The sequence below is a fragment of the Electrona antarctica genome, assembly GCF_951216825.1.
Source record: "Electrona antarctica genome assembly, chromosome: 21".
NCBI classification, from domain to species: domain Eukaryota; kingdom Metazoa; phylum Chordata; class Actinopteri; order Myctophiformes; family Myctophidae; genus Electrona; species Electrona antarctica.
The window spans coordinates 17,756,908-17,820,531 of NC_136802.1; the positions used below are offsets into that span (position 1 = coordinate 17,756,908).

The following is a 63,624-nucleotide window of genomic DNA, read 5'->3' on the forward strand; positions in this document are numbered from 1 at the left end:
CGGCCCTTAGCTGACCCTCTGCAGTTGCTTTTTCTCTCTAATTGCAGTTGTTCCTCATGTGTGCGTGCAAGTTGACCCCAGGAAGATATTGACATTGAGAGACATTGCTGAATAGAAGCCTGGAATTGAACCTGAGACCTCTGGGTTCTGCGTGTAGAAGTGTCTTGAGACGACTTGTTGTTATATGACATTTAATTACAATTCAATTTAACTGGGTTCCAAGGCGGGCTCTCTCATCACTAAAATCTGGCCGCACCTTGTGCCACACAAGTTGTTTTGAATGGTGTGTGTGTGTGTGTGTGTGTGTGTGTGTGTGTGTGTGTGTGTGTGTGTGTGTGTGTGTGTGTGTGTGTGAGTGAGTGAGAGAGAGTGTGTACTTTTTTCGATTGATTAATTTAAGATTTATTGATTTATCATACGCAAGTAGGCTATGCAAGTATGAGAACTATAGTATATAGAAGTATATAGCTAGAAGTGTATATTTGTACGTCTCTAAAAATATTTTGAAAATAGCAGATCTACAAGTGTCCTCAGCCCCTCCTGCAATATAGGCAGCTCAATACCTCAGATTAAGACAATACAACAAAATATGTAAATAATAATGTACCATTTATCATTTCATTGATTGGCTGAGCAGAATTTTTTGAGTAATTTAGACCCACCGCACCTGAGCATCATTGCTGTTGGTCAAAGAAGAGAAAACTGAACTGGGATAAGGAACATTCGGCACTTGCACTGAACATTCTCTTGCACATACTAGGCCCAACACAAAACCAGCAATAAAAAAAATGTTTAGGAGTAATATAAACATGTTTTTTTGTTTCTTGCAACAATTTTCTTCATTTTGTTGAGGAAATGCAGAGCCAGATCACTCATAGCATCTCTGAGGATAGAATTCTGGATGAGCATTTTGTACAAAACGGGCTACTCCTGAAAACTTTGGAAGGCAATCTTAGCTAATCAGTGTAGAATCTGAGAAATCCAACAGGCTCGTCTTGATCACATGACTACAGAGATCATGTGTACCGATTTGCGTGAGATTTAGATGAAATCTGTGCGACTAACATAAACAATGTGTTTTGCAGAAATCGGCCTCATGGTGGCGCTTTAACCGGCAGATGTAGAGGGATGCAGGGAAAATGTTTTTCCATGGCCTCTAGGGAGTGCGTATACATAAGTTGTCGATGCAGTTATAGGTAAAAACAGGAATTGGCCTGTTATAGCGCCACCCTGAGGCTGATTTGGGAAAGAAATAGTGGCATGTCGTCCTCGGCCTAGTGGAAATGTGCGTGTATAATTTGATGGAAATTGGACACTGTGTTTGTGATTTGTGGCATTTTGTTCGAAACGGACCAATCATGTGAGCTTTGGAAGCCAATCTTAGCCAATCAGGATGGAAGATGGGAAATTGTGCAGATCTGTGTTGATCACATGACTATGGAGATAGTGTATACCGAATTGTGTGATGTATGGATAAAATGTGTACGAGTTATCTACAGAAATGTGTTTTGCCTAAATCGGCCTCATGGTGGCGCTATAACAGGCCGTTGAGGAATATTTGGGGCAGAGGTTCGTCGTTGGCATCCAGGGAGTTTGTGTGCACAATTTGGCATAAATCGGGCCAACGGTGCCGGAGATTAGCTGATAACGGACGGACGGACGGACGGACGGAAGGACGGACGGACGGACGGACGGACACACACACACACACACACACACACACACACACGGACGGAGTGCAAAACATACTCTCTCCCCATGCCTTCGGCCTGGTGGAGACAAAAATAAAGTGGTCAATGTTGGATTTAACTTTGACTACCAAATACAGTCTGACTCTTCAAATGAACATAACTTTTCAATTAATTTAAGTTCTATGACACGGTTTTTCTCCCTGATCCACAGACCTCCTCCTCAGCTCTGATCAAGGTTGGGCACCCTAATCAAACTACTATTGTGACACTGCATTCCTTTAAATCCTGACATGGCCTTCATGAATCACTCATCATGTACTTAATTATCTGTTTTGAATCTCAGGTACATTTCTATTGCATTGTTTTCTCTTCAACATAGAGTACAGTACCACACCTTAATGGACTGACACCAACTATTTAAGCTACGTTGACAAACACAAAACTAGTTTAGCTTGTACAACTTCCTGTCTCCTCATGTCCCCAAGTAACACTGTCCTCTGAAAGGCCATCTGCAATAACCTAATATGAAGTATACTGCACACCCATTCACCTTTGCAGCTAAGTGTCCCTTTCTCGGACTGCAACTGTACTTACTGTATAAGACCATTTTATTGAAATCCCAAACATGGAATATACTTGGACCATGCATTATGCCACATATAATGCCTGTCTCAGGATGGCCACCTGCCAGTATACAGTGGATAAGAAAGGACAATATTGCTGATCTACAAGGTCACAACATGCCGTAATGTGTTGTGAGCTTGTAGATCGTATTTTCCCCAAAAGTAAGTTTTGATAAGTGACTTATTTTAAAATGTGTAGCGCAGTGGAATAGAGTAGACAATATATGACACGTCAAGAGTCTATTAGTACTGTAGGCTATACATTTGTGTTCTGGTAATATCATTGATCACTTGTTTTGCATGTCCGTGGCAAAAATAAAACATTAATGCAAATGTCGATCACATTCACAAGCTGGCATAGTGATGCCCCCGGGTGCAGATAGCTGCTGTACTATCATGGTTATTGGTGGTGGCGGCAATACTAATAATGTTAGTCTGGATATATCAAATCCTGTGTTGAGGATCACACAAGAATAGCATGCACTTTATGAACAAAATAACACCCAAACCAGACAATTAATTAAAAGGTTTCATAATTACAGTCTGCTTGAGGTGTAATGCAGCTTTAAACGAAATAGCAGACAGTGGCACTGGTACATATCTGAACTCATCTTCTCCTCCTACAGTGCGTGTCAACCACATTAATCCCCATAGCCGACACTGGCATGGCCCTTCTCAGCTTCAATGATGTTTTTCATACCAATCGTTGCATAGAAGCATCATGGTTTTGTTATGCGTACACACCCATGGTACTGTGCCAAGAGAACTCACAAATCAAAACAAACAAACGCACGCACACGCAGTCAAGTTGTCTACCGATGTTAATTATCTCAAACCCTCACCCTAACCTAACCTCCCACGGGACAGCACACCTAAACCTAACCGCAACCCTCTCCCAACCCTTAACGCTGTTAAGGGCTCCATTTACGCTGTTTATTCAGGTTCAGTTTTGTTAATGAGGTACTCAGCAGCCCTGAGACCCGTAACAGGCCAATACCTAGTATGTATCTAATATACTTAACTCAGGTCCATAGCCCTAATGTCCTTTGAAGCCGTTGCATTAAGGCTATGGGACTGTTGTCTTCCTGCCCTCACATGAAATGCAGACCAGCCTCTCCTCTGTTGCAGAAATATAAAGAAAGTTTGACCAACTCACCAATGCAAAGGCAGATACACTCTGAGCCCCCCACCACAAGTATGAATTGCACTTTTTGGACAGAAAGGCCACTGTGCCCTCCACCGATATTGAAAAAAGTGCATTTTATACGTGTGTGGTGGGGGGCTCAGAGTGCATCCACTATAAGGAAAGTAGGCTTTCTAATAACACAAGCCGCCTTTGTATTGGTGAGTAGGTAAAATGTATGAGGTGAACACCACTGCTGAGGTGCTCTACCTTGACAAGCCAGTTGACCGGAAAAGAGTCCTACTCAAAGTAGGTAGAGTTATATTACGCTGCGGTGACCGTTCCCTCGACACTTATGCCAGTGAAGTCAAACACTGTGCCTAAAGGGATGAGTCAAAGGTCAGAAAGCCCACCTCCTGGGGTCACGGTGGCACAGTCGGTAGTGCTGTCGCCTCACAGCTAGAAGGTCCTGGGTTCAATTCCCGCTGGGGACGCTGTGGGCACTGGGGGTGTGTTCCCTCCTCCGCGTCATCAGGGGGTGCATACTTAGTTTAGACTAGTCATTGGTTAGACATGGGTTAAGGTTAGGTTTAGGTGTGCTGCCCCGTGGGAGGTTAGGTTTAGGGTGAGGGTTTGAGATAGGTTGTAGTTGTAGGACTAATGACTGGTCTAACCAATGACTAGTCTAAACCAAAAACTGTCTAAACTAAGTATGCACCCGTCATCAGTGCCCATACCTGTGGCGGGGTTGGCGAAAGGGCCTTTCTGTGTGGAGTTTGCATGTTCTCCCCGTGTCCCCTAGGGTAGGTACCCTCACATGTTCTCCCCGTGTCCCCTAGGGTAGGTACCCTCACATGTTCTCCCCGTGTCCCCTAGGGTAGGTACCCTCACATGTTCTCCCCGTGTCCCCTAGGGTAGGTACCCTCACATGTTCTCCCCGTGTCCCCTAGGGTAGGTACCCTCACATGTTCTCCCCGTGTCCCCTAGGGTAGGTACCCTAACATGTTCTCCCCGTGTCCCCTATGGTAGATACCCTCACATGTTCTCCCCGTGTCCCATAGGGTAGGTACCCTCACATGTACTCCCCGTGTCCCCTAGGGTAGGTACCCTCACATGTTCTCCCCGTGTCCCCTAGGGTAGGTACCCTCACATGTTCTCCCTGTGTCCCCTAGGGTAGGTACCCTCACATGTTCTCCCCGTGTCCCCTAGGGTAGGTACCCTCATATGCTCTCCCCGTGTCCCCTAGGGTAGGTACCCTCACATGTTCTCCCCGTGTCCCCTAGGGTAGGTACCCTCACATGTTCTCCCCGTGTCCCCTAGGGTAGGTACCCTCATATGCTCTCCCCGTGTCCCCTAGGGTAGGTACCCTCACATGTTCTCCCCGTGTCCCCTAGGGTAGGTACCCTCACATGTTCTCCCCGTGTCCCCTAGGGTAGGTACCCTCATATGCTCTCCCCGTGTCCCCTAGGGTAGGTACCCTCACATGTTCTCCCCGTGTCCCCTAGGGTAGGTACCCTCACATGTTCTCCCCGTAGGCCTAGGGTAGGTACCCTCACAAAAACATGCCGTAATCCTGGTCTCTAAACTACTGTACCTCCCCATGGCTAGCCAGAGCGCCTGATGGAGGGGAAAGGAACTGGTCGGAATAACGTGTTCCTTCCACGCGCTACGTCCGGCCGGGGAAACTCTCCCCTGTCAGGTGAAAAGAAGCAGCTTGGACTCCTCATGCATGGAAGGAAGCATGAGGTCAGTCCGCTGCCCCCCAGGTTGGCAGACGAAGTGTAGCGCCCAGGATTACATTAGATAATTGACACTGGGTGAAAAAATGGGTTACAAAATGGTGGGATAAAACATTAAAAAAAAGCCCACCTCCTGAAATGTCCTGCGGCCATTTTGAAAAATGGCTGCCATCTTCACAGTACAAATCTAAATAGTACCACTGTATTCAGAAATGTAGGATTAGTCACCAGAATCAAGATCCTAGTTGGTCTAAAACTTGAGTTATTGGTGAAATAACAGCAGATGGCGGCCATTTTGAAAAATGGCTGCCATGGTCACAGGACAAATCTAAATAATACCACTGAATTCCTCATCATTGAAAATGTATGATTAGTCACCAGAATCAAGATCCTAGTTGGTCTACAACTTGAGTTATTGTAAAATAACAGGTGGCGGCCATTTTGAAAAATGGCTCCAATGGTCACAGGACAAATCTAAATAGTACCAGTCCAGCTGCTTAGCTCCAATATATATAAAGGAATTGTTCAGTTTGTGATAAAAGCATGACATTTGGTACACTTGTAGCCAAAGGCATTCCCAAAAGATTTGGATGTGGAGGCATCATGAATTTTCAACATGGCACCCATGGCAACCAGCAATAACCGTTTTTGAATGAGTTATGGATGTAATATGATATTGCAGACACAATTTGTTTAATTTATTTACCATACGTACTTGGTAATGTGTTTTTGGGATAATTGAACATTCTCATTGAAAATTCAAAATGGCCACCATCTTTTCTGACTGGTTAGTTATGGATGATCTCTGTGTCGAATTATACATTTTTGTTGATGCAAAATTTGAATTAGGAACTTTAGAATTTCTAAGAAGCTTCCTTCTATCTCATAAGACTCATTAAAGATAACGTGCTGTGATATATAGTATGCACATAGGTAGGGCTGCACGATTAATCGAATTTTAATCGAAATCGCGATTTTTGGATTTGGACGATGTCAAAAAAAGAAAATCGGAAATCGTTTTTCCCTTTAATTAGGGCATTTACGGTAAATCTCTCTTGCACTCGCCTGCAGGCTGCCGGGCTACTGTAGTTACTTCCTCCTCCCACTGCCGCGCAGAGAGAAAACCTGAAAGCAGCCTTAGCATGTCTGCCACGGGGAGCGATTAGGAACAAGGATTTAGTTGCTAAAATAGGCATTTCGTCTGGAAATGGTTCAGCTTCTCCGTTTCAGATGTGGAGTAAACTACTCAGCGTTGTAAAAGTTGTAAAAAGGGGATGCACACGCGCTTTGCACACGCCGCTGTGCATGTTTGTTTTCCAGGTGCTGGAGCAGATTGGGAACTTGGGAGTTGGGACGCTCGTGTTGCAGTCTCTCACATGCACAGACTTTTTACGGAGACAGGTTTTAGTTCCGACATAGTGGAGGGTCGGTCCCTGTGGGAGACGGCAGCACGAGTGGCTTGTTCCAGTGCCTGGAGAATGGACAGGCATAGCGGCGAGAGTAGCTCTGAGCCATAGCCCTAATGCTAATTCTACCCTAGCATTAGGGCTATGGACCAGAGCTAAGCGGCGAGTGGGTGCTGCTGCAGAACATGAAGCTTTAATATCAATACCGTGTCCCGACCTACTGTCCCTTCCCTTATTATCGTATCGCATCGAGGAGCCAATAGCCATGTGTGTCTGACTGTTGACTGTGTACGTCGCCTCGGCTAAAAACAAAGGGGAAGCCATCTTATGTTTCGCCGTACGACCTGTTGCATCAGCGTGCTAAAACATAGCTGATCTGCAAGCTCACGATGTGTCGCCATAGAGTATATAAAAGGATAGAGACTGAACTGGCGCGAAGCTCCGCCCCCCCAGCTATTCATGTCAGTGGAAGTTGCTCAGTGGCGTTTTGAAGCACCCGGAAGACTGCCGGAAGTACCGTCTCAGAACGTCTACTTCCGCATTTGACCACCACATTTTGGTGGTCAAATGCGGAAGTGCAACCGAGCGCTCAATGTTAAAGCCCAGCTGCACGGGGTTTCCCGGTCATGAATCCACGGGTCCGCCTGTAGTCCCTCCTCCTACCACTAGGGCCGAGCGCCTCAACGTTGAATAGCCTCACTGGCCCCTTGTGTGTCGCCTCCGCAACACGCTGTGAGCTAGTAGATCGGCTATTTTCAGCACGCGTAAAAATGGAGGATGAGACGTTCAGAAACTTTTGCCTTCACAGTACAAGCATCAGCTGTCACAAGTTGAAAAGAGATGTGGCATCATTATTTTTCACATGGCCCATGACGAGACAGAATCAAAATGGAAAAGGATTAGGCCTGTACAGATTCAGTGGCATTTCACATTGCAAAAGGGTGCAGGAAGAGTGGGCACCTAAACATTAAATTGGCTATTTTTTAAGAATTAATTTGGACATATTGTAAACGTTTTCACTTGTTTAATCCTAAAGGGGATTTATCTTTCTTTGTTTAAAGGGATCCCTGGCCAGACAAATATGCCTTAAAACACTATACTTGCCCTCTATAACTAAAACAACTTAAATATTTGTATTTCTTTAATAAAATAAAGTTAGGTAGTGTACACTGTTTATCTTTAACTCAATAGGAACTGCTCCTGTCGCAAGTTGAGGATGTCATATGACATAATGTCCAGTCCATGTGTGGTCCAGCCCCAGGGAATGTATGGAATGCACATGCTAATAAAAAGTATTTAAATATTGCTTTGATGCTCATATTATTCTTAGGAAGTATTAAGTTGTTTTTATTAGCATATGCATTCCATAGTGCTGGACCACACATGGACATATATCAACTTGCGACAGGAGCAGTCCCTATTGATTGAAAGATTCTCTATTTATGAAAGAAATAAAATATTTATGTTTTTATTTATTTGTATTCATAGAGGGCAAGTGTAATGTTTTAAGGCATATTTGTCTTATAGCCAGGGATCATTTTAAGGTTTGGACTTTATTCCAATAGGAAAATTCACATTTGTTTGCATTTAAAAAAAAATAAAAACATATTTTGAGACAATGGATTTCTTTTACTGAAAAAAAATCGAAATCGAAACCGAAATCGAGGTTTTAAAAAAAAAAATTTAGGCAAAATCGTGCAGCCCTACACATAGGTGAGATTCGTCCTCTACATAACAACTAGGAGCAGTGAACAGCCATTATGTGCTATGTCATTTGAGCCTGACGACAGTTCCAACAGGACATGTATAATCTCAGGAAACACAGCCCATACAGCCCAGTCTTTTTCCCACATGGCCATCAAAGCTTGATACAGTGTGACGACCCATATATCAGCACCATAGGGGCAGCAGATGGCTCAGGAGGTAGAGTGTCCATTTGGAAAGTGGAAGGTCCCGAGTTCGATCACCGGCTCCCCCAAAAGTCAATGTCGAAGTGTCCTTGAGCAAGACACCGAACCGCAAATTGCTCCCGGTGAGCAGGTTCTTGCATGGATTCCTCCGGCATTGGTGTATGAATGTGTGTGTGAATAGGTGAATGTAGCACAATCTCTGTAAAACGTCTTGGATAAAGGCGCAATATACATGCACCACTTATACCATAGAGTCAGTACCATAGTCGGCACCATAGTCCGTACCATAGAGTCAGCACTATAGAGCGTCGCAGTCCCGCCTCCTACCCGGGACCAGGAAATGAAATCCAATGCATTATTCTCATAGACATTTCGTAAAGTATTTATTTAAAGACGGTTACGCCGCGGACAAAGCCAACTCGAGTCGTGACAACTCATGACAACACAAACAATATTTTGGACCAAACAAATAATTAGAAAGAAGAAAAAAACGGCAGGTTACAACACTTTTGTTGTTGTTTTTCTTCTTTCTAATTATTTGTTTGGTCCAAAATATTGTTTGTGTTGTCATGAGTTGTCACGACTCGAGTTGGCTTTGTCCGCGGCGTAACCGTCTTTAAATAAATACTTTACGAAATGTCTATGAGAATAATGCATTGGATTTCATTTCCTGGTCCCGGGTAGGAGGCGGGACTGCGACGCTCTATAGTCCTTGACTCCTTACCATAGAGTCAGTACCACATCAGCACCAGAGTCAGTACCATATGAGTCAGCACCATAGTCAGTATACCATAGAGTCACCAGAGTCAGCACCATAGTCAGTATACCATAGTCACCAGAGTCAGCACCATAGTCAGTATACCATAGAGTCAGCAACATAGTCATTACCGTAGAGATAGCGCCATAGTCATGAACATAATAGTCAGCACCATAAGCAATTTCCGATACTTAGCAGCCCATTAAATTGCAGCAGGGCTATGGCAGGAGAAAGCACACAAACTACCAGTGTTCCATGCATTGACGGGTTGTGACACTGTGTCAAGCATGTTGGCCACGGGAAAAAGACTGCGTGGGCTGTATGGGCTTCTGAGCTTATACACATGCCCTGTTGATATTCAGTTGTGAGGTAGAAGGAAGCTTCTGGCCAATTCCAAAGTTCAAAAATTACTGATTTGACACCGAGATCACCCATATCAGACAATCATACAAGTGATGGCTGCCATCTTGAAAAATGGCAGCCATCTTGAATATTCAATGACAATTTTCAATTGTGCAAAAGACACTTACCAAATACTATATGGTAAATGAGTCTGAAATATCATATTATATCCATCATTCATAAGAAAAATCACACCCGTGTGAACTGAGTGGTGTAAGGTTTTATATAGCATGATCAGCTGTGGTCTGACGTAATGTCTGACGTAATGAAATAAGGTAAGGTATTATGTAGCCTGATCAGCTCTGATCTGACGTAATGAAATCACACCTGGATGTGATTTCACAACTGGCTGTTTTTGCGCAGAGAAAATGACCACGGTTGCTACGGTCATCCAGTTCACCCGGGTGTGATTTAATTACGTCAGAAATTATTTTGAACATAGCAACCATGGTCATTTTTTTATGCACACAAAAGCCAGTTGTAGGAGTGGTTTACACCACTCAAAAATGGCTGCCATGGGTGCCATGTTGAAAATCCATGATGCCTCCACATCCAATTATTTTTGGGATGCCTTTGGCTATATGTGTACCAAATGTCATGCTTTTATCACAAACTGAACGATTGTTTTGGTTATCTGCTGCACTGTACCAGAATGAAGAGCCTAGGTGGTCTAGAACCTGAATTTGTAAAATAACAGCAGGTGGAGGCCATTTTGGAAAATGGTTGCCATGGTCCCACCATAAAAAATAGACCAATCAAATCAATTGTTTTGTCAAGTACAGCTGTGTCAAGACACATGTGCAGCATTGGCTGTTAAACTCAAAGGTCTAGGAGGCAGAAACCTTATAGCTGGCTCATTTTACCTGATGGCCCACTTTACCTGAGACCACCCTACATACAGACCAAAGTTTGGCGGAGCCCGTTGCTCGCTGCTGTTAGCACACCCATGTGCCATGTCCACACACACACACACACACACACACACACGCACGCACGCACGCACGCACGCACACACACACCCAACAGAGTTGTAGGAGCCTAGGAGGGGTACACAGTGTGTGCTGCTGTGCTATCCCGACCTGCGTAGCCGGACCGGCTGCTGCTCTGTTGACAGCTATTGTACGGTACGCCGCTGTTTATACACAGCAACGCAGTTTGGGCTGCATTCTGATTGGTCAGAGGTGTTGCAGTTCGCCTGCGAATGTCTGCAAAATTCGACACCGGAGCGAACAAATAAAGAGCGAAAACGGTCGCATTTTCGCACATTCGCACATTCGCCACTGATGTGGAAGCTTGCATTGACTTCAATTGGTTTTAAAAAAAGGCGAATTATTCGCACGAATAAATCGCGTCGCTAATTCGCCAGTGTGTAATGACCTTAACAATGACATATCACATTATTCATTCTGAAACAATTATGATTCATGGTCATACACTATTTCAGTAATATAATTACATTTATAATCTTATTGTATTGATTTCATTTTATTTGAATGCAGTGTAATCAAAATGAGTCCATATACAAACATAGGTGTTGAATTAACTGGAAAAAGTCATTGGTTTAAGATTGGAGTCATTGGATTTAGAGCTGTTTCACAAAACATGGCATCAGGATTAGGTTAAACCTGACTGTTAGCCTGGTCCGGAGCAGGCTAAGTCCAAAGCATTAGTTTCCATGGTAACTAATGTAGCATCACTTTCATGAAACCGAATCAAGCCTCAACATATCCAGGTTAACTGGTTAAGTTAATCTGGCAAGATGAACCAGCTTTCATGAAACCGGTTAATCGCTGATCCAGGATATATTAAGCCAGGATATCTGTTAAAGCCCGGCTTAATCTCTAATCCAAGTTTCGTGGAACAGGCCCCAGCTGCCATGACATAATCCTGTAAACAATCGTAGAAACACACTACACAAAGTTAAAATACATATAGGCCATGTATCTTTTAAATAATAGATATTAGGCTATTGATTCGAATCTGTGAATCTTTGCATCTTTACTCTTGTCCTCCAACTCACACTCACAAACACTTCCTATAATAATAAGGTAGAAATGAATTGCTGATGATGGTCAGTAGTAGCCTAGCCTACATCAGTGGTTTTCAACCAGTGGTCTGGGGACCATTAGTGGTCCTCAGGGGTTCCAGCTTCCAGGTGGTCCCCAGATAAATGGAGAGTTGGTAACCAAATGGACCTAATGTCGTCCTACCTTAATCAATCAACGCCACCGCAGTAAACGCTCCATATAACGTAAACGTTACATTACACGTAACATACACGTAAGATACAGGCAAGTTACATGATGACTACGCAATGTTACAGTCCACTGTAGGCTACAGGCGATTTAGTTTCCAAAATGCTTATTGTACCCGTCGTCGCACGGCCCGCCGATCATGTGTCCAAAATAACAGATCTGTAAGCTGTCGACACGCCATGAGCGGTGCATTGGTGATTTGTATGTCTATTCTTATGGAGAGTCTGTGACGCACATTACACAAATGGGGTTGAGAGGTAATGATTGACGTAAACTACTAGCCAAGTTGGCAGTTAATAATAATATTGATAATACGGGACTGTTGCACTTAGCGAGCCAGACTGGACATAACTCTCCAGGTTCTCTCCAGTTTTCATTACTTCATCATCTGACATCATACTGAGAAACGCTGCTTTCTGGTACACATGCGTAGTCTTGGACAATTTGCTCTCCTTACACAGAAGGTCGGCATACTGGTAGGCCTGCATCCAATTCTGCTGGTAGGAATGACACCACATCAACTCCCAGTAACACAGATGATGGAAATGTATCAGCTCCTTTTGTGAACCAATACACTCCTCATACCCAGACATAGCCTTCTCAAATGCGAGCCGAGTAAAATAGAAATATTGAGCCATTGGGGTATTTCTGATGCCACGGCTCCAGTAAAGCCTCAGCTTCCGCTAAATCGACTTCTCCTGTTCCCAGCATCAAGTTGGTATATGTGTGATAGGAGAGCAAAGTCAGAGCGCCCATTATCGACCGCAGAGTGCAGCTAGCTGCTACCTCTCTGAGCTGAGACAGACCAAAGTCCCTGTTTCCTGAGAATCCAATGAACTCCAACAACCTCAATATTCTCTGAGGAAGGAGAGATAGCATCAGGTTGAAAGAGCCAATGCCAAACTTCACTCCACCCTCAAACTGTCTGAACAAATCAGAGCTTCTGACTGGATCTCGAGTGGAATTCATCACCTTCTGACAGTCCTTGAAGATCCAATAGCTTGTTCTGATCTGAAGTCCTCCTTTGATCAAACCAATCATGTTTTCATCCTGAAATGTTAGTAAAGCTTTTAGCAGCAAACACTCAGCATAGCAGATTTCTGCATGCATCTCCTCTTCCTGTGGGTTGAGCTGTTTGAAAAGAAAACTGAACAGAGAGCCAAATATGGAGTGTTTCTTTCTGAACCTCTGACATGTGTGTAAAGCATCGTTGAGGGTCGTCATGTCAATCTGGATTCCTCTGTGATCATTAGCCATTATCACCAGGATAGTGCTGTACCCCAACGCGTGGTACATACTGTCTCTCCACCATGGTTTAAGCAGATCCAGAGCTTCTGAGAACTTGTTATTGAGGACCAGATCAAGTGCACACTGGGTCTCTTTAATGGCTGAATGTAGATCCATCCGACAGGAGCCAGGTATTGGGTCAGGCGTTTCGAAGAAATCCTCCGGAGATGAGGCGTTGTTGTTGACGTGTGTCCTGGTGATCTGACCAAGGTCTGTCCACCATGTCCACACGGAGTGAGTTTCCACGTAGTGTGTTTCACACATAATCTTATATAAGCTGACTAAGCTTTGGTCTGACGTCACACTCAAAATAAATCAATTCTTACAATGCTAATGTGGGCAGGTGTGTTGTTAGTTTCCCATCATACTCTCAGGACATAATGGCCAGTGCCATGAGAAGAAAATAATCACATATTAGTCCCTCCTCAGTCAGTCTGTGATTGAAGCTGGCATTTAAAACTTGGACAATGTTATCTGCACACAGTTGTCTCGCATTCCAGCTGAAACCGTTCTAATGCTAATGGCAGATGCATATGCATACCAGCAGTCCTGTGCTGACCTGCAGATTTCTGTTATCTTTTCCATTGAAATAAAAATGTTGGATTAATTAATAAAACCCTAAGCAGGCCAGAGAAATGTTTATACTGTAGGTGTGTGCACAATGTAAAATATGTGCATTCTGCAGCAAACCAGACGCCTTATTTCAAGCGACAGTGTTGTGCCAAGGATTGACCATACCTACTGACTGGTTGAAATGAAAGAACAGGAATTGCCTGTTTTTACCTAAAAGGGTTCAAAAAAAGGTTCAAATAAGGTCCAAAACCCTGGTCTGCCAGCTGCCACAGTGATGTGCCAAAATAACCTACCTTAGAAAATACAAGAGTAAGAAGAAAGAAACGTCATTTTGACGAGCTGTGTGAAGATGAGGGACTATCCAATGCAGAAAGCTATTTCAGAGTTAATATTTTCAATGCCAATCTGGACATAATCAACCAGCTGTCTTAAAGATTCATTAGTATGCGCGAGACCTCTCTCATGTTTGAGGCTCTGCACCCCATGACCCTCCAGCATGCAGGCGACGATGATCTATATGAAAAGGCAAAACGTCTATCTGACCACTACAACAGGGACCTAGCAAATGACTTTCCCACTCAACTCCTGTCAATCAGGGTCTGTTTTAAAGAAGAGATTGCTAAGGAGTCCTCAGTGTTCCAACTTGCAAAAATGCTGTTTGTGGATCATCAGTCCGTAACTTCCTTGTTCACTTTATTATCTGTCTGCTTTATACCGCTGCACCTTGTTAGCCTGGCTAATAAGCGTTGAGTCTGGCTTATTAGCCAGGCTAGCACCTTGTCAGTGCGGAGAGCGCTCTCCGTGGTGCTGAGACCTTTTTTCCTGTTGTATTCCACTATTCCAGGAATTTCCAGAATTGTAACATGTGAGAGATGGGATCATAGGAGAGAGACCCATGACCCACCGTGGCTTCACAGTAGAAGAGAAGACAAAAGCAATTTGATCATTCTTTATTTTTTTATGACCCTCCGTGACTTTAAGTTGATGGACAAATATAGGCTATAATAGGCCTAATTACTATACTATATGAATGTCTATTCTGTTTGAATTGACCTTTCTGGCAAACACATACAGTTGGCCTACTGTAGATAGATCATAGACCTATGGGCTATATTTTGGAGTGGACCTGTGTTTGTAGTTTCTGAGTGGTGCAAACCACTCCAACAACCAGCTTTGTCTGTATGTTTGTGTACCTGTGTACCTTGCACCACTCAGTTCACACGGGTGTGATTTTTGAACAACTTCCTGTATGAAAGGAGTAGTTCACCCAAAACATTATTTATTTTCTATCCATCACCCCATGCCTATTTCTTTGTTTTGTTTTGTTTTTGTCACATTCCTAAGCGAATAATTTGATGACCAGCAGTGGTTCCCTATGGAGACGCAAAGAGTCTACTATGTGTCTCCATAGGGAACCACATCAAATGATTAGTTTATTTTCCTCTATAGTGACAAAGGGATCAGGACCCAATTGTCCGTTCAATGATTTAAACAATGTTTTTTTGTTGTTGATTTATCCTACAAACTACCTCTATTGTACTGTATTTTATATGCAATGTAAAGCACTTTGTGAATTTTGTTCTGAAAAGCGCTCTATAAATAAAGTTTATTATTATTATATATTATTATTTTAGGGTTGTGTATTATTTCAAATGTTTCTAAAGAATTTCAGAAACGTTCAGCGTTTTCTTTATTAAATATAAGACTTCATTTGTAATGTGTTTTTTTTTTTGTAATTGGGTCCCTGATGAGAAAAACATATATAACTTCTGGGTCACGGCGGTGAAACGTTCGGGAACCCGTGTTCTAGTGGAGCCCCTCTGGGGCACTTCCCTCAAGTCCGACCTCCCGTTAGTCCGACCTGTGCTGCGGGTTACAAATCACCCGTGCTGCGGGTTACAAATCACCCGTGCTACGGGTTACAATGCGAGTTACAATCACCCGTGCTGCGGGTTACAAATCACCCGTGCTGTGGGTTACAAATCACCCGTGCTGCGGGTTACAAATCAGCCATGGCTTCCTGTGAAGTTAGGGTTAGGTTTGGGATCTGTGTCGGACTCCTAGGTTTGGGATAGTGTCGGACTGTGTCGGACTCGTCTCGAGGTTCTTCTTCCGTCTCCTCCGGCGGCGGCTGCGGTGAAGTCTTGTTGTACGCGAACATCGCCGCAAGTTCTCCTCTGAAGAGAGCGACAGTGAGCGGCAGCCCCACGCAGGCGGGGACCAGGTACAGCAGAGCGGGCTGGGAGCGCCTGAAGGTGTGCACCGCGGCGCCCGTGAGTACCGCGCCCAGGACGTACGCCAAGAAACTGGCACAGAAGTACGTCCTCCTACTGTTCCCGTTCCCGTCATTCTTATCCAGACTGACGTCGAAACGCAGCAGCAGCGCACCGAACATGCCCGGGATGATGATGTCTCCGAGCCCCAGCACGGCCAGGTCTCTGCTAACCTCTGCGGTCGAGAAGAGACCTCTCTCCGGCAGGTCCAGAGGGAACACCAGCTTGATGGGCGCATCCACCGACTTGGCCACGGTCACCATGACGTCGGTGGAGAACACCCAGAAGACGTCGAAGACGAACATCCCGCCCAGGACGACACAGCCCGTGGCCACGTCATTCAGGTGGAATATCTCCACGCTGTTGACGGCCAGCGCCAGTCCCAGCAGGTCGTTGGCCACCCAGTGCTTAGCGAGGAGGTACCAGAGGCCCACGGCGGCACAGGGGACGAGGCACGCCACGTCTAGCCCGACGCTGACCAGCTCTTCCTTGTTATTATCGGCCTCCTCTCCTCCTCCTCCTAATCCGGTGGTTCTCCTAATAGTCCGCGTGAGCAGCAGCTCGTAGCATGTGTAAGTAGACGGCTGGTCGGACTGGTCGGAATAACGTGTCCCTTCCACATGCTACGTCCGGCCGGGGAAACTCTCCCCTGTCAGGTGAAAAGAAGCTGCTTGGACTCCTCATGCATAGAAGGAAGCATGAGGTCAGTCCGCTCCCCCCCCCCCCCCCCCCCCCCCAGGTTGGCAGAGGAAGTGTAGCGCCCAGGATTACATTAGATAATTGACACTGGGTGTCAATGGGTGTCAAAAAATGGGTTACAAAATTGTGGGATAAAACATAAAAAAAAAAATGATTTGAGGCATTTTGTTCCAAACGAACCAATCCTGCCTGCAAACTTTGGAAGGCAATCTTAGCCAATGGGGATGGAATAAATATGGGGAAGCGGACAGATCTGTGTTGATCACATGACTATAGAGATTGTGTATACCGATCTGCGTGATAAAATGTGTAGGAGTAATCTACAGAAATGTGTTTTGCAAAGGTCGGCCTCATGGTGGCGCTATAACAGGCCGTTGTGGAAAAATTGGGGCAGAGGTTCGTCGTTGGCATCCAGGGAGTGTGTAGTACACACTGTGCAAAGTTTGGCACCGACCGGGCCAACGGTAACCTGACTCCGCCAGATGGGGCAGCAGAGAGTCCCCCCTCCTGCTCCCATCTGGGAACTCTCAGGCAGACTTGATGCCCGGCCACAAAACGGCCTGGCCAATCAGCAGCAGCTAGAGGCGGGATAGCTGCTGCTGATTGGCCAGGCCGTTTTGTGGCCGGGCATCAAGTCTGCCTGAGAGTTCCCAGATGGGAGCAGGAGGGGGGAACCCAGTGTACTCTCTGCTGCCCTATCTGGCGGAGTCAGGTTAGGACAGGACACCAGTCAATGAAGTATACATACACTAGGCCTAGGGCTTAAGTGGTTTAGTTGGAGAAACTCCTGAGCCTCTCACTCAGTCTCCCCTCCTCCTGGTTACATAACGTGGCGTGCTAGCTAGCTATGCACTCTCTGTGAGCAGATCCATGTTCCTTCAGCTCTGGAGGAGATGATTACACTGACTTCAGTCGTCCAAACAATCCTCCAGCCAGGAGGGCCCTTAACCCATTTGGGAACGATTCTACAAAATGACAGTTTTCTGAAAAACCCATGTTTCTATATGTCAGTGGTGCTCAATATTTCATCTCAAGGACCCCCAGAAGAGAACGGTGGCAAGAGTTATTCATCTGCACTGTGCACTCATGTGACGGAAGATCCGGAGGGGATCAAAACATTGTCTTTGTATAGATAAAGTAAAGTAGTTCCACTGGCTGGATCCGCTTCTTTGAAGAACCTTTAGCTGAAAGGCAGAAGAGGAACGGCAGCCTTACACCAGATCGCCGCGACGGTTTCCAAAAAAAAAAGGGAACCCAGTGAACCGTTTTATTTTTGCGGACGGCTTAAGGGTGCAGTTTTGTTTTTAGCAGTTGTCTCTGATGTTGCATAACTCCCCCAACAGGTCCCTACTTGGATCTGTGGTGTTACGAGGAGGGAGACTGAAAACAAAGTAAACACACATGTCACATGACAATGTGTAGGAGCTTACTTTAAGGCCTTGTTGTTGGTTCAGCTTTGTGGAAGTTTGATGGACAGAACTTGCACTCTTCATAAGCTCAAAGGGACTGTATGTATGGGTAGGTTGAGTGAATCATGATATCCTTCTGGGTTGGGCTAGTCACACGTGACTCTCTGCTAGTACTATCTCCTATTTCCTGTCTTTCTGTACTGTGAAATAAACATTTATGTAATGAAGAAACCGGAAGTTCCAGACCGACAGGAACGCACCCAGGGTGCCGGGCCCAGATCCGCTGAGCCACCCCGCGTCCGAAACGGTTGAGAAATGACAGAGTTACCGTGTGGGGGTCCCTCTACTGTACTGTACTGTACTGTACTGTACTGTACTGTACTGTACTGTACTGTACTGTACTGTACTGTACTGTACTGTACTGTCACTGTACTGTGACAGTGTACTGTGACAGTGGGTGTGCACACCCAAAATCATCATATATACTAATATGTGCGTGTGTTTGTGTGTGTGTTAGGTTGCGCACAGGTTGTTGAAAAACAACCATACTGTTTTCGTGCAGCAGCTAGAGGCGGGATCAAGGCAGCACTGTGTATGCCTTGATCCCGCCTCTAGCTGCCGCTGATTGGCCAGGCCGTTTTGTGGCCGGGCATCAAGTCTGCCTGAGAGTTCCCAGATGGGAGCAGGAGGGGGGAACCCAGTGTACTCTCTGCTGCCCCATCTGGCGGAGTCAGGTTAGGCCAACGGTGCCGACGGACGGACACACGTCTCACACACACACACACACACACACACGGATGGAGTGCAAAACATGCCATGCGCCATGCCCCATGCCCCATGCCTTCGGCCTGGTGGAGACAACAATGGGTCACCGCATGGGCATGGCCCATGAAAAAGGTTGAAAACCACTGAGGAGAAGGAGGGGGAGGAGGAGGAGTGGGAGGAGGGAGGATATAGGAAAACGTCTGGGTTTCCGACACTGGCTAGTAGACTACAGTGAGTGAAGGAGCTGGATGAATTAAAGTCTCTGTAGCACTTGCGTCCTTCTTCTGGCCGCAAAATTACCTGGCTGTGACCATGGGCGATCCACACACACACGCGGTGTTCTTCGAGTGTCCACGCAGCCTGGACACAGAGCAGAAGAAGAGAATAGAAAAGTACTTCCAAATTCGCCGCAGATCCGGCGGAGGGGATTGCGGACAGCTGAAGACCGTCGCTGATAAACTTTATATGATTGGCTTTAGAAATAAAACAGGTGAGTTAAACGGGAAAAACAGGACTAAATGCACATCATATGACAATTAACACGACGTAACAACACACACGCATTTGTTGAATTTGTCTGGATCATTGTTGGCTGTTGCGTAATAAAGGAAAGTGAAAGTAAATCTGTGCAAGTTACTGTAATAGCAGTTTGTTAGTCAACTGCTAAATAATTTGCACAGATCTGCAAATTTAAAACAACGATGTCCTAAAATGATTAATAAACTGTCCTACAAAAAAATATAGTGGATATTTTCAGATATTACATTTAAACGTCTAAAAATAATAGGCCTAGGTTTCACTTTCATATTTGAAGATGACACAGCTGTTAAAGTCTGTTTGTTTCTCTTTCTCTATTTTGAGAGAGACAGCCTGATGTATATGGAAACCACAATTAACACTATTATAGCTTAAACAACTGTTTAGTGTAGTGTGACAACATTACATTGTCTTTCAGCAGGGCAAACATGTCAGGACACAGTGGCTAGGAATCTCAGAATAGCCAGTGGCTTGATGACCACTAACAAATGGTTGGGTTTCACTTGGTAGGCTTGCATGTTAGGACACCTACTGTCTTCCTGTATGCTAATAGATCAGCTCGCTGATAGCAGCACGTGCTTCCTGGTGACCATTATCTTATGGGCACAGACATGTTTGACCATTTGGTACAGGGGGGTGGGGTAACCTGAGACCACCTTTGCATCTGTTGTTGTCTCTGTATAAAGACTCTACTAAAATGCCTATCTGTGTTAGTGAGTGGCTCACACGCCGTGAGGCGGGTGGCCTAGGCCCATGCAGGAGAGATGATCTGTACTTTGTGTCTGAAAATAAATGGAACTCCGGAAGAACTTTCATCTGCCTGTCTCTGCTGTTGACTTCATTCTCCGTCCTGAGTATGTTTTTTAGTCTAAGTATTTAAGGTCTATGTATGGGCTATAGAGAGAGAAAAAGCAGTCTCTCTCTTGTTAGTAAATATACTTCAAGCCCAAAACTGATTTCACTGCACATTGGTAGCCTGCATTAGTGGTTCTCAAAGTGGGGTCCAGGGATGCACAGGGGTCCCCACAATCTCTTATGGGGGTCCCTGGCACAAAACCTTTTCAGATGGGGGTCCACGCGGCCTCATACTCATTTAGTGGTCCATGACATAATATGAAAATGTTAGAGAACTGGTAGCTATAACTAAAAACAACCTCTCTACTCATCTCTTCTCTCAGATCAAGAGCGGGTACTGCAAAAGTCTCAACACACAGTGCAAGACTTGCCTGACGGGCCTCTGGCATTCACTGTCCAAAACAGTCCCGGTCCCTCCACCACATCCACTCACCCCAGCCCTGGTCCTTCCACCCTGTCACCTGCCGCCAGCCCGACCCTCAAACTGTTTGCTACTTCAGTGGAGGTGAGGCATTCAACGTGTGCAAGCTTCAGGCATTTGCCCACTCTGGGCACGATCACTGAGGAGTGCCCCCTCGAAAACGAGATGATGCATCTCAAGGGGCTTATCCTCCGAAGAAATTTCAAATAAAATAACTGTTCGGCCATTCAGAGTGGGCATAACCTCATATCACCAGGCTTCCCACCTCGGAGGAAAGCCTGGTCTGTGTTACTAAATGACTGTGTGATCCGTTCGGGAGTGGATGATATTGTTACGTCATGTTGTAGTCATTGTTTTGTAGTCATCAGGCCGGAACCCTCTAGTCTAAACCACAACATCCTTTCCCTCAAAAGAAGAATAATACCTTCCCAATAAAAGCCTTGATGCGGCGTAGTGCGAGTCACGCTTTTATTGGGAAGGTATTATTCTTCCGGTTTGAGGGAAAGGAAGTTCCAGATTGAGGGATCCGGCCTGAATGCTGCCCAGCAGTGCCGGTTCTAGGAGTCAGGTGGCCCTATGTAAGATTATTTTATGTGGACAAACAAACAAACAAACAAACAAACAAACAAACAAACACAAACAAACAAACAAACAAACAAACAAACAAACAAACAAACAAACAAACAAACAAACAAACAAACAAACAAACAAACAAACAAACAAACAAACACACACACACACACACACACACTAGAACATATATTAACCTGCGGGCCGCATTAAGTACAGGTGGGGGCAACATGTGGACCGGCCCTGCTGCCCTGGCTAGAGTGGGCATGGCTGCTCATCTGTAGCCTGGCTAATAAGCCAGACTAATATCACACAACACTGTCGCGGTATATTAGTCTGGGCTGGCTCCACTTGGATTTCATTTCCCGGGGGGCGGGTTCAAACATTTTCTCTTTGACGCAATTGGTCAGAGCTACTGTCAGTCAAAGGTCTCAAGCATTGAACGTCACTGTACCAAAGCCCGCCCATATTGCATACCGTGTCCCGATTGGCCCGACCTGTTCTCGGTTGTAGGAAAGAGGCGTGCTACTGAGCCTCGCCAGACCCTAATCCGCTGGCAGGCAAATTTTTTTTGCCAACGGCTGATTCGGTCTGGTTTATTAACCAGGCTAGCTCATCTGATCAACTTCACACTCAACACTGCACTTCCTTGCGTTTTCAGCAAGGTAACCGGAATGCTTGCCTTAAAACACGCCGACCGCTCATGCAGTGGGGCGGTTCTTGTATTATTGTATTTGTTTTTACTGTGAATAAGGTTAGAATAAGGTTAGGCATAGTTTAACTGGTGTTAAGTTTAGGAAAATGGTTGGGATTTGGCACCGTTTTACTGAGGTTAAGGTTAGAAATAAGGTTATGTTTAACCGTTTAGGCGTAGTTTACTCAGGTTACGTTTAGGAATACCAGGCAGAGCCGTTACGCCGGCTGTACGCCAGAGGCGACTGCTTGTGTTTTGAGGCGAGCGTTCTGTCATTTTTCAGCAATTCATCTGCCAAGTGTGAAGTCTATCAGATGAGTGGTGGTCCGTGATACGCGTGCCCAACGGGAACAGGCTGGTTCTGGGGAACCACTCGTCAAATTGACTTCACAAACACTGAAAGTGTTTATTTATCACTGTTTGAAAATAATAATAATAATAATGTGTTTTCTTTACTACAGAGTCCCCACCTCTCTCATGAAGTACACCTTGAGCCATACCTTGTCCGGTACCTCAAGGACTGCTCCAGGCCCTGGAAGAAGCTAGAGGATGAACTCTCCTCTGTAGGGTGTTGTGCACAGCTCCAAAGAGCCGCAGGTAGCGTTTCGGTCAGGAGGTCATCCCAAACCAGCGTGGAGGAGGTCACACACTGGAGGGCTGAGGTGGAGAGAGTCTTTGACTGGGTTAAAGAACATTACACCTGCCACTTTGAGGTGGACCCACACAAAGTCAATCTTCTCCTTCAGCCTTGTAGTCAGCCCACAGATGACGTCAGGGTGTACAGCCAGGTTGAAGAGTCTGTTGTGATGGCCGTTGTTGTCGGGGAGTGTTCCAAAGTTCAAGCCAGGCTGAGGGAACTTGAGGACCCGAAGGTCAAGGGTCAGGGGTCAGGGGTCAGTCAGAAGCAGACCTCCACCCGCCGACTGGGTGTAGCCAAACTTAGACTCTTGTGGGATGATATAGAAAGTGGCCTGAAAGGGTTTGTTCCTGGTGTGACGGTCAAGCCGGGAGGCGAGGGACAGTTCGTTTTGGAAGGCTCTGTGGGAGAGGTTCGCAAAGCTGGAGAGTGGATCTCCAAGAAGGAGGACCTGGTGCTGGAGAAGGTGGTGGCTGAGGTGAGCCCTCTTCTCTTGAACCTCCTCAGAAAAGCATATGGAGGTCCTGGGGAGCTTAGGGACTTGTTAGGGGTTGGTGGTGAGGTTGAAATTGAGTTAGGTGACACAGAGCTACGACTTTTTACCCTCTCTCCTGATAAACTGGATGACATAGAGAGGGCATTTCGAAGCGAGTTCAAGGAGGTAAAGGTTGAAGTTCCGAACTGCTCTGCTGTGCCTTCTGAGCTTAGGGCAAAACTTGACTACAGGCTCAATGAGTTGAACCATGGAAGATGCAAGGTTGCGCACAGGTTTGTCTCAGGTATTATTTACCTTCTAGGTCACGCCAAAGAGGTTGACGAGCTGAATGAAGTGATCATACAGTTCATTCTGGACTCGTCCAGTGTAGAAGGAAGAGTTCATCTCCCGTTCACAGAAATAACTGACTGCTTACCTAAATTGCTGCAGCTGAATGGCTTTGACCATTCAGGGGTGACCTTCCACCCTTTATCCTCATCCTCCAGCCCCAGCGTAGTGCTGGCAGGTCCATCCAGTCAATTAACCCAGGTTAGGAATAGGCTGGGTCCACTTCTGGACTCCCTGACTCGAGAGACGGTTAACATTGACCTGCCGGGGGCATTGCGTTACTTACAAAGCCCTCCAGGGAGAGAGACGCTGCAAAATGTCGGCAGCTCTCACCATTGCCTCATACAGCTTCAGGATGACTTGGTATCAGGTGCAGGTCCGAGTCAAGGTGGCACAACGCTCGCAAGTTACCAATTTGGGGCGCTGCAGATACTGGTCTGCCAGGGCGACATCACCAAAGTGCGGGCTGACGCCCTGGTTAACGCGGCCAATGAGGACCTGGAGCATGGCGGGGGTGTTGCTGCAGCACTAAGCCGTGCAGGAGGTCCGGAGGTCCAGAAAGAAAGCAGAAATCTAGTGAAGCAGAATGGTAAAATTGCTACCGGCGACGTGATGGTGACCACGGGAGGAAACCTGAATTGCCAGGTCCTACTTCACGCTGTCGGGCCGATAGCAGGAAAGGTGAATGGAATGGAGAAAGTCTTATTGGAAAAAACGGTCACGACAGCTCTGAATTTAGCAGTGACCATGGAGCTTCAGTCCATTGCTTTACCCTGCATCAGCTCCAATCTATTTGGGGTCCCTATTAAGGTGTGTGCAGAGGCCATTGTGACTGCTGTGCGGGACTTTGCGAGTCAGAAGCATTCCCTGAATAAAGTCATGCTGATTGATAACAGAGGGGAGGTAGTGAGGGTATTGCGGGATGCCTGTGACAGGCTTCTCCGCTCTAGGGATGTGGGACAAAGTGCTCATCATGGGTTCCAAAGGGGTCTCACTGATGCTACTGCCCCAAACGAAGCAAGTGGTGCCGCAGCCGGTGGTGATGTCAGCTGCTGTGTCCAGGTGGAGATCATTCAGGGAATCATCGAAACGCAGCAGGTGAGAGTCAAGTCACACAGGTAAACACAATGTGCTTCACCGGAAAATGCATAGAAAGATACTGTAGATATCGCTGTTTTGCAACACGCAACACAAAACTTGTTTATTCCAAACCGTTCCTTTTCTGGGAACGGAAAATAGAACTTGTTCCAATGTAGCCAGTGTTGTTATTATTATTGAATTATGTATTTATAAACCCAACAGACAGACTTGACCACTCAGCCCGACATCCCTGTTTTGGCCATGTCGTTATTTTAATTTTTCAAAAATAGCGCATTATAGCAGGTCTACAAATAGCAGATAGTTAGAACTTGTTGCATTGAGAGGTTTCTACCTGACAGCAGTGAACTACAACTTGGGCCAGTGCAGCACAACTGAAAGCCACAACCGTGTATCACAATCACAAAGCATTCTCACTACTCATTGAATAATATATTTGGAAGGATCCCCCCACCCCCCCTCTCTTTTTTTTGACTGCCTTACTATTTGTATTTTCCTAGGTGGATGCTATGGTCTCACCTATGGTCAGCCATGATCCTGTCTCCACCCGTGTGGGGAATGCGTTGTCCTGTGTTGTCGGACCTCAGCTGACTGCACAGTTCCACAGAGAGGCTGGGGGAGCTACGCTTCCCGGGGACATGGTTTTGGTGGAGGGGTTGCCTGGGCTCCCCTGTAAGGGGGTGTACTTCCTCAATCTATGTCCATGGGATAACAACCCACACGGAACAGCAGTTCAGGTCAGAGTGTGGGATTTGCGTGTGAATGGCAGAGATAAGAGTGCCTGTGCATACGTACATGCATGTCTCTGGAAGTATTTTAAAATATTTCTGATAAACAACTTTGACAAGTTTGACCGAATGTCCTTTCTGAACTAACCTGGGTGAACCAGGCTCTGAGACAGGGCATCCGCAGTATTCTGGCATCGTGTGAGAGCAAAGGCTTCGGCTCCATGGCGTTCCCTGTGTTGGGGACAGGTGCTGCCCTGCGTTTCCCTCATCACGTGGCTGCCAAGATTGTCTTGGAGGAAATCCGCAGTCATGAACAGAACCGAGCCAGTAGAACGCCATGTTTGGCCCGCCTTGTAATCCACCCCCATGACAAAGAATCTGCCAAGGTGAGCAGAGACTAGTATTAATATAGTAATGTCATGTTACTTGAGATTTAGTTTTATTTTATTAATAAAGATTATGTATATATAAGTTGGGATTTGTTTAGCGGTAGGAGTTTGGCTAGTAGTAGGGACCGGATTTTGGTTAACAGTAGGGGTTTGGTTCGTACATTAGTACTAGTGTATCTGAACCCCATGGAAAAAGAGGTTAATTTGGCAAAGTAAAATGTTCAGATGGTCGCTACATGCATAAAAACACATAGTAACCTCTTATTAAATCATTGCAAATCAATGCAGTTTATTCTAGCAAAGATTGCAGAAATACAAGCACTGAAGTATCTGTCACAGTAATTAAACTATCTAACCATTAACTCGTTTAGGACACTTCATGAGATACTAATTGTATCTCAGAGTATAAAGTCCAAAGTGCCACAGTAAAGCTGCCAGGTTGCATTTAAAAGGGCATTGAATATATCACTATCAATATTGTTGATGAAGCTAAATTGAGCAGAGGGAGTAGATGGGGGTTCTACTTTATATTGAGGTTGTGTGTGTGTGTGTGTGTGTGTGTGTGTGTGTGTGTGTGTGTGTGTGTGTGTGTGTGTGTGTGTGTGTGTGTGTGTGTGTGTGTGTGTGTGTGTGTGTGTGTGTGTGTGTGTGACTGTGTGTGTGTGTGTGTGTGTGCGTGCGTGCGTGCGTGCGTGCGTGCGTGCGTGCGTGCGTGCGTGCATATATACTGTAGACAGTATAACATTCTTGCCTCTGTTTGATTTGAATTGACTTCAGGCTCTGCAGGCTGCTCAGGGGGCTCTGCATCTCAGAGGCTTCACAAACGATGCTCAACCAGATCAGGGTGGGTCTAGCTAGCGACTAGCTTACGGCTGGTTTAAATCTTTGGCCTATTACCCTTTCAACAAGTGTTGCTTGACAGAAAACAAAGGTGGCAAAATAAGTAGGAGTTGTGTGACCATTAAGTACAGTATACTGTAAATGAGGCTTTACACTGCCAGAGCTTGATTTGATCAAATGTTTCTAGATTAAACATCAGAGAATCTCCCATTGCTTTGTACATTTCTATTGCTGTTTATATTGCAGTTTTTACCCTTTAGTTCTTTAGTCCTTTAGTTCTACAGTTAGCATAATTCGTTGCTGTCGGGAGGAAACCACCCAACTCAATTTTTGAGGTTTTAGATTTTCTTTTGCATAAATCAGTGCTATTGAATCAGTGTTGTTTCAAAAATATTGAACCAATGAAAAGCAGTTAAAAGCGCTTCGGACAAAACCTCCATTGGACAAAACTCCATTGGACCATCAAACAGTCTGCTAAAGCAACTAACTCCACCACCTCTCCCCCACCTCTCATGGAAGTAATTGACAATTATATAAAGTCACAACGCCAACATTGATGATGAGGCAGTATTGCTTTGTTTTCAAAATATATACAGTATCCTTCATTTCCTGAAAAATGCATATTTTTCATTTCCTACAAAATGAACATTTTGGACTTTGGTTTCTTCCCGACAGCAGATATAATGATATTCCTCTTTCTTTTAGCTTCCTTCTATCGCCATGTCTCCTCGACCCAACATGAGGTCACGTCCATGCTGGGAACGGTCAAACTTCAGCTGGTCTGTGGTGACATCATTCATGAGACCACTGATGTCATCATCAACACAACTGACTTCTCCAAGCTGCTGGAATCAGGTACTAATACCCCGCCCCCATTCTGTATGAGTGTTAGGATTTAATTTAAGCAGCGTGACAGATAATTAATTATACAGTACAACAGGTACAATCGTTCAAACTAAGCAATTTGTTTGGTCGAAATAGGCTCTTCAGCTCTCCAGCCCAGTCTCCACTGATTAGAAAGATGACCAACTGGTCAGCCATGACATTACACAGTAAAATCCTCCATAGTACAGTATATACTGTGTACTAGACGCTCCCCCTCTGGCATTGTCCATCAGCTATCGTAGTGAGTCGGTGACACAGCATTAGCCGTTTAAAATTGCATGTGAAGTTCACAGACATGGATTGATTGATTGATTGAAAAATGTATTAACAGTTTGCAGAATTACAGTACATTTCAAGCACAAACTCAATACAAAGGCTGTTAACTGTGAGTGGACGACCCAATTAAGCATTACACTTGTTTCCAATAGGGTCCACCATGTTCAATTCATCAAAAACATTTAGAGACGTACAAATAGACACTTCTATATAGACAAAGGACAGAACAGGAATTCATCATAAAGGAGGTAAAAAGCCAAAAAAGGGAAAAGAAACATATACAGTGAGGGAAAAAAAGGGGTGGGCGGTGGGGGGGATTCACGTTCAGCTCCGTTCATTTGTTTGTTTTCCTTGGAGGAGCTGCGTTGGTTCCCCAGGTCGGCTCCGTGGCCGTACCTTGAGTTGGCTGTGTGGCCGTGACCGTCTCTTGTGTTGTCCTTGCGTTGGGTCCCCAAGTCGGCTCCGTGGCCGTACCTTGAGTTGGCTGTGTGGCCGCGACCGTCTCTTGTGTTGTCCTTGCGTTGGGTCCCCAAGTCGGCTCAGTGGCCATACCTTGAGTTGGCTGTGTGGCCGCGACCGTCTCTTGTGTTTTCTAAATCTGCCCCTGTCCAGGGGATATCTCTGATATCTCTGAACCCCTAATTGCTCCTGATGTGCTGGTTGGTGCCCTGCATGGTTTCCGCTGCCATCGGTGTATGAATGTGTGTGTGAATGGGTGAATGTAATGCATCTATGTACGCTTTGTGCGTACATAGATGAAGTGCTTTGGATGAAGGCGCTATATAAATGCACCATTTGCCATTTATTTACCATGGTGGTACGTGGCTCAAGAGCCGAATAAACAGTGGGCCTTGATATGAAAAGGGTTGAAAACCACTGATTTAGAACATATCATCACGCTAAAGGTGTACAACATACATAACAGCCTAAATATATGGTGTAAATCCGCCATAATTCCACCACATCAGTCTCGATGAAAGACTATTGTTCAAGGCCTGATTGTAAAAACATATTTGTACAGTATCTGTATCTTAACCCATTCTGGGCGGGAACCCCTTTTGGTGTTTTAACTAAGCATTATGTTATACTTTAGCTATTGAAAAATAGCAGATCTACAAGCTTGTAGGTCTGCTATTTTTGAAAAATCGTGAAAATGCGGCACAAATCTTTGAATATATATATTCTTTCAGAAGACTTTTTTATTTTCTATTTCGACGTCAGGCCTAAATGGTTTAAGGAACAACCCTGGTTCTTTCCACAGGTGTATCCAAAGCCATCGTGACTGCTGCAGGGCAGAGTGTCCAAGCAGAACTGACACAAGGTGCGTGACAATTGTTGTAACAATGCAGGAGAGATGATTTATTATTGTTTTTATGAGACGATTGCTATATTATATAGATGATTAGTTATTATATGAGACTGACACAAATATGAATCATCCATTCATTAGACATTTTTTATACTTTTTCAGTCAACCACAGACAAAAAAATGATAATGTTTAACCCTTGAAAAGAAAACAGGGCAAGCATCTGTGTCATTTTAGATTTTATACAATATTGTTTCTGTGGAAACTTCCTGTGCATGTCCAAAACTCTTACTTTTTAGGATTCAAATTCAAAAGTAGCAAAAGTAGCAGATCAACAAGTTCAAAATGCGTCACTTTGAGCTGCGTTTCGAGCTTCTGGATTAATAATCTATCCGTTGTATGGCATTCATCTACAAAAAAAAAACAGTTAAAATATGGAGATAAGTTTTGTCTGCCCCACAATATATAGCAACATGGGGTTTTAAGAAAACTGTTATTATGATGTATAAGACATTTGTAGTCAGCCTCAGGTCTTAATTAATGGGTTCATTTTATTTTTGTGTGTCAGTTGGCGTTCCAGCAGACCGCATGTGCTCTACCGGACCTGGTCTGCTGAGGTGTAAGAGCATCATTCATGCTAGTTTCGAGTGCGATTCTCAGAGGATTCACAAGATTTGTGGAAAGATACTGAAGACGTGTGAGAGCAAAGGCTACCACTCAGTGTCCTTCCCAGCCATCAATACTGGTATGTGTGTGCACACTGTGCATGCGTGTGTATGACAATAATTATGATATCCAAAATCCCAGAATATATCTATAGTCTTATATCACGACGATATCAATATACTGGGAAACCTTACCATTACGGTTACGGCCGGGGATACTGTTGGAAAAACTTGGTAATTTTTAATGCATTTTGCCATGTAAAATATAGTAATTTTAAATTCTACAAAATGTAAGTTTATTCTTATATTTAAATGAATGACATGTCTATTTAAAGAGTCACATTTGGAGATGCACTCTTGTTCACCAGTAGTAATTACAATTCTCAGTGAAGTCAACTCTGAAGACAGCAGAGGGCAACATAACATTAGAAAACACAATTTAGTCAGTTTGAATCAGTTTTTGTACATAATGTCTACACTACAGTAATATAGCCATATAGCAGATCTGGTGTACATAATAGCCATTAGCCATGTCTGTTTTCTGTATTCATGCGTCTTTTCATTTTACATTCCGCAGGGGTAGGACTTATGGACTCTGCCACTGCTTGCAAAGCCATGCTGGATGGCATGGCATCGGCTGTGAGGGACTTGAACCCGAATATTCTGTCTCTTATCCGCATCGTCATAATACAGCAGCCTGTCTTCCAGGCCTTTAGGTCAGAACATGATCTTTTTCCCATTAAAATAAACAAATGGAAGTAGAGAACAAATGGAGTTCTACCAAGCACTGTTTTTACTATGCTTGGCATTAATTTGTTTTTTTTTTATATAATGTCCTCAACAGAGGTTTCTATAATGATCATAGCAACCTACAGTACCTTCTGTGCAGTTAACAGTAATATCTTTTCTTTGATATGAAAATGTACATAATGTACAGTGTAGTATAACCCCAACAACCTTTTCTGTTGTTCTTGTAGATCAGAACTGGGAAATCGCTTTGGACAAATCGCCCCTCGGCCCACCCTGATAGGTCTGTTTTACAGGGCCAGAATACTGGCGGGCAATAAACAATAGCATCTACAGTTGGGTGCCACCGATATTGTCCCTTATCATTTGACCCATTTAGGCCTGACCTCAAAATTAAAAAAAATCCTTCTAAATCCTCCAGTTCTCTGAAATAAATATTTTCACGATTTTTCAAAAATAGCAGACTAACAAGCTCGTAGAAGCTCGTAGATCTGCTATTTTTCAATAGCTAAATTATAACAATGTTTAAAACACCAAAAGGGGTTCCCGCCCAAAATGGGTTAACTGTCCTTTTGCGCAGATCACGCAAACCTCAGCAAAAAGAAAAGGACAATATCGATGGCCTCCAACTGTATTTAGTGTTGGACATAATTATCATACATAAACGTAGAGCATGTTACTGTAATTGACATTACTTTTAGATTGCACGTTTGTTTACATTTTCAAGAAAGCCACAGAAATCTTACCAATGTATCTGAATACCTGGGTTGATGACTGTTGGGTAAACATATTTGTGTGGTATATAGAACTTGAATGTTTGGAATTTCGGTTGTAAATACTTTTTTCTCAAGGGGCTATTTGTCTTTTCAAATAGACCTGTGCTTTAAAATGTATTCAATAATGTAACTTTGACCAAAAATAACCACACAGTAACATTTAGATCAATTGGCTAAACATGCCAGACCACCAGTATGGTATAGTATAGGAATTTTTGCCAATTATGTGGGTACAGAAACTGATTAGCTGTGTTATTTTTCTCCCTCTCTCTCTCTTTCTTAATCAATCTTTTATTAACCCATGTAGAAAAAGCAAAACACGTACTTACAAACCTGCGTAAATCAGACACCTTCCAAGGCCCTGCCGGCCCTCCTTCAACTCCCCTGGGCCCAGTGGGCCCCTGGAGACCGCAGCGGGCCACGCTGTGTGTGGTGGGGCCTTCGTCCGGTGGCATTAACCTGGGCACGTCCGTGCAACGAGACCTGGAAGACGTCCTGCTGCAGCAGCTCGCGGAGCGAGAGGTGCAGGCCGGCGAATTTTCTCGGCTCAACGACATGGAGCTGGAGGCCGTCCGCGCTAAAGCCAGAAGCCTCGGGGTGAGCCTGGAACTGAGACGAGCTCAGAGGGAGGAAACGGCGAACAGCGACAGAGGCACCGGGAACGGGGGAGGAGGGGGCACCATGGGCGGGGCGGGCGCCGCCGGAGCCCGCCGGTCAGGGAGCGAGGCGGGCGTCTACGTGCTGAGAGGCCTGAAGGAGGACGTGTTGAGCGTCAACGAGCTGGTGGACCGAGCTCTGAAGAGAGCCCTGCAGGGAGAGCTCCAGGAGAGAGAAGAGGCCATGGTGGCCTTTAAAGGTAGTGTAAGCTATTTTCTTTGGTTAAAATAAGTGTTAAAAAAGCTCTATATTGTGATGGTACTCATTGCGTGCAATCAGGATAGAGAATGCGATCAGGATACAGATTAAACAAGTGGAATTGTAAGTGATGACACAAAGAAATGAGCATACAAAATTGGAACTGGAACACTATAAATATTATTAATATTTATAGTATATTATAGCTTTTTATAGCTTAATATTATATTAAGCTCATAAATACTAGCTACTCTCTCCTGATTGGCTGAAAGTTGGTCACCTACCTGAAAAAGTATTTTCTGTTCATTAAAGAGATGGAGAGACAGGGAGACCCCTGTTACTGAACAAACACTCTATAGTAATGATTTAACCTTTTAACAAAAATAAGTTTTGTTTTAACAAAAACAATATCACTTACTCTACCTTTAAAGTTCAGTGGTCGGTGCAGGGAGTGAATGATGGTGTCTGGCAGGAGCTCAGCCTGCAGGCTAACTACCAACTGGAACACAGCTACCAGGAGAAGAGAGACGTGTCCGTTGACGTAGAGGGACCATACGGGACCGCGGTGACAGTGAACCTAAGGAATCAGGAAGCAGTCGACATGCTTACGGGCCTCACCTACAAAGTAAAAAGAACGGAGACTTCAGGTACTTGTCTTGTATGGTGCTGTTTTTGGTTTGTTTTGATCTTCTTCGTTCTGTCATCTATTGATTCATGCAAAACGTGCCTAAAATAGACTGATTGTACCATGTTCCCTTTCCCTCGAATTTAAGGTTGAAGCTCCTTGCTCACAGAGTCCATTTTATTTGCACACCAAAAAAAGAACGAAAAAAACACAATTCTCTATGAACTCTCGCTCACCTCTTTTGTGTGACGGGTGTGTGTGTGTGTGTGTGTGTGTGTGTGTGTGTGTGTGTGTGTGTGTGTGTGTGTGTGTGTGTGTGTGTGTGTGTGTGTGTGTGTGTGTGTGTGTGTGTGTGTGTGTGTGTGTGTGTGTGTGTGTGTGTGTGTGTGTGTGTGTGTGTGTGTGTGTGTGTGTGTGTGTGTGTGTGTGTGTGTGTGTGTGTGTGTGCTTCTTTGTTAGAAAAAATGATTTACCAAAACCAAAATCACTTTGACTATAGTGTGCAAAGACCTTTACAAATGACTCAAAAGTACATGTAGGTTATTTAACATTAACATTAAAGATTAAGGATGAATTTGGTACCGCTATAGCGCTAAATGTGAAATCATCATCTTTAACTGCAGAGTTACCGTCATACTGGCAACCTATGACAGCAGGAGAGATCTTTAGGGTGGAGCTGCTGCCTAGTTCAACAGAGTACCAAGCTGTAGCACAGGGCTTCCTGAAGACCGCTAATTACACCATTCAGAAAGTAAGTGACGCACGTATGCACGTACGAACACACGCGCACGCAGGCACGCACGCACGCACGCATGCACGCGCACACACATACACACACACCAGAGTTTGTTATCATTGACGTCGATGTGTAAATATATGCTGGCATCTACCACATTTGATTACATATACTTGGTACACACACACACACACACACACACACACACACACACACACACACACACACTGAAAGCGATGGGGAGAACATGAGGCAAACTGGTTGACCGTGTCCTTTTAACTGATTTTAAAAGACATAATCATCAATATTCTGTTTGATCCATCCCCTAACTTCACTCACACCGGAGAAGTGAAGAATGAGAGAGAGAGATGAAGATAGGAAGACAAGTCAAGGGTGGTTCTTTACATCTGTGTCGTTGTCTGTTTGCAGATCGAGCGTGTGCAGAACTACTTCCTGTGGCAGGCCTATGCACTGTGCATGCAGCGAATCCTGAGCAAGAACGGAGAGAAAGAGCTCGGGGAGAGAAAGCTGTACCACGGAACATCGGCCGAAGCATGCCTCTGTATCGAAAGAAACAAATTTGACAGGGGCCTTGCGGGAGAGCATGGTAAATAAGGCTGTTGCTGCAGCTTTTAAATATTTACTGTTTTTTACTGTTTATATTACTGTTAAATTACAATTTTCAAGGTTCAAGGTTCACTTTATTTGTCATTTCACATGTTTGCACATATAAAATGAAAATCATACTCGGGACCAGCAGTGTATATTTATAACCTATCAATAAAAAGAATAAGCATAAAATCCCAAAGTGCAGTGCATTCAAACTGAGCAGCATATTAAAAAAAAAAAAATAGCATCTGCTAAATTTTGGCATTTAGCAGATGCTCAATTCATAGACATGACATGAAAAATAACAACACAAATCAATATCATAACAGGTAAAAACAAAAACAATCTAATCATCACAGTAAAAATAAAAAACTGTAAAAACAGTAAGAAAGAACAAAAACATGGTAAAAACATGTGCATGCGTTTTCTTTTCTGTAATTCTCTCGTAGGCGCAATGTATGGAAAGGGCGTTTACTTTGCAGTGAACGCCAAGTACTCGGCTGACAGGTTTTCTCCGGTCGACGGCGCTGGCCTGCAGCGGCTGTACGTGGCCCGCATCCTGACGGGCCGCTACACCGGCGGGAAGAGCTCCATGAAGGCCCCGCCTCCCCGCTCTCCCTCTGACCCCTCGGACTGCTTCGACAGCGTGGTGGACAACCAGCAGAATCCATCCATGTTTGTCATCTTCCACGATGACCAGGCCTACCCAGAATATCGCATCACCTTCAAGTAGACCTAATCTCGCGTCATGCAGGCTTTCCACCTCGGAGGAAAGCCTGGTCTGGTCTGTGTTCCAAAATCGCCGGGTGAACCCGTCTGGAACCCGTCTGGAGTGGATTTATGTCATAGTCACTGATTTGTAGTCATCAGGCAGGAAACCACAAGGCGGAATAAGAAGTATCCATTCATAGTACTGATTCCGCCTTGTGGTTTCCTGCCAGATGACTACAAATCATTGACTACAACATGACGAAGGTTACCATCCGCTCCCGACCGGATCATAAACCCGAAATGGAATGCTGCCCAGGCTAAAGTAGACCACATTGTTCTAATTCACATTGTTCTGTAGTAGATCTGTACAGGTCTTCACTAGTATTAACACCTATATGTATAGTATGATGCTAAAACGTGTATACACGTCTTCTATAATCAAACCGGGATGTGCCTTGGACGTGTACGTGTCTTTTAGTCTTTTATAATGATATAAAACGGGATTGCAGTAATCTATTTTTTGACAGCTCCCGTTGCTAGGCAACGCCTTGTGCAGCGCTCCCGGACATGTTTTGCGCATGCGCGCAGCCGTCCACTCACTTTTGATCAGAATGCTGATGTTCTCATTTCTGACTTAACCAAGCATCTCGTTTGGAATATTAATGCTTCTAGAGAGAGATCAGACTTATTAGCGCGAGGTAGTAATGGAACATTACACCTCCCGGTTTTGGGGGGAAATGGAAGGCGGGGCTTTTCAGAGTAAAATCTGCCTCATCTGCTTGGCACTCTAGCACCTTTATTCTGAAGAACTCTGGCAGCATCATACAATACGTGTTAACAATCGATGGACTCTCTCCAGTCTTTGCTCAAGTTTAGCCTCCTTTGTCCTGGTGTTGGCATATCTTACATCTGCTGGTATGACACCTGCATTTCCCTCTAGGGATCAATAAAGAAGTTATTATTTGGTCACAAGCTCTTGTTAATACTTTTCATTGATTAAATGTTAAAATAAACACACTTAACCACTTTCACAGTTTTTCAGAGATAGCAAAAATAGCAGATAGATAGATTGCTATTTTCAATACTTTTGTGCAAAACGTTTGTAGGATAGGGCATACTGTACATTTAATTAAAAATCAGACCCGTCTGAAGTGAGTGGTACTGTACTGTACTGTACTGTACTGTACTGTACTGTACTGTACTGTACTGTACTGTACAAGCCCTCGTCTCTGGCCTGTGTGACACCTGGAGGTGAACAAACGCTATATATTTCCGTGCTCGGACACAGGGACACAAACACATAGCTGTCTATAGGAGTGGTTGCACCACTCAAAAAAGAGAGATAGATAAAAAGTTGAAACATATGCACTGTACAAAGTTTCTGCCCGACAGCAACAATATGCTTATGCAGTGCATAAGAGGGTTCATTGTAGGAGACCAGACCATTGCTGTGCAGGCAGGGCATTTCTCAAACCACCCCATACCCTCTCCCTACCCACCCCCCTTCCACTGCACGGACACGTGCAGGGTCCGCCCACGTATCACTTTCAACCTTGTGTAAAGAAAACCTAGTCAACAAACGACATTGTAAATGTCTTTATTTAGATGGCATCTTTAGATGGATGCCAGGTTTAATCTTTACCTGGTATCCTAAATGTGTTTATGCTCTTTGTACTACTCTATTCACAGGATGAAAAAAAGAGTAAAAAAAGATAGCACTTCAAAGAAAGGAGGATACCAGGTAAAGGTTAAACCTAGCTGTCTAAATTTAACATTCTTTGCATGTGGTCACATTTTGTTAATAACCAGGCACGTGCACACATAGAGGCCATTCAGGAGAATTGCCTTTTTCCGAAATCTCCTGAACTTAAATGAAGCATATTTGCGAAAAAGAGGAACTCACCAGCAGATCGAGGCATGTCTATGTAATTACTGATGTATTAACTGATTGGCACTCACGTGCCTCTGACACTCGCTAATTATCTCATTGCAAAGCTGTGTTTCTTGTTGCTATATAATGTTTGGTGATGTGCTTCATTCTTGCCCTGATGAAGACCAGTTAATGGTCGAAACATGTTGTCAGTCGCCTTTTTAATTGAATAAAGGCCTCCCTCCTCTTTTTAACTTTGAGTGACCAGATCGTCTCTTTTTATCTGAAGCATATTTGTGTTGAAAGAATGTATCCTCTGTGTAGAAATCGTATGCCGCATCTTCAGTAGCTAAAGAATGTGGGTCTACAAGCTCGAGCTTGTAGATCCGTTATTATTACCATGTTTAAGGAAATGACTGCACGTCCCTGTTAATAACACAACATGATATGAACAAGTAATCAAAAACAAATACAAGGTACTATACATAATTATGTTGTCACAGAAGAACACTAAATGCTGTATTTGCAGTAGGATGTATCGGAACTAGAAGTAAGACGCTCTCTCACAGGGTCTGGAATCTGTAACTCCTCCTGTACTCATTGGCCCATGCGTGTCAAACCCCTCCCTCCATAAACTGCTGGCAGGTCCGTCTGGATTCATTTCAGATTCTAGCCCCAATGACCCCCAAAGAGATCAGATCCCGTTTCCCTCACCGAACACATTCAGTATTAGCCTCAATAAAAAATACCCCCAACCCACGCTTGAAAAAAACGAAAAAAGACGATGTGATCTGACCATTATAGCACTGATGGATTTTTAGAGAAGGAAGAAGAGCGACACCAGCAAGTTACAAAACAAACAGAAACTTCTGAATTTATTTGAGGAAATGGTGCACAAGATGTGAGTTTGTTTTGGTTTGATTTAATCAATAACTTAATTAACTTTTAGGTTTGCATTTTATTTATGCACAACATGCTGTCAGTGCACGTTACACAAGAATCCTTGACATGGTTGGATTGCCTGACCTCTGACCTCCTGGGGCAGAGGTCTGAGAATTTCATCCAGTTATGTGATATGTAATGTAGGCCTATAGAAATCATGTTGTTGCGCCTGCTTGGACATTCAGCTTTATTATTACCGATTTACCGTTCCAATTTCTGTATAGGGTATGATGTACAAGTACACCGCCTGGACATGACGGTAGTATGTCGGAGGGATTAAACCCCAATAAAACCTTTGATGCTGAGTGCCAAGCAAAGAGGCATTTCGACAGGTCTTGTTTCTGCCAGAGACAATGTTTGTCCCAAAGCTTGCCGCTTTATTTATACTATACTTTAACCACTTAAACCCTATACTTGGTTGACCTATACTAGTGACTTTTCAGTTTTTGCTCTACATTCAATATTTTCGTTGTGCACTTGTAGATCTGCTATCTTCTGCTAAATATTCCCCCCACTTTACGGATGCTGGGGTTTAAGTGGTTAATGAAGGGTGCTTCATACAGAGTGGGGAGGGTCCCTGTGACTGTTGGAGAAATGCCCCCATGACTGTTTTGAAACTGAAACTCCTGTGACCCGGTAGCTATAAATAACTGTTGTTGTTTTCATATACACAGCCCTGCACAGAAGAGGAGAAAGTCTGCTGTACAGAAGAGGAGAAAGTCTGCACAAGAAACAGACTGATAGACAGTACAGTATAGTCTGGAATGAATGAGCAAAGAGACAAAAAGCCTTTGGAATCAGGCAGTGGATCAACAAAACAAGACAATGATGAGCAAAAGCTTGTTTAGAAAAGCAAGTTTAACCACTGACATGGAATTCACAAAGCAGCTCCCGAAGGAATTTGAAGAGACCTGGAGGAGAGAGAAAGAGAAGAGGAAAAGAGTGATCGAAGGGGGCGGCGAGGCCTTGGAACGGGCCGAATGCGAGCTGCGGTGGATCAAGGCTTACAATGACACCAGAATGGGACTGACGAAGAAGGAGAGATGGAAAACATCTGACGCTAACGATGACAAAAAGGTTCACGCGTACAGCAGCCGAACCCATCCCAAAGAGGTGTTTGAGGCTTTGAGAGAGTTCAGGGACGCCTCCCTCCTCACTGACCTGACCCTGAGAACCGGGGACGGGAAGAACTTCCACGTGCATTCCCCCGTCCTGGCTGCAGTCAGCTCCCTCATCAGGGAAAGAGTAGTGGAGGAGAGGGCAGCACAGATGGAGAGGAGTGCAGAAAGAAGAGACGTTGACGTGGTGCAGGACATTGAGTCTCAGCGGTGGTCTGTGGTTCTGGGTCCCGAGGTGGACTCTGTGGGACTGACGGGGGTTCTGGAGTTTGCCTACACCGGGGCCATAGCGGCTTTAAACGCAAACACTCTGACCGCAGCAGACACCCTTGGAGTTCCCAGAGTGATGGACCTGCAGTGCACCGAGGAGCTGGAGGCGAAGGAGAGGATGGAAAAGAGGAAGATCTCTGCTGAGGAGCAGATGAAGATCACTCTGCTGTCTATCAGAGACATGTGGATGGAGAAGGTGGCATGTGATGTCATTTTGGAGGCAGATGAGCTGGCGTCCTTTCTTGGTACGATTGATTGATTGATTGATTGAAATATTTATTAACAGTTTGCAGAATTACAGTACATTTCAAGCACAAACTCAATGCAAAGACTGTTAACTGTGAGTGGACGACCCAATTAAGCATTACACTTGTTTACAAGAGGGTCCACCTTGTTCAATTCATCAAAGACAGACACAGACAGGCACATAATGTAGCTTATTTTTTAATTTCTTACACCTTTTTAGGTGTCTTGTTTATGACAATGCAGATACAGTAGTTTTAATCTACTTAGTATCCATGTAATAATATTATAATAATGTAACAATGTGGTTTTAACAATAACACAACCATATCGATAACAAATAACTGCTTGGATTTGACTCTTGTTTATTGTCAGTTCACTGACAGTGTGTTCCTCGGAGCACGGATCACAGTTTGTACGACAGACAGTACGTGTGTGTTTGTTGTGGTGCACCCTATGGGCAGAAGTGAAAGCACTTTTGGAGGCTCTGTAGAGGCCCCGGAACATATTCCACTTTGACTCACAAGACCATTTTGTACTACCTCGTTTGGTGCGTGCGTGGGAATTATTTTTTTCTGTAACAAAATTACATTTGTAGCATTTGTGGCATGTCCTCTGGGTGTTAATGAAATTACATTTGGCTCTTTTTTTGTTTATGATGTGTGATTCAAATAGCCTTAATCAATCAGTGTCTGTCAATCACAGGGCCCTGAGCACACAGGCGCTAATTGGCTAGATGAAAGTATCAATTTTCTCAATAGCTCTCACTAACCTTTAACCTTTAACCTTCAGTATTACAAGCAGTTTTGCTCGTGTTGCCGGGGTTATTGCGCTGACAACAAATCTTGAAGCGACATGTCAGCATGTTCAGGTTTCAGTACCCAGCTGCATTGGCTGGATTATTGCATGGTTGAAATATTCTCTCTCCTTGCCTCTCTCCCTCGCTCCCCCTACCTCTATCCCTGCCTCCCTCTCTCTCTAAATCTCTCCCTCTCTCTCTCTCTTGTGTGCCCTGATCAAGCTCTGGTCTGACCTTAGTTCTGGCCCATGCTGCAGTGCTAGAAAGAATTCTCCTTCTAACGCTATGGACCAGAGCTAGTCACTCACACACAACAGACACTGTTGCCTAACAATGCAGTCATCAGGCATCAGTCATGTCGAGTCCATACTGTATAAAGGCAGATTGTCTAGAGACCCACAGATAAAACCTTATAAGGGGCGTGGTTCAGGGATAGAGTGGCCGGTAGAGCGTCCGGATTGCAACCGTGAGGTTCCCAATTCGATCCCAGGCTCCCCCAGAGTTAGTGTCGAAGTAGCCTCGGAAACCCAGACGTTTTATTTCCTAGTGTCGAAGTGTCCTTGAGCAAGACACTGAACCCAAAATTGCTCCCGATGTGCAGGTTAGTAGCTTGCATGGTTTCCCCCGCCATCGGTGTACGAATGTGTGTGTGAATGGGTGAATGTAATGTAACAATCTATGTCAAGCTCTTTGGATAGAAATGCTATATCAAGGCACCATTTATAGAATAGATCAGTTTGTTGACGTTTGACTCTTGTCTATTGCCAGTTCATAGAGTTATCCTGGCTGCTAGCATTGACTTCTTCAGAGGAATGTTCACCAGTGGGATGAAGGAGTCCAATCAGCCCTGTGTGAACCTACCCTTCCTGGCAGCGTCAGAGTTGGAGGCTCTGATTAACTGCACCTACAGCGGCACCCTCCAACTCAGCTGGGGCTGCGTCTTCGAGATCACCTGCACCGCGCTGCAGCTACAGTTCCAGTCGGCTCTCTCGCTGTGCCTCGACTTTCTGTGGAGAGAAATGGACGCCGTGTCCTGCCTGGACGTGGCGTCTTTCGCCGAGGCCTACGGGATGACCGAGCTTCTGGAGGAGGCGGACGACTTTGTCCTGCGGAACTTCCGCGAGGTGTCGGCCGTGCCGAAGTTCCAGGACCTGCCGCACGAGAAGCTTCTGCACTTCGTCTGCCACGACGGCCTGTGCGTGTCTTCGGAGCTGCACGTGTTCCGGGCCATCGTATCCTGGGTCGAGGCCGACCCAGAGCAGAGGCTCAGCCTGGCCGGTGAACTGATGAGCAGCGTCCGGTTCCCCCTCATGACATTCCGTGAGTTTAAGGAGGTCCGGGCCGTCCAACTGCGCATGGAGTGCAATGGGAATAACAAAGAGTTGGAACTCTACGGCTCAGCAACGAAAGAGTTCTACTTTGGCGATGCCGAGGGCCTGGACCTGGGCCGCGTTCGACGGCCTAAAGACTCCCTGGTTGTGGTCGGGGGAGACCAACTGAACGATACGGGCCCGCGCCTACCGAACGGGGAGCTGTGGCATGTCAACTCTGTGCGCAGCGGCACAGGGTTCATAAAGCAGGTTGAATGGAGGAAGCTGGGAGTGATGCCAGACAAGCCGAGGTTTAGGCACGGGGTGGGAGTGATGAATGGACAGCTGTATGTGGTCGGCGGCTGTCACTTCTACACAAAGAATGACATCATGAAATCTGCCTACAGGTGAAAAACATTGTACATACTGTACAAGTCATACAAATACATTTTACCTGCTTTTGTTCCTAATTCTGTAGTGGCTGCAAGGATGGCAATGTTGGTCTGTTGATTGGTCAATTGGTCATCGGACACGTCCGTTATAAAATAATATATCTAAAAAATGATTGGCTGTTTTGTCGGGAATTTGATTTGCACCTTCATACTCCACTGATGATGAAGCCAGTTAATTTTGGTGACCCTGTGACCCCATGGCCTTTTCTGTAACCCCACCCACCTTTAGGCCAAATATCAACTTTACCCACAAGATAATGATAATAAATGAAGTTGTCAGTTGTATTTATGAGCCCTAGTACATTTGGTGACCCAGTGTGGCCTTTCCTCTAGTGCCAGTGTGCCACCCTGCCTTCCTGCACATCCATGCAGAAAGAACCTTTAGTACCAGTAGTGTCCTTGCCTCTAGTGCCACCCACAGGCCAAAATGAAAACTTTGCATCCAAGATATAACCCATTAGCATCTGTCTCCTAGTCCTATGATCCTATTTCAAACCTAGCTGGTTCACTCATCCACTGCACACCTCACACCAATACTGTATGTCAACACAAAATATAGGGCTAGGCCCGTTCATCTTATACATTATGGTTATGCACATAATATGCCACACCTAAATGTGTATAGAGCTGGAAGGTTAACTTATACTCTTTAATTTCCTCCCTCGCACAACACACACACACACACACACACACACACACACACACACACACACACACACACACACACACACACACACGCTTAGATATGATCCAATGCAGGACAGCTGGAAGAGGCTGGCTGACATGCAGGACTACAGAAGTAACTTTCCTGTGGTAGTGCGAGGCGAGCGTCTTTATGCTATTGGAGGAGACACGGAGATCAACACCAACACAGACAGTGTGGAGGTCTACAACCCTGACTCTGACAGCTGGAGGTAAGACCAGTTATACATCTCTCTAAATCTAAACTAAACATCATGTATACTGTACGTCTAGTTGTGATAGGAATTAGACAGTTTGAATATTTAGATTTCACAGTGGGTTTCATGAGGAAATGTAGACTCTGTTGTCTCTCTTACCAACAATGTGAATGTACATGGAGTAATGTATGGTTCTGCATTGTACTGTTCATCAAATGTGGGATCCTCATGTCTCTGCACAATGTTTATTATGACCCAACATGAGTGTCTGTCTACACTGCATCTTTCTTTAAAACTGTTACATGCTGACCCTGGAATAGTCTACCCCGCCAAGATTAATTGTACAGTTAAAACTGTACTGTACAGTTTAATGGTACAGGGAATGGATTAAAAAAAAACACACACATTGGTTCTGATGTTTGAATTTCAGCTATATAAAACCGCTGGACCAGGCCCTGAGTGGACATGCCGTGACGGTCCTGGACGGCGAGATCTTCATCTCGGGGGGGTTCAACTGTAAGTATGTGTGTCTGGTCTCCATGTTCCTCTACCACCCGGAGAGAGGAACAACCTACTTGGCGGACATGGCCCAAAACCGCGCCCAGCACTGCATGGAGGCACTGCGGGGGCGCCTGTATGTGGCGGGCGGTGCGTGCAATCTGAGGGAGTTTTACACCGACCAGCTGGCCTGCGAGGTGTACGACCCAGCGTGCGACACCTGGACCTCTCTCACGCCGATGCCCGTGCCCCATGTCGGCGCGGCATCGGCCGTCCTGGAAGGGAAGATATACGTACTGGGAGGTTACTCCCAGGAAGACTATGCCGAGTCCGGACTGGTGCATCGGTATGATGCCGGTGCGCAAAGGTGGGAGACCTTGGGCAGGATGCCTGGAGCCATTACTGACATCCGGGCCTGTCTGCTTACTCTGCCGAAGCACCTCAGACAATGACATTATCGACACAAGTTGGAAATGCATGCCCCACCCAGTTATTACCTGTGTCCCTTTTATGGACATATATGGAGTTCTTAGTCAGGCATGCCCAAATATGGAGTCTATGCAGATGTCACAACCTCATTGTGATGTCAGAACCACCAGTGTGATGTCAGAACAGGCCAGCTCCATATATGGAGATATAGAGGTGATCAGGTCCAGAGCACGGGCAGAGGCTTTTGTGCTGGTTCTGGACAACCGGCTATCCGACGGACTCGACACCTGGCACTGCATTCCCTCTGGGGGTGTGGAACGCGTGTGTCGAATTTGAAGCCGTTGGGGTGACCGGTTCTCGAGTTACGTGGATTACAGACGTACGTACACACATTATACGTACGTATGTACGTACGTACATACACACAGAGACTTGGTGCATTTATAGATAGATAGATTATATCGATATCATGATGTAAGACTAGATATTGTAAAATCCTGAAATGGCATCTTTACCTGGTCATAATTGAGATGCATTGTGAGCTTGTAGATCAGCTATTTCAGCTATTTTTATCAAATTGAAAAATTAAAGGATAGTATTTTGTGAAACATTGTGATTTTGTACAGTCTTGGGCTGGGTGCCCAAGACTGCATTCAAATTCTGGTTACTTTTAATATTCAGGCTATAGTCACTAGTGTGGTGGTTCAATAAAAAGTGTCATGGATTTTAACTAATACAATTTCTATTAACAATGCAGATTTACATAACGATATAGACGTGATGCTGTACGAAAGTTGATACTAATTGGAAGAAAGACTTAAAATATAAAACATTTAACCCATTCAGACCTGAGGACAATTCTATAAAATGTCTTCTAAATCATGACAATGGGATGAAAATCCTGTTTCTATATTAGTTATTTATGCTCAAACTATTTCATGTCAAGGACCCCCAGAATTATATGTAATTGGCCATGGACCCCAATCTCAAAATATGCTGTTCCAGGGACTCCCACAGAAGCAAAGATTTGAGTTACGGTAAACATTCGCTCTGAAAGAATATATATTCACCACATTTTCACGATTTTTCAAAAATCGCAGATCTGCCAGCGCGGCACCGAGTGCAGATCTGCTATTTTTCAACAGCTAAAGTATAACATAATGCTTAAAACACCAAAAGGGGTTCCTGTCCTGAATGGACCAAGCACTTTGTCAGAGGTTATTGATTCATCCAAACATCAGGGTTTCCGCTGGGCGCATCATGCCACATATAGGCTCTGGCCTGACCGCGCATTGCGTGTTCGAGTCCCGTTCATGACGACCTTTGCTGCATGTCTCTCCCCTTCTCTCTCTCCCCCTCTCTCTCCCCCCCCCCCCCCCCTCCCTCTCTCTCCACTGTAACTATCAATAAAGGCAGAAAAGCAAAAAACAGATCTTTATATATATATATATATATACATATATATATATTACCGATTACGGCCGCGTCGCTGGTCGTGGTTACAAAATGTGTGTGTGTGTGTGTGTGTGTGTGTGTGTGTGTGTGTGTGTGTGTGTGTCCTACCCAGCAGTGTGTGTGTGTGTGTGGAGCCTATATATCCTGTTTCTGTAACATGAGGCAGCTTGATGTACAAGTACACTAGCCTGATTATCAGACTGAAGCTTCCTGAGACGCATGGATATGAGTCAGTCTTTGGTATGACTCGGCCGAAGATCGAACCCTGACCTCCTAGTCCAAGGGCAGACCCTCTATCCACAAGGCCACTGAGCTGGTTGGATGTCATCCGTAGATCAGTAATCTATGATGTCAGTACTATGATGCGAGTTATATATTTTGCCTATATTTGGAAAAGTTTTAATTCGACCTCCATTGACCTGAAATAATGTTCAGAGTATGTGTTGGTGTCAGGTTGCTATGTGTGTCGATACTTAGAGGCCAGTCGGACATCATGTACCTCTACATCAGGCAAGAGACTGAACCGTAACTGCATATTTGGGCATGGCTGTTTCATAGTGACATCATAGTCATCACTGGTCATCTTAAAACGGGACGCAGTAAGTTTTCGTACAGATTATCCATTTTCTTGTTGCGGCACATCATGGCTTTTACATTATATGCTCTTATCCAGGCATTCATTTTGTGTGTAAACGCTGTTGCTGTTTTGCATGAAGAGAGGTTTCTAAGTAAAGTCAGCTGGGGTGTGGACCAAAGTGTTGGAGGATTTGGTGATGAACCAGGCAATGGAGTTCAACTCATGAACCTTATCCGCTCAGTCCGAGTCATGAGAGCACCCTTGATGGCCGTGAACATCGTCTGTATCACTCTGCTGTTGCTGTTTGGATGAGCGAAGACGACAGGACTGGAAGATAACGGACCAGACCAGCTGCTAACAGCAAGAACCAGAATCACTAATATAGGCCCCTCTCACAAATGCTAGCCAATTACAATGTTACGTCACCCATGTGATCTTGTCTAAGTCATTTGGTAGGGATTTATCCCAACAAACGGTTATATTTTTTGCATTTGCGGCGCCCCCTATGGATGAAAATGGACTTGCTTTTGGCTCTGTGTTGATTTAACCACCAGCAACATGTGTGATTCAAATTTGGGATGAATTGAACATTCTGTTTGTGATTTGTGGCATTTTTGGTAAAATAGGCCCCTCCCACTAACTTCGGACGACGATTACGGCCGAACGATATGGACTATCAAGATTCTATTTTAATCGGATTGGTCCAGAGCTCATGTTTACCAATTTTTGTGAGAGTTGGACAAAATCTGTAGGAGGATCAAAAAGTGTGTTTTGAAGAAAATTCGAAATGGCGGGAAATCTATCCTGATCCAAATGGGCGTGGCCTATATGAGGAGATGTGTCATGAGCCATGGAATCCAGTTTTACACCTACGGTTCAAGAGTTAGAGGCCAAAACGTAAAATGAGTTGTTATAGCACCACCATGAGGCCGACCAATGAAATTATAGGTTAACTAGAAAAAGTGCCCTTCTGGGCACAGGTCTCCACCAGGAGGATAGGACTGTGTGAGATGTTTGGCAAAATGTTTAGGAGTAATATAAATAAGTAATATGTTGCCTTTGATGGCAATTGGATGATTTGAGGCATTTTGTTCCAAAAATGTGTTTTGCAAAAATCAACCTGTTGGTGGCGCTATAACAGGCCAATGTGAAAAGGGTGGGATATATTCCTCAGCCTAGTAAGAAAATGTGTGAAAGATTTGACGTAAATTGCATGCTGCGTTCATGATTTGAGGCTTTTGTTCAAAACGGGGCAATCTTGCAAACTGTGAAAGCCAATTATAGCCAATTAGGATGGAATATGAAATATCGGACAGATCCGACTTGAGCACATGACCATAGAGATACTGTGTAACGATTTGTGAGATTTTTGGACAGAATCTGGAGGAGTAATATCCAAAAATGTGTTTTACAAAAGTCGGCCTCCTGGTGGCGCTATAAAAGGCAGATGCGGAAAATGCAGGTCAAAGGTTTGTCCTTGGCCTCTAGGGAGTGTGCATGCAACGTTTCACGCAGATCGGTGCAGTTTTAGGTAAACAATGTGAAAAGCTGCCTCATGGTGGCGCTATAACAGGCCGTTCTGGAAAATGTGGGGCAGAGGTTCATCGTTGACATCCAGGGAGTGTGTGCGCAAAGTTTGGCATCGACCGGGTTAACGGTGCCGGAGATTAGCTGGTAACGGACGGACGGAAGGACGGACACACACACGGACGGACGGACACACACACGGACGGAGTGCAAAACATACTCTCTCCCCATGCCTTCGGCCTGGTGGAGACAATTATTGTCTCCACCAGGCCGAAGGCATGGGGAGAGAGTATGTTTTGCACTCCGTCCGTGTGTGTGTCCGTCCTTCCGTCCGTCCGTTACCAGCTAATCTCCGGCACCGTTAACCCAGTCGATGCCAAACTTTGCAGACACACTCCCTGGATGCCAACGATGAACCTCTGCTACACATTTTCCAGAACGGCCTGTTATAGCGCCACCATGAGGCAGCTTTTCACATTTTTTACCTAAAACTGCACCGATCTGCGTGAAACGTTGCATGCACACTCCCTAGAGGCCAAGGACAAACGTTTGACCTGCATTTTCCGCATCTGCCTTTTATAGCGCCACCAGGAGGCCGACTTTTGTAAAACACATTTTTTGATATTACTCCTCCAGATTCTGTCCAAAAATCTCACAAATCATTACACAGTATCTCTATGGTCATGTGCTCAAGTCGGATCTGTCCGATATTTCATATTCCATCCTAATTGGCTATAATTGGCTTTCACAGTTTGCAAGATTGCCCCGTTTTGAACAAAAGCCTCAAATCATGAACGCAGCGTGCAATTTACGTGAAATCTTTCACACATTTTCTTACTAGGCTGAGGAATATATCCCACCCTTTTCACATTGGCCTGTTATAGCGCCACCAACAGGTTGATTTTTGCAAAACACATTTTTGGAACAAAATGCCTCAAATCATCCAATTGCCATCAAAGGCGTATGAAGAAATGGCACCCTTTACACATTGGCCTATTATAGCGCCACCAGGAGGCCACAACCTGACCTGGCTTGGTGGAGACTTGTGCCCCGAGGGGCACTTTTTCTAGTTTTTTTATATTTTATGAACCTCCGTTCCATGTTTTGTAACTATAGCCCTTACGGTCTCAGAGAAAAAATACTTGAATGTGAGTTTTCGCATTTTCCCATTCATGTCAATGGGGAAATTTGATGTATGAATAAGTTAATATCAATTAAACTACAAACTGTGGGACAAGTAGCGTATAGCATGCCAAACTTTGGGGTTATTCTAGTTTAATAATATAAGAATAAAGTGTGACAACTATACTATAGGCTGGTTGCCCACACTAATAAAGTGTGACAATTACTATAGTAGGTTGGTCTGTTAGGGCAACCACACTAATAAAGTGTGACAATTACTATAGTATGGTTGTCCTATTAGGGCAACCACACTAATAAAGTGAGACAATTACTATAGTATGGTTGGCCTATTAGGGCAACCACACTAATAAAGTGAGACAATTACTATAGTATGGTTGGCCTGTTAGGGCAACCTGTCAGGGCCACGCCCATGCCCTCATTCCAGAGATCATCATCTCCAACCTACTAATTATACACACCTGCTTCTCATTAGTCTACACCTATATAATCACCCCCTCTGCCACTCCACTTCAGTCAGTATTGTTTGCCTGCACTAGACACTAGCCACTCCACACGGTTCCGTCCGTTTTATAGCTTTTGTCACTCTTTGTTGCTTAATCTAACTTTGCTTTTGACTACGAGTTTTGCCTATTCCCTTGTACCTTTGCCTGGATTTATTAAACATCCTTGAAACCTGCGCCTGCATCCAATAATGTCATTACACAACCACACTAATCAACTTGACAGATACATTCAAGGAATTAAAGAGCGAAACTACCTTCATCAACATCATCATCCTAAACCTAGGACAAATAAAGAGGATAGTGCACGGAGGTGCGGCCCACTCTCCTGCGGGAGGTTTGCACATGCTCAGTGTAAACAGGAACTGCGATGATGGAGTGTTCCAGCAGAGGTGCTAGAGGTGCATGAGAGTTGCTGACCCTGAACTGAAATAATAAAAAGGATATCACAAAAAGAGAATAGTACAAAGTTGATTTAAGTATATCAATTTCATAACTGTGGAAAACATGTTGTGTATAACAAAGGACAAGTAAGTATGTTTTTGTATATTTTCTTTTGTGGATTTTCCATGTTCTTTAATTAGTACATGTGTCAAACTTTTATTTTTGTGAAATGACAAAGAAACATGGATACTGTTCATTCAAGTGCTGTGGATGATATAAAACATTTGAAAATGGAAGGGTGACTGTTCTGGATCTCATTATTTACATGAAAGTTATGAGCTTTCTATCTAGCACCTCTGCTGGAACACTCCATCGCAGTTCCTGTTTACACTGAGCATGTGCAAACCTCCCGCAGGAGAGTGGGCCGCACCTCTGTGCACTATCCTCTTTATTTGTCCTAGTCCTAAACAAGGAAACAATCTTTTAGTTTATCTGTGCACCACATTGCACTTGCAGGTATCGGTAATTAAGAAACCAGTCTTGTGGAATGAGGAACTCACTTTTCCTTTAAACCATTAATTGTCGTCTTGACTGCAGTACCAGAATGTCTCCAAGAAGGTCTCGGATCACCCACTTACAGTAGGTCTGAGTTTGAACTGTTGCCCTCAGGTCGTCGGCTGAGGGTGCCCACTACAAAGACTATCAAACTATCCTTTGTCCCGGCTGCTATTCAGCTGCTGAACAGCAGATAGCACTTTATTTTTGCCTCTTTTCACAGATTGCCCACTAATGCACTTTTGCTGACGCTGCTACTTTTGAATATAATGTAATGAGTGTGTTGATTGTTGTCTGATGTATTTTTACTATTACCTGGCTGCAAACCAATTTCCCGCAAGGGACAATAAAGTTAACCTTGAACCTTGAACCTTTCTTGGAAATACAGTAGGTATTGCAGTCTCCATGACAGATTGTTTCAGCAGAATGAAGAATGAAGCTGTGAGCCCATATTGACGAGGTCCGTGGAGAATCAGAATACACAGTATTAAATGAAAGTTCATGGTGTTTACTGTATATTTATTTCCTCATGTGTTATAGGCAGTACAATTCTTATTGCTTCAAGGCTCTCAATAGTGCATAGTAGTTACCTAGACAGTTTGTACAATTTAATAAAAACATGTCCATAATGATTCAATGAATGTGTCATGTGCGAAACCTCACCACCAGAGGCCGACTCTCCTCACTACTCCTACCCACCTATGAGCACCACAGGAAAAAAAGCAGATCAAATCCACCTCATGTGACCCTCTTAACTAATGATAACTATATTAGTTCATTAATTAGCATGAATTCATTATGAATTCATAATGAAGCAATGTATGAATTATTCATTAAATAAGTGTTAATTATGAGGTGTTGCCGAAACACCTCATACCATTAAAACACCATTACTACTGCCTATATTGGTGTTAAACCAATATAAATGACTAAAGGAATACTAGGTTTTGAACCTAATTCTCACTGAGCTGATGTGAGATCATATCTGTCGGGAGGAAACCTCATGGCAGGATTCAAATTCGAAATGATCAAAAGTATAGCAGATCTACAAGCTCAAAACGCGTTGCTTTGCGCCGAGTTTCGAACTTGTAGATCTGCTACTTTTGATGCGTTTGTGTGACACACTGTATTAATAACGTTCTGCGTTAAATGACAAAAAAATCACACCTGCACATCATACATCATCTCATTCCGGCCAATGACAATTTGCGTCCTCACCTTCAATCTTCAATGTTTGTTAACACGATGTTTGTGTTTACAGACACTCAAAGCTGGCCATTCATTGTCAATGGCATTCAATGTTTGTGTTTACACAAACCCTCAAAGCTGGACATCGGCCCTCAAAATAAACAGAAAAAACCTTTGGAATATGGAGATAAGAGGTTTCTGCCCGACACGACGATATTTAGGTTCAGGTGATGACGTCAAACATCACACGTCATCACGCACGCCTTATATATCTACCAGAACCCATCAGAAGAACAGCTCTGATGCTTCCCTATCACAAAGTGTGAGTAGGTTTGTGGACAAATATGTCTCGACAGACACTGGACGGTACCAGTGTCGGGGAGGTGGCACTCCTCACGTCGATGGCCCCGCTGGGCCTCGTCATGAGAGGACTGCTGCTCATTCTGTGTCATCGGCGCAAAGCATCCGCGTCACTACCGTCCCCATGGTTCCGTCACCTCCTCCTAGACATCTGTGTGACCGTCCTGCCCCTTGTTCTGTCGTACACCATCCTCAGTGATGATCTACACCCGGTCATCATCCTCACGACATTAGTTTTGGCGTGTCTGTCCTTCTACATCTACCACGGCAGTGGTAGTGGTCATCATCTCCAGAAGACCACGAGGAGCTTTCTTCACAGTCGTGTTCAGAGCCAAAACAGGGTTCCCTTTGTGACCTCCTTCCGAGCGCTGGTGAACGTGAAGACGGCCATAAGCATCCTGGCCGTGGATTTCCGTGTGTTCCCCCGGAGATTCGCTAAAACGGAAACTTACGGGACGGGCCTCATGGACGTCGGTGTGGGAGCTTATATCCTGGCCAATGCTTTGGTGAGTCCCGAGGCCCGGCGGAGACGGGAGAATCCACCCGGGTACCAAAGGGATGCGCTCAGGAAGCAGCTGTCGTCTGTCTGGCCGCTTGTTGCTCTCGGCTTGGGAAGGCTGGTGAGTGTCAAGATGGCCGACTACCACGTGGACGTAACAGAATACGGTCTTCACTGGAACTTCTTCTTTACTCTAGCAGCGGTCAGAGTCTTGGCCTCTCTGCTTTTCACGTTGTTCCCGGTCAACAAGTCGTGGCTGGTCGCCGTTTTGTTGTGTGTATTTTATCAGTTTTCTCTGGAGACTTCGGCTCTGCAATCGTTCATTATCGATAACGACTGCGAATGGACGCAGGGCTTTCTTCACGCCAATAAGGAAGGCATCTTCTCCATCACAGGGTACCTCGTCATATACATGGCGGGAGTTCAGATCGGGCTCTACGTCATGCGACCGAGAACACGAGTGAAGGAATGGCTTAAAGTAATGGCTTCCTTCCTGTTCGGAAGTTGTGTGCTGTATTGTGCGCTGCACGTGTGTCAGATGACCTTTGAGCCGGTGTCCCGTCGGATGGCGAACGCACCATTCTGCATTTGGATTGTCGCTCAATGCTTGTTCTCCATGGCCTGCCTCGGCACGGCCGATATTATTTTGCTTTACATGCAAAGCCTATCGGCCTGTTACTGCGTGCCGTCCTCGTGGAATCCACACAACAAAGACAAAATGAGAAGAAGCAACGTTGTGGAAGGACGTTGTCTTCTCCAAGCTGTCAATAGGAACCCACTGTTGTTCTTCGTGCTAGCAAACGTAATGACCGGTCTGATAAATGTGACGGTCGACACATTCAACGTCGGTCGTTACCTCTCAGTATGTCTGCTGTTAACATACATGTTCATAAATTGTTGTGTGATGCAAACGTTACATAACTATGGAGTGACTGTAAAATTCTGGTGAAATTGCTTTTCCCATCAAAAGGTGGTGCCTTTCACTGTCATTCAGTATATATTGTGTATATATTGTGTACATTGTGTGTGTGTGTGTGTGTGTGTGTGTGTGTGTGTGTGTGTGCGTGCGTGCGTTTGTGTGTGCGTGCGTGCGTGTGTGTGCGTGTGCGTGTGCGTGTGTGTGCGTGCGTGTGTGTGTGCGTGCGCACGCAACAAGTGGCAACAGGAATTGTTTGGTGGAAGGAGTAGTGTGCGTCACAGACACCGAGTGTTGATTTTGACAGCAATCCAACAACAACAACAAACAAACATACAACTCTTAGATATTTTTTTATAATCTGGGCATCTAGATACCAACCCTTGACAGCCCATACATCCAAACAGAATATGTGCCCATTCCCATTATGTCAACTCTGGCTGGGAGAACATCACCATGGTGATATTGTTGTTGTTTGAGAAGTTGAGATGATTTTGATCTGAGCGAAATGTAGGCCAATGAATCTCAACGTTTTGGATTTCAAACACGTTGAGATGCGTATTATATACGTTACCCAATTGATACTTTTGTATCTCTTTTCATCTCTTATATTTAACATAACTTCCATCTCCCTTTTACTCTTCTCTATTTTCACCATCATCTGTTGGACTTGAGCGTCGTGCCCGGCCCCAGCAGTCCGACGCGGGCCATCATCTGCTCGTACACCGTCCAGGCCATGGCGGCCATCATGGCTCTCCTCAGAGAGCGTGGAACCGCGCCGCAGAAGAATCCTCGGAGGCCGCGTTCGGCGTAGACGAGCCGCACCGTGTCCGCCGTGGTCCTGTACAGCCGCGGGTTCACCTGCATGTGCGTCTTCACCACATCGGCGGGCTGGGTGACCAGCGAGGCCGACACCCCGGCCGCCAGGCCGCAGCCGAACTGAGCCAGCGGCCAGTAGGCTGTCCGGCCGACCTCCCCCGGCGGCAGCAGAGCTCTGGCCTGGCTGTAGAACATGAGGTAGAGGCCGGAGAAGGGAGCGTCTCTGAGCAGGGTAGCCGTCAGGCCGGAGAACAGAGCCGTGGCTCCCTCTGTGCGGTAGACGCTCCGCAGAGCCCCGCGCACGCTGCTGTAGTCGTCGTACCTGCCGCTCTCGCAGCGGGCCTTGACGACAGTGAGGGGCAGGAGGAAGACCCCGGCGGCCACGCGGGCCCCGGCCCCCAGCAGCACGGCGTCCGCGGCCCCCAGGGGCCTCTCCCCCTCCTGCCCCTGGAAGAAGTTCCGCTTCAGCCAGTCGTAGACGCCGAAGTAGATTCCCACCCCGGGGACGGTCCTCGCCAAAGACGGCGCCACGCCCTTCCACAGTCCCGGCAGCTTCTCGGTTCGCGCGACCCTCAGGAACATGGAGACCATCCCCAGCCTGGCTGGTGCTGCTGGAGGCTGCGTGCCGCCATGCAGGGTCTGCTGCTGGGTCTGCAGCCGGGTCTTCACCAGGTCCAGCGGCTGGAAGAGCAGCGTGGAGCAGGCTCCGCTGAGAGAGCCGCAGATGAAGGCTTTGATGACGGGGTGAGTCTGTAGGAGCTCCATGATCAAGATCAGACATCATCCTGTCTCCTTCTTTGATAGGTCTGTTCCGTGATGTGACGTGACCAGCCGTGCCCATATATGGTTATAGGGATGGAGCTAGTTTCTTCGGTATCAAAAAGCTTTGGGCTTATCAAACCTGTTATCGAGCATGACGTCATGCTTAAACAATCAGGACATGAGGCGATGAAGAAATCAATCTAATCACCCATGCTGGCACAAACATGTCGGTCTAAAAGTGTATTTTAAATACGTGCCAACCAGCACTACCCGGGTAAACAAAATTACGCTTTTAATGTGACAGTACACATTAACCAGTTAACAGTTTGCTGAATATTATTTCCCAAAAGTAAAAAAAGGTCAATTAATTGTTTGTTGGAAAAGTAGGTTACTGTATATTTGAAGGCCCTATAGTAAAAGATACTGGTTCTGTTCAGAATGTATTGTCGTCTCCCGTCTTTCCACAAAATAATAGAACATGCTCAATAGTGCAGGGCTTGATAATTACAAGCCTGATCGATAAGGTGCTCGTTATCAATAAACATTAACGAGCTCCATCCCTCTATATGGTGTCTGTCAACCCTGGCTGCAGGGAGCACATCACCGTGGAGATTAGTTTAGTTCAGGGGTCTTTAACAGGGGGTCCATGGGACCCCTACGGGTGTCCCATGTGGTGTATGCATGCAGAACAGAGTGAAATGTTTCTTAAATGGGGGTATGTCTACCCCTAGGGGTATGTGGAGGTGCTGCATGGTACCTGACCTATATGTACCTGACAGGCATTGGGAAATGCAAGTATGTTTTGTTGATATATAAAACATAATTATAACCATAACCATAATTTTGGTTGACAACCAAAGTGGTCAGTCTGATCAATCTCCATCTACCCTTGGAGACCGCAGGTGTTTTAGTCTCCATCTTACAAGGGTTGGTGAGTGATGATTCAGTTGAGACGCGTGCACGGAGAACATATGACAACACAACACCATACTATATATAATATCATAGACTGTATGTATATCTATGCTGTGCTATAAATACTGGACTATAAATTGGCCTTTAACCACAACCTTCAAAGAAAATAACAGATCTACAAGCTCACGCACTAAGCTTGTAGATCAGCTATTTTCAGCAAAGATATTTAATATGGAGTGAAAACAGAAAGGTTCCCAGTACAGAACCCTGAGGTGCTATACGGTCAACCAGGTTTAAGTGGTTAGTTAAGCTAATGCATTGTAATGTCATGTTTGTACAATTACAGAATAACATGTGTTCACTGTCCACAGATCTCTGTGTCACGGTGCGACTCAAGACAAGTAATATAGGACCCAAAATGCTGAACAGACAGGCAGGAGCAGAGAACGTCAAATTAAAGTATTTATTATACTGAAAACACTAGGTGACCATAACGGGAACAGAACACCATAACAACATCTATAGTCAAGCAGGGAACAGGAACTGAGGGTTTAAGTACAGGGATCACAATACACAGGTGAACAGAACAAACAATCAACACTGGGATTGGCTAGGAGACTAACAGGACACAGGTGGAGAAAACTAGTAATCAGGGAGGTGAGACAACACAGGAAACAGTAACTAGGGAAAACAGGAAACACTAGGACATCACTACACAGTAAAAGTGTGCAACAGACTGATATCGTGACACTCTGTCCATATAGCCATAATGTTGTCATGAAATTGACAGTCCTTTTTTATATCCTTTCCACTCTTGTTTGACTCAAGTAGCCTACTGTGGTTGTGTATACTTTGTCCTGCACGGCTGCACCACGGACAACTCTTCCACAATCTCTGAATGCGACATATAGAGTCTGGAGCTACACATCCTCCTGAATGCTGATAACAGGAAGTTGTCATGTTTGTCATTTCTGTTCTCGAAAATAGCCTACATTTTTAACAAAATGTAATATTTTAGAAATGTTCATTTCTGCTATAAAAGCAGCGTGCTATGCTTCGATTCATTTGATTTACTGTAAGCTAGGACAAATTTGCACATGGGGTGGCATTCACTTTATTCCAGAAAAAAATTGTCAGCGCTTCCATTGCACAGACTATCAGAAGCATTTGAAAATGGTGTGAGAGAACAATCTGGCTCCAGAGAGACTGTCACCTTACAGGAGCCATGCTGAAGATGAATGCTTCCACCAATGTTTCCAGTCTCCAGTTTCAACTCATGACTATAACTACCCTTCAGCGGATTCCCTCCATAACAGCTGCATGTGTTTCTGCAAGACAAGTGTCTGTGGAGTTGTGGAAAGCACTAGAGTGTTTTATTACCCGGAATGGACACACCCTGCCTTTAGAAGCGTTCTCCTCTTCCCCGTGTAGATGACGCTGTCTAGTCACCATTTGTTTCCCTATTTTTATTCCACCATGGTCTTCTTGTTTATGCTTATAACCTCAACACTGTGATGTACAGTAATGTACAATGTATATCTACGTAATCTAAACATTTTTGTCCAGGACAACCTGGGCTATCAGAATATATATGCTGTACAACACTGATGTCACATGCATGTATGGATACTGAATAGACAACTTTAAAGACAAAAGAATAAACCTTAGCAATCATGTTTTTTAATCTAAATCAGAGAAACGTCAAACGACTGCAATGTGTTCTGCTCAAGAATAACATTCTCAGAGAGTGCCTCAAATTACACCCTCCACGTCAACCCTCAACATAATTGGGACACTATGTACAATATGTAATAATAATAATGATGAATAATAATATTATTATTAATAATACAGCTCTCTGAGCTCCTGTGGTGCTATTTTCACAACTCAGAGGGTGCAAATCTATGTTATCATTGTCTGTTAATTCATCTACTTTGTCTCTGAGTTCTTTTTCGCATCTCTCTCGATCCACTTGCTGAGGTGACAGAGATCCTGTGGGGCTATTTCCATTGCTCTGAAGCTCTCTGCATTGTGTTTCAACATCTATTTGACTCCCTAATTCCCTTTTGCTCCTTGCTTCTTGTTCTTCGTCATCTTGGGGTAGATCCGGCTCGTTGAGATCAGTCATTACGCGGCCACCTTCATTTTGTTTTTCAACATTTAGCCCTGCTTCCTTTTCCGTTTTTTCTTCTCTCTGCTTTTCAAGATTTTCAAGTTCCTCCGAATCGTCGGCATAATCAGAACCCACCGAAGGGTTTTCTTCGGTATCAGTTTGCTTCTGCGGAGCCGCCTCTTCCTCACGTCTGCGCTGTTGTCCATGTTCGTTATGGAGCGGTCCTTCGCAGTCATGTGCTATGATGGCAAATTCTACACCTTCCTCCTCCTCCTCCTTGCCTTCCTCTTGCCTTCCTCCATTCTCTGACACCCCATTTTCTTCTTTCACCTCCTCACCTTCCTCTTCCTTGTTCTCGTTCCCTGATTCCCTCTTTTCCTCTTTCGCCTCCTTACCGCCACCCTCATTCTCCTCCTCTTCCTCCTTTATCCCTGATTGCTCCTCTTCCTTGTTCACCTGCTCACCTCCACCCTCCTCCTTCCTCTCCTCCTCTTCCTTCCCCCTTTTCCTTTCTGACTCTTTCTCTTTTGCCTCCTTTCCTCCGTCGTTCTCCCTCACCTCCTCCTTCGTCTTTTCCCTTTTCTCCGGTTCCTCATATTCCTCTTTCACCCCCTCACCTGCATTATCCTCCCTCTGTTCATCTTCCTCCTTCCTATTCCCTGATTCCTCCACTTTCTCACTTTCACCCTTTTTCTCCTCCTGCCCTCCCTCCTTTTTTCCTGATTTCTCTGATTTCTCTTTTGCCTCCTCGCCGCCACCCTCCTTCCTCTCCTCCCCTACCTCCTCTTTCTTGTTCCCCTTCTTGGACTCATCCTCGTCCTCTTTCACCTCCTCAGCTTCCTCTTCCTTCTCATTCTGTGATTCCTCCTTTTCCACGTTTTCTTCCTGACCTCCATCCTGACCCTCCTCTTCCTCTGTCCGGGGTGGCAGTGGCAGTGGTGCAGCGACCGCTTGGGAAATGGAAGGTTCCCTGTTCAATCCCCTGCCTACCCCTGTGTCAGTGTCTAAGTGTCCTTGAGCAAGACACTGAACCTCTAATTGCTCCAGCGGATCAGGTTGGTTCCTTGCATTGCTTACACTCTCATCCTCCTCCTCTTCCTCCATCCTTTCCCCTGGGCGTGGCAGTGGTTCAGAAGGTAGAGCAGCCGCTTGGGAAACAGACGGTTCCCGGTTCGATACCCTGCCTGCCCCTGTGTCAAAGTGTCCTTGAGCAAGACGCTGAACCTTGAATTGCTCCTGCGGAGCAGGTTGGTGCCTTTCATGCGGGTCTCCTCTGCCATCCTCCCCTTTCTCTGTCCTTTTCTCCGGGGGTGGCAGTGGTTCAGAAGGTAGAGCAGCCGCTTGGGAAACAGACGGATCCCGGTTCGATACCCTGCCTGCCCCTGTGTCAGTGTCGAAGTGTCCTTGAGCAAGACGCTGAACCTCTAATTGCTGCCGCGGAGCAGGTTGGTGCCCTGCATGGTCTCCTCTGCCATCTTCCCCTTTCTCTGTCTTTTTCCCTGGGGGTGGAAGTGGCTCAAATGGTAGAGTGGCCGCTTCCGAAATGGACGGTTCCCGGTTCGATACCCTGCCTGCCCCTGTGTCAGTGTCGAAGTGTCCTTGAGCAAGACGCTGAACCTTCAAATGCTCCTGCGGAGCAGGTTGGTGCCTTGCATGCGGGTCTCCTCTGCCATCCTCCCCTTTCTCTGTCCTTTTCTCCGGGGGTGGCAGTGGTTCAGAAGGTAGAGTGGCTGCTTGGTAAACGGACGGTTCCCGGTTCGATACCCTGCCTGCCCCTGTGTCAGTGTCGAAAGGTCCCTGAGCAAGACGCTGAACCTCTAATTGCTCCCGCGGAGCAGGCTGGTGCCTTGCATGCGGGTCTCCTCTACCATCCTTCCCTTTCTCTGTCCTTTTCCTTGGGGATGGCAGTGGCACAGAAGGTAGAGTGGGCGCTTGGGATACGGAAGGTTCCCTGTCGAGCCGGTGTGATCCGCATGCTGCCCCTGTGTCACTGTCAAAGTGTCCTTGAGCAAGACACTGAACCCCTAATTGCTCCTGATGAGTAGGTTGATGACTTGCATGGGTTACTCTGCCATCCTCCTTCTCCTTCGTCTTTTTCCCTGAGTCTTCCTCTTTCACCTTCTCATCACCTCCCTCGTCCTCCTTCGCCTCCCCAATCACATCCCTCTCATTCCAGGGTTTTGTGTATTTCCGTCTCTGTTTCTGTCTCAATTGCCTACTCTTGTCTATCTGCATCCTCTCCCTCCATTCAGTCCACTCCTTTAGGGAACGTCCTACATTTGCAGCCATAATATCTGCTTCTTTAAAAAAATATATCACACAAAAAAAGAGAAAAAAAGGAAAATAAAGATTTTCTCTGAGGATCTAACTCTCTTTCTTCCCCAAGCAGTGGCTGACAGATATTCCCTTCCTGGCTGGAATGGTGGAAGAATCCAGATCACTTACGTCTCACACAGGTAGCGTGGATGAATGTACAGGTTCAAGCTGAGCGATATGTGTACTGTAGGCTGATATATAGCAGTCCATTGTATGGAGGTGAATTGTTGCATGCAGCAAGAGTGCTCTTGTTTTGTCCTCTGAGCCTCCGTGTCTCTTGTGGAAGTGAATCTCTTGTGAGTGACAAGCCCTTATGATTCCCCAGACAACCAACCCTAATTTCACACAAGAAGAGGTATTTACTTGGAAGCTAGTTTTAGCTCTTGGTGGTTGGGACCTTTCATGTACCGGGGCTGTGCCCATTCCTATAGGCATTCTGAGGCATGCTTGAAGGGTCACCAGTGGGATCACATGGCTCTTCCGCAGGCAAATGTGGAATCTGGGTCAAGAGGATTAGATAGAAGTAGTGAGACAACACATTTGAAGTACATACTGTACATTGTGATGACAGAATACTTTATATACATAGGCCTGCATTGTATATAGGTTTCATATGATCTATTACTGTTTATTTTCTAAATGCTATGACATGTCTTTTATCTGGACCCTGCTGAAATAGTTTGAATTGAATTAAAAGTATACAAATGTTTCCTAAAGTAATAAGTAGTGTACTTAAGAAAAGGCAGCAATCCGAGCCCTGAAAAAGGTATAAAAATGAGGAGTGCTTGGATCGCCACCTTTTCTTCAGTATTGCAGTCCCACTGATCTTTGAAGCCCCTGTCTACTTTTAAACTTTGTTTGCACCTCCATCGAGCTCCTGGTTGATTCTCTCTTCGTCGCTAATAAGTAGTGTATTTCATCCCTGTAATTCTGAGATATGTCATAAGATACCACCAGTGCTTTGGTTTGATTAGATTTATGTCTCCTAAAGACTAGTCATAGTTGTAGTTGAATTAAATATAACAATTAGAAAAAGAGTAAGTCCATTATTGCAGTGCTATAATTTCATAGACACACGTCCTATATCCTTCTGGACTATATGGACCTTGCTGAAATAGTTTGAGTTGAATTAATAATGATAAGATGAAGAAAGAGGACAAGAAACGTGTTTGTTATACAATCTAGTTTTATTTTTATTATCATGGCTCATGGAGAAAATAAAATTACACACACAAGGAATTATATATTCTGTGAAATCTGGAATAGAGAACAGTGAACATTGATAAAAGGAAGTTCTTCCACATTACACAAATCATACATCTGACTTAAATTGTGAACGAATGCAAATCGTTGCATCTATTCTGCGATGCAGAGGTGATGTCAGTCAACATCAGTTACATCACAGGAAAAGTAATTTCTGATTGTACTAATTTGTAACATCAAACTGAACGTATACCGTACAGTCCTCGTAGCTTGAAATAAGTACTATACCACAGCATACCCTTCAGTCTCTCAAAACAAGTGATAGTGTTAAATTGTACAGTTTGGTCGGTTGCACATAAACACATGTTGCAAAGCTTTTTTGATTTTTAGGTCACATCACATTGTAGATAAAATATAATATGAAGGTTTCAGCCATAGCGATATTTTTTGCTGCAAAGCCAATTATACGAATAATCCAAAGTGTTTGCAGTAATGTTATTATCAGACTGTGACAATGAAACGTCAGTCATACATTTATATGTTTCAAATCGAAACATACTGCACAGTAGGCTACAATCCTATATGGCTTTTAATTACACTGGATACAGTTCAAGATGGGAGCAGTGGTGATATTTTGTTGGAGCCAATTCAGTTATCAGTCTGCAGAGGTGGGAGAAGCCTTTGCTCTCGACTCCCGAGTCAAGTCCTAAACCTTTTGTCCATGTCGAGTTTTTTATTTGATGAATTAAGTCTAAAGTTATCAAATATGTGACTCGAGTCCAAGACGAGTCTCAAGTCCAATTCTCAAGTCCACGCCTGTCAGTCTGATATAGTTTTGTCAGTATTACATAGTCATCATTCATTAACTAAACACACATACCATCCAATCAAATCCATACAGACACACTTCATCAATTCTTAGATTGACACAATGACAAATTGTTTGCTGGATGCGAGACTTTGCGAAGCTATTATGCTTTAAGTCCAGTTTGTTTTTAACAGTGCTGTTTTTTTAACAGTGCTGTCAAATTAGCTGGGATTGTCAAAGCAATATCTCCTTCCTTGATACTCCACCAAAACAGAAAACAAAACAAAATGGCTCATGTGTGAACCGCGTCAGATCGGAGCAAAGATAACAATACTTGCCGGGAAGCCAGTCATAATCTAGTTGTGCTATCAAGTCTATCTGCAACAATACAAAATATTTATCATCTATTCATGAAACAACAGATTAACAATGTTACTGTAATACAGTATGAACTACATAATATGTTTAACAGGAAGCCAATTAAGAATAGAATCCTTTTTGTTTTTCCCAACAGCATTATCGGGTCAATCTGCAACACCAAAAAAACAATATTTATCTTCCACTCAGGCCCCACACCCCATGACACTGACACAATGTGAACGTGCATTATACAGTTCCAAATCCTATATCCCCTCCAGCAACTGCATTTGAAAAAACTAGGTCGGTCTCTATTTTAGAAGCGTATACGTCCCTGCATTGATAAAGTGTATATAGCTAAGGGAGGATTCAGGAAGAAAGCAAGCGGATGTGGTAAGAGGCTGAATGCAGTTCCAAGGACAGCAGAGGTGGGAGGTATAGAGAGAAGCTATTGCTGTAGGTACACTGGTACAGTATATATATACAGTATATATATATATATATATGTGGGATTGCATAGCTCAGCCTTAGCTGCATTTGTACGTTTCCCTGTTCCATCCATACTTGGGTGACCCCCCCCCCCCCCCCTGAGGAGCTTGCTGAGAGCTCTATTTTTACAGGCTAGATTAGGGGGTGAGAGACAGAGCGAGCTGTGGATGCCAGATGCTGTTAGGTTCTATATGACGAAGGACTGTAGCTTGATGTGAATGCACAGGGACGTGGAGAACCAGCTCTGTTTTTGAGGGGCACTAGCCCCTCCTATATATATGCCCAGCTTTGAGTGTTTGCGTAAAGAAACACAAACATTGAAGCCATTGGTTGAGAATGAGATGAAGTACGATGACGTATGATGATAAGAGCGCCCCTCACTTCACACGGATGTGATTTTTAAAATAATATTTGATGTTTGAGATATTGTGATACTTTGCAGACACAGGTTTGTAATTCTGTGACAATTAAGGGCTGAGTTAACACTCTGGATACATATGTCGATATCATCCTGTTACCGACTAACTGTTTTTGACTATTTTGAGATGCCTTGTTTGTTTGCTTCGGTATATGCCTACATTTGTAGTATGTAAAACATCCCAGAAAGAATCCAATAAACAGAACGTTAAAAAATGTCTATCAGGCAAGTTCAACTCCTTGTATACTGTACATATTTTTTGCTATTATTTGCTATTTGCTATTATTGTGAGACCGAATCTGGGAACCCATCTGCAAAACAAACATACATACTGTAAATAAAAGAGAGAACAACAACAATCATTACTGGAAGTCTTCTGTCCAATATTTCTCACCTTTAGCCTCCAGATGGCAGATAGAACAACATGACCGTGCCGGCCTGGTCAAATCCTTTCTAAAAAATCACACCTGTGTGAAGTGAGGGGCGCTAATGTATTAAAGTCTAACTCATGTTGATTAGGTGATGTAATGGTGATATAAAACAAACGGTGCAAACACAAACATTAACAATAAAGAGACAATATGACGTAAATGACACATTATGACGTACATTTTCCCTTCATTGTCAATGCGTTTACAAAACAAACATTGAACTAAAGACAAACATTAATTAAACCTGTGTATACTGTATAGGAGGGGCTGGCGCCCCTCAAAAACAAAGGTTCCTACTGTTATAGTCCCCTGTCTTGCCAGCTGTTTACAATGACCTGAACACTCCTCACAGTACTATTGTTA

General features: G+C 44.8%; 5 protein-coding genes and 1 pseudogene across 6 annotated transcripts; 4 read left to right on the plus strand and 2 right to left on the minus strand.

The window, feature by feature from the left end:
- Positions 1-12,119: 12,119 nt before the first annotated feature.
- LOC306914239 (tetratricopeptide repeat protein 39B-like) lies at positions 12,120-13,310 on the minus strand (annotated as a pseudogene). The gene is made up of 2 exons: positions 12,235-13,310; positions 12,120-12,130 (listed from the first exon to the last, which is right to left on the minus strand). The product of its transcript is annotated as a tetratricopeptide repeat protein 39B-like (transcript).
- Positions 13,311-19,206: 5,896 nt separating this feature from the next.
- Positions 19,207-34,758, plus strand: LOC306914240 (protein mono-ADP-ribosyltransferase PARP14-like). The gene is made up of 16 exons (XM_079491231.1): positions 19,207-19,402; positions 20,628-20,809; positions 22,451-24,547; positions 25,048-25,284; positions 25,437-25,661; positions 26,442-26,508; positions 27,210-27,359; positions 28,927-28,986; positions 29,541-29,717; positions 30,215-30,353; positions 30,615-30,667; positions 31,468-32,021; positions 32,404-32,662; positions 33,264-33,391; positions 33,806-33,983; positions 34,435-34,758. Exons 1-16 carry the CDS (start codon positions 19,225-19,227, stop codon positions 34,716-34,718), a joined length of 4,968 nt encoding a protein of 1,655 aa, XP_079347357.1. The 5' UTR covers positions 19,207-19,224; the 3' UTR covers positions 34,719-34,758.
- Positions 34,759-38,216: 3,458 nt separating this feature from the next.
- Positions 38,217-44,108, plus strand: LOC306914161 (kelch-like protein 33). Its single transcript, XM_079491105.1, has 5 exons — positions 38,217-39,141; positions 40,707-41,655; positions 42,444-42,614; positions 43,030-43,932; positions 43,974-44,108. Exons 1-4 carry the CDS (start codon positions 38,277-38,279, stop codon positions 43,547-43,549), a joined length of 2,505 nt encoding a protein of 834 aa, XP_079347231.1. The 5' UTR covers positions 38,217-38,276; the 3' UTR covers positions 43,550-43,932; positions 43,974-44,108.
- Positions 44,109-45,624: 1,516 nt separating this feature from the next.
- Positions 45,625-45,870, plus strand: LOC306914043 (immediate early response 3-interacting protein 1-like; the record flags this gene model as incomplete). The annotated part of the gene is made up of 1 exon (XM_079490931.1): positions 45,625-45,870. One exon carries the CDS (start codon positions 45,625-45,627, stop codon positions 45,868-45,870), a length of 246 nt encoding a protein of 81 aa, XP_079347057.1.
- A 5,329-nt stretch (positions 45,871-51,199) lies between these two features.
- On the plus strand, positions 51,200-52,663 carry LOC306914241 (phosphatidylinositol-glycan biosynthesis class W protein-like; the record flags this gene model as incomplete). Its single annotated transcript, XM_079491232.1, has 1 exon — positions 51,200-52,663. The coding sequence occupies one exon, from the start codon at positions 51,200-51,202 to the stop codon at positions 52,661-52,663; it is 1,464 nt and encodes a 487-aa protein (XP_079347358.1).
- A 624-nt stretch (positions 52,664-53,287) lies between these two features.
- LOC306914242 (mitochondrial glycine transporter A-like) lies at positions 53,288-54,214 on the minus strand (the record flags this gene model as incomplete). The annotated part of the gene is made up of 1 exon (XM_079491233.1): positions 53,288-54,214. The coding sequence occupies one exon, from the start codon at positions 54,212-54,214 to the stop codon at positions 53,288-53,290; it is 927 nt and encodes a 308-aa protein (XP_079347359.1).
- Positions 54,215-63,624: the final 9,410 nt, after the last annotated feature.

Bases quoted from the DNA above. Each gene is read 5' to 3' on its own strand.
- LOC306914240 (XM_079491231.1), top strand. From the start codon at position 19,225: ATGGGCGATCCACACACACACGCGGTGTTCTTCGAGTGTCCACGCAGC. The intron at 32,663-33,263 runs GTACTTGTCTTG...CTTTAACTGCAG, and splicing joins AAAAAGAACGGAGACTTCAG to AGTTACCGTCATACTGGCAA. The intron at 33,984-34,434 runs GTAAATAAGGCT...ATTCTCTCGTAG, and splicing joins GGGCCTTGCGGGAGAGCATG to GCGCAATGTATGGAAAGGGC.
- LOC306914161 (XM_079491105.1), top strand. From the start codon at position 38,277: ATGAGCAAAGAGACAAAAAGCCTTTGGAATCAGGCAGTGGATCAACAA. The intron at 39,142-40,706 runs GTACGATTGATT...GTCTATTGCCAG, and splicing joins TGAGCTGGCGTCCTTTCTTG to TTCATAGAGTTATCCTGGCT. The intron at 41,656-42,443 runs GTGAAAAACATT...ACACACGCTTAG, and splicing joins ATCATGAAATCTGCCTACAG to ATATGATCCAATGCAGGACA.